A 67,428-nucleotide genomic window follows, 5' to 3' on the forward strand; every position below is an offset into this window, starting at 1 on the left:
TTAACAAGACTTCAATTTTAAGGTGAAGAAAAATATAAAATGAAAAAAAGGGAAACATAATTTATAATAAACGAATAACACACATTAACCAAAATACTGTAGTTGTACTTATTTTTGGCACTTATTTCTGGTGAAAAAGAGTACACGTGAATTAGTGTCAAGTACATGATAACTTTCAACGTAACACGGCCTCATATGCCTGCGAGAATGTTTGAAAATTATCAAATGTAAAATAAGAACAATAACTGTTTCTTTTGTTAATATCATTATTATTATTATTATTATTATTATTATTTATTTATTTATTTATTTATTTCATCATCCTCATCATTATTATAATTAACACCTGGGAATTTCGAATTTATAAAATAAAAATGTGTTTGTATTGTAGGCGGTATACGTTATAAAAGTTCACACAGTTACTTTAAATATAGAGCACTGGGTCATTATTTAAGAGTCGTATTATTTGGATTTAAAAGATCAAAGCGTTTTTAATGATCCGATGTTTTATTCTTGACCTCAATGTCAACTTTTGTATGTACCTTTTGACACAATTACTTAAATTCGTTCTGTTACTTTAGTACCCTTAAATCAATAGTGTTTATTTTAGCAGTTAGCTTTCAAAATATATACGTGTAAAGTTATTGCTGCTTAATGTTTAGCTGTAATCTTATCATCTAATATAAAATCGTGTTTGTAGAGAATACATTAAACACATTTAATTTTATTAGAACTTAAAATTAAGAGGATAAATATCTAGACATAGAAAATAGCAGAGATAAAAAGTTGCAGAAATAAAAAAAAATGTTTAAAATGAAGAGTAATTCGTGAGTAATACAAAAAACCTACAGAATACATACAAAAACAGACAGTACTAATAACCATAGATAAAGGGAGTGAAATGAATAACCCATGCAACAGTTAATTCGTTTTTAATTGTATAATCTTCAAGACATACGTACTATACCTCATAAAATTAAGATGACAAAGAACAAAAATTTATTTAATTTTGACAAATACAACCGTTAGCATTGGTCGTCAACTGGTATGTTTCTACAAAACATTGACGTGTCTTAATTTTAACAATATTTGAATATGGGGAAGATTCAGGAGGACAGGAATTTATGGAGTAATAAAGAACTTCCTAATATGTGTAGAATATAAACGCATAGAAAAAAATGAAATTAAGTATAAAAATGATTACATAATAGGCAAACAGATGAGAAAGAGAAAGAAGTGAATCAATCTATACCGGTTGTTAGCATCTGAGGTTACTCCTTGAATCATGTATACAGTATATCGAAATTTGCAATATATATATTTGGTGTTTCTGGTAATTCACATACCAGTCGTGCAAACAATGACAAACGGAAATGACTAAACATAGTTGCAATAAAAATTTGATTTAAGGTTGGAAAGTCAGAAAATAAGTTAAAACAAGTTATACTTTAATAGTACATGATTACTGTGTCTTTCAGTTTATTGTGAAAAATATTTCGAATAGTATACAAACAATAAAAAGGCAAGTGATAATGATCAATGATGCAAGTCGTGATGATTCTCTAATTATTCAAATTATTATGCAATATCCATAATGTACTGCCATGATAAAAATGAAACAGTTATGGGCCTTTAATTGAAACGATATTAATTTTCTACAGCCGGAATATGCCTTTCACTGGCCGCTGACACGAAAATATAGCAGCATACAAAAGGATACTAGAGACACAGTGAAATCAACCTCGAATATTGACCTACACTTAGAGATCGATGGTAAAGCAAAAGATAAACGTGATGACTTGTCAACTTTCCTTTCATCTTTGGCATCCCTTCAGCACCTGCGTATGGAGTAAGCGTGAGCAAAGGATGCTTACCCTCCCGGTGCATTTGGTCAATGATCCCATTTTTTAGTGGAGTCCGAGTTGCTAATTTATATTTGTTACTTTGTCTTTATTTTTTAGTTACTTTATTCCTTTGTTGTGTCTGTCTGTTTTCCATATCTGGCCTTTGTCCCTGGATTACATTCTTTGGATTTTCAATAGAGCCTTGGTTCCCCTGGTTACTCTTTGAACTGTTTCAATGTATGTACACAATACATAGACTTATGGTAAAACAAAATCACATTGTATAATTAGCATCCTAAGAAGAGTAACTATGCTTGAAACAAAAATATAAACCTCGTCACGAAATGAACGCATCAATTGATATAGATAGCTTGAAACTATAATAAAAAGGATTTAAAAAATGATACATTTGTATATAAATCAAGTAGATAACGTTTTCATTATTTGTAACATCAATTCGTTTCAAGTACAATTTGGCTTTTACTAGACGAGAAATAAAAATGAGTGATTATTGATTGATTATTGGGGTTTAACTAGGTTTCTGAGCACTATTTAGTCGCTTTTCACGACAAACTTAACGCTGCTGCAGGCCTATTCTTTTGACACCCGTTCCTGCACGGGGCGAAATAAAAATGAGTGAAGACGTCAGTTACTGAACGAATGGACGAGTTTGAGTCCCTTATAATAAACGTCTTTACTATTTAATGATTAAAGGCGCTGTTTTGCGGGCATGTAAGAAAAAAATGCCGATAAGCGTGTTAATACGGGTTTTCATTTCAATATGGACTCCTGCCAGATGATTAGGTACACTCAGTAGTAAAATAACTTATTACTATTGAACAATGTCTAAATTATCGACAGTAACACTTTCCTAGCACAAAATTGCAATGTCAAACTGTTACATACATAAAAGCATATAAAAATAAATTCTTGAATTGAGCATGTATTTATTATGTATAAAGATTTGTTTTGCGACTGTACATCTTCTGTATTTTGCTAAATATGATATGAACAACTCAACGGATATAGAAACTTTTATAATATGCAGCTTACCATACCAGTGCATCTTGTTAATGATTACATGTACAGTATTTCTTCATGGCATTGTTCATGTTGCCTATTGACTTAAATGCGCTCTTTTAATTTTATGTTTCTGTCTCAGTTTCATTTAAGTTGCTATGTTAACTTGGATTTCTGCATTTATGATTTCGAAGGCAGTTCGGAACCAAACTTGATACAGTCTTGAGTGTGCATTCTTAATTCAAGCTATTGCGTGATATCCACATTGTCACAGTACGAAGTTAATTTCAAGCATGTCATTGTAAACAAGCCCATACTTTTAAGTAATGTGACATATTGAACAACCGTCGAAATTCTATAAAATTCATTTCTATAAAATGATAATGGTGAGATTAAAAAGAGTCGGTTTATACGTTTGTCAACATTAACAAATTCTGCTGTATTGATTGTTTTAAAATTCAAGATTTTTTTTTTCGTGGATACATTTAAGATACAGTTGTATTAGATTAAATATGGTATTTCATAAACTGTCCGCCGCGATATTCAAATATATTCGAAACAGGACGTACCAAGCGCTAACAGAACTACGTATTTCTGTCTTTAATATAAGATATAATGAAAAATATATTCTACCTTTACGTCAAAAGATAATTCAATAATTACACAACAAAAGTTACTATATTTGGGTTTATTTCAAATGATACCGTTGGATTAATAGTTGTTAGATAAAAACGTTTGCATTTACATAACGTCATTAATATTGGAAATAAATACTCCCACATTTTGTTTTATATTTGAATGTTTTATTCATTTGAACGTTGTTAATACACTTTAGCCATTAAACCCACTTAGCTGTTCCTTATTTAGTTGAAACAAAGACGAATTTACAGATTTAGAGATAGAAATCGTTAAAAAGCGTCAATAGTACTAAAATGTACGTTTAAAAGTAATTACTACAATATCCTGATAAGGAAGTGTGCGATGTGGGGGATTATTTCAGCTATTTTTTTTTTATTTTTTTTTTTTTTTTTGCTTTAATTCAGTTACACCTGATTTCTTTTCTATTTTCATGCAAATGAAATCTAACTGATAAGATCCAATTTAAAGAATACTAGTAAATGTATTGATAAATGCTTATCTCATTTATATCATTATCACCTTTTTGACGAAGATTTTTTTCCAACACCTTTAAAATACGAGAAATACCAAAAATACATATTGTACTGTAATTGTACTTATTTTCGCGAGTAATGAATTTCGCGCCAAAATAGTCTATGAACATATTCGAGGGTATTTATTTTCGCAAAAATAGTAGTTCTTGCGCAAAGCATTATGATAGAAATTCTCTTTCGCGTGTATTTTTTTTTCGCATGACCACAAAATTCGAGAAAATATGTATCACGCGAAAATAAGTACATTTAAGTGAATTTCTATTTGTTGTATCCCGAAAAAATTATCAACTATACGATATGCTTACTTTTTTGTCGTATGCTTATGGTTAATCACCAAACAACATCCGACGTTCGAAATTCACTCTAGACGCTACAGCCAGCCCTCTAAAGAGAAATCAAGGGAACCACTACTCTTGCGAAAATCAAAAGAATATAAAACATAAAGGAACTAAAATAATACATACAAAGAAACAAAAGTAAATGCGCAACTCGGCTCGGACTCCCCTAAAAATGAGAGCATGAACCAGGTGCGCCGGTAGGGTAGGCGTTCTATGTATTTATTGAAACACCCGCCGAGTTGCTCATAGAAAGTGAAGTCCGGGGTAGACGAAAGAGGAAAGGAAAACTATGACACTTTGAACAAATCAGTTTTCATAGTACAGACGGATACAACGTAACGATCCACGATTTCATGATGACGACCATAATACTTTTGTAGTGATGAATTCAATCTTGTAGCAACATAACCCTGTTCAAGAAGCCTAATTGTAAGACATCTGGCGCGATATGAAAAGTCTGCGTAGTTACGGCAAACTCTGGCATAACGTATGAGTTGTGATATGAAAACTCCATACGCAAGTGCTGCAGGGATGTTTTACTTATTGAAATATATTAATATTTTATGGAGATGCTTAAGGTAGTAATAAGCATCATTCGTTTAAATACAAAATAAATACAAAAGTACCTATCATATAATATTGCAAATTTCGATATGTCCCACACGTGTTTACAGGAGTTGCGTTAAAAAAAGTTGCTTCAATATAGGGTTTCAAACACGCAAGCCCATGATAAATAAGGTTAAGTTACTGTCAAATGGTTACAAATATACGATAGATTGATTAATGTTTTTATTTCCATAACCTGAATTGAAAATACTCCATCAAAAGTATTTTCGTGCTAAAACAATGTACGAAAAATGAAGTGAGTACGTATTGTCGTATTAAATGACGCTATGTCCATTCTATAGAAACAAACAAAAATCGAAGGATGATTTACCGTCCGATGCTTATAGATCATGCTCCTAACTTATTTTAAAAATACTTAAGTACTATGTGTGTTGTACATTTTTTTCTAATCTAAACTTTACCTTAGTATCTACGAAGAATATTTGGATTTCCCTTTATCTTTGTTTAATATTTTGTTGAATAGAATTGTATCGCCCAACAGTTAATTGTGTTTGATGGGATCACTTTGTGACTCGTATTTCGGGTGGGGCTGCATTATAATTGTTAGTCTATTACTGGAGTACACTCAATTGCAATATGACTATCGGTGCAGCTGTCGAAGCAGGACATGCTTACTATCTCGGAGCACCTGATATCACTCCCGAAAAATTTTGTGGGAGTTGATATTTGCAAGTCGCCATTTGAGTTTTGTGTTATGTCTTGTTTTTTTTTTTAGTTTCTTATTTATTTATGATCTATTTTAAACGATTCACTACATTGTGTTGCAAAACGTCTTTGTTACCTGTTCCACAAACTAAACATAAAATAAGACTTTGACGCATTTGAATCGTGCAATTGTTCATGCACGCTTTGGTATTTTTCACCGATATTTACCTTGATTACACTTATATACCATCTTCCAACGATAGATGAATAACATTGATAATGTAAAACAAATTTCCCCAACCAGAATTATATGGAGACTCTTATTCCAAAATGATATTTTTTTTAATACTTTATTATGTTAATAATATGTTGTTAAAAATAAGGTCGACAGATTGATGTCACATATAGAAGTCAATGGACACTATTAAAAACTTCTAAATATTGCCTTAAAATAGATTTGTAAATCCCAATAAACATATGCTAACTTGCATGTAGAAATACTACCATCTACGTCTTAACGGCAAAAATCATATCTCTTATCCAAAAAACTTACGGTTCTGCACAGAAATTTGTATTCACTGCTCTTTATAGCAAGTAAGCTTTGTCCTGCTCGGTATATATATATATATAATCCTTTGGTTATCACACCTAGTTGCTTTGATCGTTTTATTGACATGTCGTGCGTTTCGACCCCATGGATTAATTTAATTCGCCATTATTTAAAGTCATTTTCCTTGTAAGATTTTATTATTATTTCAATTGTAGCGTCATTCCAGATTTTCAACGTTTTACGGCATCCCACTGCAATGAAAAGTTTTTATTACTATTATTGAGAAGACGGTGTTAACGTAATTATCGCACTGATAAACACCAGGCAATAGTCAAACGGAATAGTCAGAAAGAAATGTCCCTATAACAAAGAGCAATATCTAGGCAAAAATTGGAAAGTTACACACGACAGCAATGGTCTGCAATGAATAATGATCGTATACTATCTGGCAGGAGGTGACTCTTACATATATGTCAAAACAAACATCAATTTCAATTTCTTATTCAGAACAGTTACAGACCACGTGACCAGGCTTTAACTTGTCATTTGGTTGTTGCAACGTCCAACACAATCTTACACTACAAATATACTTTCCATCTTAAAAGTGCAACAACCGAAAAACAAGTTTAGTCATCTTTCTAAACTTGGCTGATTTAAGTGGGAGATGAGTGCATAGTTTTGTGCATAAATACATATCTGTATGTAAAAAGGACTAGTAAATAATCAAAAAAAGTATCGTTTTTATTTGATAGGTTTTTTCTGTACCATCGAGCATCTGTATCTTTGACAGTGTCTTAATTTGTACGTGAAGAATTCGTTTTTTAAATTTTACAGAATGTTTACAAACATGTATACACATTTACTGGATGCATATGTATACATTTTACATACTTTTAGGGTGCATTAGACTATGTACCATTTCTTTACCTTATAATATATAGACTTTGTTATCTGAACAGTACAGTTGTTGTTTTTAGTTTGATAAACGACGAAGCAGAAACGTTTTTGTAGTATTTGTTTTTAAGAATGCTAAGGGTACAAAAAAAAAAATCATAACCAAATAATAAGAATCAAGGCTTGCTTGTTTTCATGCACATTAATGAATAACTTTGAAGTGATGTTTGTTGACATGCAAAATTGTGGACAAAATGAATCATTTAACCTCATTGTTTTCAGTTATATACGAAAAGGTATGCACCTTTTTTTCTTATTGATAATTCTAAATGAATCACATAAAATATGTTTTGAGACATATATTACCAATGTTTGCAATTGTTTTATCTTGCAAAGTTGTCTTCTAAATGCTTTCTTAAATCATTGCCTTATGCATGCATGAATCATACTTCAGTCTTGAAATTGTGTTTCAGGAAGAAGTAATCGTGACCAAAGTGGGCGAGGTAAGATAGTTTTATCACTGACAAGAGGAATTTTACGTATCACGTGTTTATATCCTTAATGTTAAAGGGTCTCTATGAATTATTGAACAAAAATTAGAAACCGTTTCGCGATTTTACAACAGCGATATCTTAACGTAATAACAGTAGGGTTTGTTTGATTCCTATTCCATCGGACATTACACTAGTCATTGTTTGAAAAATTACAGGATGCGCTTCTCATATGAATGTATGATTTACTATAGTTACTACATACCATATGCTTTCTATCTAGCTGTCGTTTTGGGTACTTCGTAGATTTCAATCGTTCATATTTTGTACTGTTTTGATTGAGGTATTTCCCTTTCTGAATGTAATTAGGTTCGGTTTGAAAAATGAATGTAATGACCGTTTGATTTTTATTGCTAATCCCGTAATTTTCACAAGGCATGCGCATTTATTTTAACAAATTCGCCAAATTATTTCTTATGTATTGTATTTCCATAAAAAAATAAGGATTAAGCACTGAATTTGGGTGATCAATAGGTTCTTGATCATGGATAACTGAATATCATTATAAATACGTTGTCTTCGTCAACCATCACTGTGTTTCTCGGTCAAACGTTAATGCCATGCCCGGTAAATGAGTAGATATGAGAGTTCAATATGGTTTTATGTGAGTCCTTATCAAAGATCTGAATTTCAGTACAAAAAAATAATGAATGAAAAGTACTAAAAGTAAATCAACCTGTTTCATATGTAATTCCATTTTTTTGGTTCTTGACGATTTCTTTATTAATTTGTTTCGTTTTACTTAATTCGAGTAGCGATAGATCCCTGACATGCAATCAGATGAGAAGGCTTTAGATAACTCGTGTACAACTATAAGCATTCTAAGTACTTTATCTATTCAACGAAGGAGGAGTTATAAATTACCCGAGTGTCTTCAAAAAGATCATCGTATATTCATAGCGGTTTTTAAGACCATGTGTTATCAACAGTATCTGACCTAAATTTTATGATAAAATCAAGCTTACTTGGTCACTGTGTCAAACACGATGAAATGTTAAAAAAAATCACAAATTTATTGCCAAACGTCACTATTCAAATCTAAACATCTATTATCCAAACGTATGATGGCCATGACTTTACGTATTTGTCATCTGTAATATGAAATGGGGTTGAGAACTTTACCCAGTTTTGTCATAAACAGTGGTAGGCGTTGAAAAATGGTTCTTTATTTGTATTTTACTACTTAATGTAAACGGTTATGTATACCCTATCTTTAACTCTTCTGATATTTGAAATATAGATTACTTGATTTGCATTGAAGAGTTGATCGGGGTCAAGTTTTTACAAATATGTTTGTATAATTTGCATTCATTTTTAAAGGCAAAAAAAAATAAATAGAATATAGATCTCCCTGATGACTGTGACTGTCAACAAATTGATTTATTAGTTCATAATTAATACGTCAGAGAGAAACGGAAACTGGGTCATTGAGTCTTTAAGAATTAGTATTTCATTATTTAAGAATTTAATCAATTACTCGGTAATTAAGTAAGTTAATAAGCTAGTATGATGGTGATGTATTTTGTTTCTTTTTTTTAACTTGACAATGATTCCTCTCTCACTTTTTTTCTTGATATTGTTTGCTTTAGTAATATAGATTTTACATGGTGCTCTGAAATAAGGTTCATAAAAAGACTTGTTTTCTTTTCTTATTTCTTAATGTCGTATAATCTTAACTACCATATATACTATTTGAGTAGTTTCAAACCTAATTATCGTAAATATCGATTCCTTCTATGCATTTAGTAAATACTGTTCTTTTGTTTTTGGATTTTTCCCCCTTTTTGGGGGATTTTGATTTTTTGTTGTTGTTTCTTTGGGGGGATTTTTTGTTTTGTTTTAGTTTGTTTGTTTGTTTGTTTGTTTGTTCTTTTTATTATTATTTGTATGTTTAGTTGGTTTTGTTTGTTGTTTTTATTTTTTTCCCTTTTGCATTTTTGTTGTTATCATTTTTTCAGAGCTCTGTAATTGAAATAAAGCGTGTGACATTACTTCGATGTTATGTTTTTCTTGTTTTATCAGAAGCACTTTTCAAAGTAAACTTCCGCATGTAGATGTTTTATCTAAGTGCTTACTTTGCACTTGAAATGTTTGTCAAAGGATATGACTTGTTGATTTTCGGTGATAAATTGTATCTGACCCCTACCGATAACAAAGTTAAATTCAAAACATTTTCTAAAATTAGATCGTCATAAGTGCAACATGTAGAATATCACTTAAATCACAGTTTACAGAATTTAGATTGTCCTCTTACTTAAAACATGTATACATTGACAGCGCATGTGAACCAAAAAATACGGATCGCGGGAAACGTCATACCGTTCCAAGTATTTTCACCGTATGGATTCAAATCTGTAAGCGAAATCTCAAATCGGTGCAATATTATTGTCTTTACTCTGCAAGAAAACGTAAATAATAATATTTAAGCCTAAAGCGGGCGATGTTATCGCAATGTGAATTAATACAATGCAAAGTGTTTTATGGGTTTGATAAAAGTTATACTCAGTTAAGCTATCTTAGTTGATTAGATAGAACGGTTGCAGTATTGCTTTAAATGCTTGGAACGAAAAGGTCGTCTATACTAGACCCGAAAATTATAGTCAAACTCGTTAAAAAAACCTAAGTCAGTACAAAATGGGCACTGTATGCAGTTTCAAAATATTGGACCCGTATTTTGTGTAAACAATAAAGATCGCTATGTATCAACCGCTTATCAGTTAAATAGAAAATCTGTTTCTGTTATGTGAGCATGCAGCTTGATCGGTATACTTTTAGCAAACAATTCAACACGCTTTATAAGTCTTAATATGCATGACAGGCATAATGTCTTAGCAGATTATACATTAACGTAAGTTTCTACAAATTTAACACTATATAGAGAAGAACGATCATACAATCAGAGAGCAAAAGATGTCATTGATTCATTCATCAAACAATCATTGCATATGTCACTCAACAGAATTTTGTGATTGGTTGATTGATTGATTGTTGGGGTTTAACGCCCGAGCAGCAATATCTCAGCTACATTCAGGCGATGAACATGAATTGGATGATAAAAGTGAACATGAAATGATGATGAAAATAGGATGGGACACAAGGATAATGGGGGCGACAAATTTTGATTGCCACTGGAAATAGGGAGATGTGGGCAGGGTCGGGCAATTTAGCCTCCTTTGGCGGAGCCCTATGATTACCACTGCGGGAGAATACCACAGTAGGGTTCTTTAACGTGCGAGGAACGTGGCATCTATCCCAACGCGGTGCACCACTATGGTTTGCGGTCAGGTTTGCCGTGTTATAGCCTGACAACCCCAGCATGTAACATACCAGGGGTACCCCATTCCACCGCCTAGGGCACACAACCCAGTTGCTCTGTGGGCAGAGCGCCCTAGCCCCCGGCTAGGGTTCTGAGCACTATTTAGTCGCCTTTTACAACAAGCTTAGCGCTGTTGTAGGCCTATTCTTTTGACATCCGGACCTGCACGGGGCAAATATTGTGAAAAACGGTTTTGTTATATTGTGCACTTTGTCAATTAATTTGTTTCTCCTAAATTTGAAAGTTATGGTTCCAAGTTATTTCGGCTCTAGTTGAGAGGGTGGACTTAAAGTTTAGTGTGTAGTTTGATGTAGACAGGGCAAATGTAAGCGATTTTGTTGTAGTGGGGGTATACTTAGCTCGACAACATGTACGTGTAACTTCATATCTTAATACTAAAATGAATTAGCTGCTGTTCTTTCGTTACTTCGAGTGAGTTCGAAAAGGGAAGGACAGCTTTATTCTACTCTAATACTATTGTGTCGTTTGTTTCTAACTTATTGGCCACGTAGGCAAAAACACCTGAAACTAATATGGTTTTGACATACTGGACGAGGAAAGGGAGATAACCCCGGTAGGTGGAAACGTAATCAACCATTATTGGTGTAATATTTCCTGCATGCATGCTTACCTAATTTCACACATCTGCAATGCAGTAACATTAATTTCATATTGCAAGTGATATTTTATTTGTCATTCAATACTTAGATTTTGATGCCTCTATTCGATGCTTTAGGGTTTTGGGGGTGTTGGGATTTTTTGGTTGGTGGTGGTGGTATTGTTGATGTTGGTGTTGTTGTTGTATTTATAAAACATGTTGTTGTTAGTGTACTACAGAAAAATCCAAGGTGACATCTTGGTCGCTTGGGAAGCGCATTTATTGTAACTAAACTATATATATAATTTACATACGTTTGTCAAAAAATATGTTATATATACCTTCTATTTTTCTCTCTGTGTACTAAAAAAAATGATAAATGCTGATGAGTATATATTCTCCTCTGGTCAGAAACTTTTTGACCGACTGTCCATAATATATGCGATCATTCACTGAGGAACGCCAATTTCTAAAAAAATTATTCCATACAAAAATGATTTTAAAGTAGCATTTGTTTCATTGTATGCGCAAATGTAATTTAAGCTGTGTCTGTTGTTATCGGGGTGGGGTATTAAGATTTTAAAGAAATGCGTAACTAACTTAGAATATCCGAAATCAAACCTATGATCGATAGATCTACCTGGCGTTAAAACATGTCCTGTATGTTATCTATTTTTGTTTGGATGTGTAAATAATGATTGAAAAGACTTACTATAATTCAACTTCGTGGAATCGTTTAATTAAAATGATACCACAAAAATCATATTTTATGATAGATCATACCAGTGATTTATATATATAGAGAGTACCTTATTTTACATATTACAACGAGCATCTGTTTTAGTCATCTTGAAAATTTATATAAAGTCTTTGATATACTGAAATAAAATATGGTAAAAAAAAAAGTTTGGACATAAAACTATAAAGTTAAAGAACAAATATTTATTTTAAAGCCGTTTTAGTGGGGGATAATTGGTGCATCAGTCATTGTTATTATCATTATTATTAGTTTATTGTCTTCCTTTTTTTTAATTAAAGCATATTTATGTAAACTTTGATATAAAATTAGGTTCGTTGCTTTTTGATAAGAGTATGCATGAATTACTTTAAAACGGCGTTTAGTCTAACCGGAAATGTTGCAATGATGAGAAATCTAAAAACCAAAAAGTTTCAGGTTGCACGTTTTTATTAATTAGGTTATTTAGGGATGAATCCTTGATTTGGAAGGTAAAGCTATGTGCACTTAATGAGATGGTCATAATGATAACCATGGAATTCATTGTGTATGAAAAATTAAAAGCATTTGGGGTTGTTGTGTAAGTAGCAAGGGCATTTTGCAAGTTGTGTATCAGATCAGACCAGGATTATAAATTTATATAAGAATAAGACAGGTATACTGTACTTACTTAATACGAGTTTTGGCTATGCTTATGAGCAGGGACTTTTAAGTATGAGTATAAATTGCCAATAAAAGCGAACACAATGATTGAGTTTCATAATGTCTTTCCTCCCTACGAGCCCTACACAGATACAATTTTTGTAGCCTGTTGGCAGTGCCTCCTCGTCAACACATTCGAGGATGGGGAGCTTCATTAGGCTCATCATCCCTACATCTGGTTTGTGTCAGAGTTATGACAGAAATGCCTGATTCACTATGGAAATACATGTATTGTTGAACTTACTTGCAAATGTACAACTATCAATGACTTTGCAAACTGTGTAACTGATCTGTTTTAATGAAATTAATTTTGTATATTCCTCTACTGTTTGTTTTGTGTTTATTTGAAAATTAACAGATTTTATGTTGGTCAGACATTTGACAGAGTTAGAAATAGTAGCCTGTCAGCTATTTTCTGGCAGGACTGCCTAATTTTAGCAAAAATCTATATAGCCATATAGTAAATATATTGTAAAATTGTATTCAGGACTGGCTATAGAATTTTCATGAGTTTCCTACCCAGCATTTGATACTTTTGATAATTTGGAAAACTTTGTCAAAAACTATGAAAAAGAAACTACATTTTGTACACATAACAAAAGAAACTCACACACTATTGCAAGTGCTATCAAAGGTACGACAGAGAGAAATATTGAGAAACATCTAAAATACATGAATGTAAGACTGACATATTCTAAATCTGATTAGAACATACAATCCGATGAGTCGATTATAAACGTAAAAGTGTTATTGCAAAGTAACTCTATGTATTTAGTCATGTGAAAAAAACAATACCATCTGCACAAAAGTTTTGACAGTGACAAATATTTTCTTGTTTTATTTCAGTTTTATCAATTTTATGAATACTACTTTTGTATTTATTCTGAATGATTTTTAGTCGATATTTGTTACATCAGGTACAATTTTATAACTTTATTGTATTTGCATTATTTTGAATACATTTATATTTGTATATTTTCACAGTAAAGAAATGATTTTTTTTTACAATTTCCACATAACTACATTAATGAAGTGTTTCCGTCACAATTCTGTATGTATCATTTATCAAAATATGTTGTTTTTCTGCAAGTTTATGGTGAAACATGGTACCACAGCATGAAACCTTTACTTACATGTACTTACAATGTAGTTAATAAGACATGGTTTGTCAGGTGATTGATTCAGGCTTTTCGGGAGCCTCTTGTTTGTATACTTGTAATTTTATTTTCCCATTTCCAGCATCTCCCTTTTTTAACTTTTAGAATTTCTACATTGTACATTTCAAAAACAGTAATATGAGGAAGGCAGTGGCTTGAAGTGCAAGTGAAGTCCAAAGAAAAGTACAGTATGTATCAGGTTCCATTTTCAACAAACTAGACTTCATGCCATTTATCATTTTACCAAGTTTATGAATTTTTCGTCAGTAATAAGTGGAAACTGGCAAAGAACATTCCAAATAATCGTAAAATTATCGGAAGAACTGTTCCAGGTTTTGTGTACATTGCAGAGTTTTATCAAGATCCTTACAACCGGAAGTAACCCTTTGGAAAAATAACATAGACGTCTTTTAAATGTTTTGTCTTGCCTGCATTTTTAAAATTTCTGAAGCTTCTATGTACCCTGATGTAGTGTTTTGCCGGGAAGAAAGTTTTTCAAGTGTCAATATGATGAATTTTTAGATGAATTTCTATACATTTAAGATAGAGCAAATCTCGCTTATCAGTTCATCATAGAAGGCGGGACTAAGTCCTGGACAAATTAAGCCATTTTCAGTCTGATGATGTGCATACAAGATATATTTCAATTTGGTGTGGTACAGTAATAAATATACGCTCTATAAAGCTTTAAACTTATGTCACTTAAAACATGTATAAAATACAAAGTACATAACATACACACTTGCATTTCATGATAACACACACACATGTACAATGTAAAACAGATAGCAGCAATGAACAGCACACCTAAAGCTTATATGTGTACATGCATATAAAAATAAATCAATAAAATACAATGTTGGCAAGACAAAATAATCATAGAAAGCGTAGAGTAGAAAAACAGCAATAAAATTAGAAAAGGCACTATTTGCTCATGGAATAGCGTCATTCGTAACTGTTCCAACTCTGGATAAGCTATAAATTGGGAAAAGCTGTTTTTAGTCCTGAAGTGGTTTGGAATTATTTTTCATAAGATAGCAAGAGCGAAATGAAAACTTTTCTTACCAAAATGTGTAGAAAATATTGCTGTACCTCAAAGAATTTTGTTCATTTTTAATTTTAAGCAGGTACAGTCAAGGCAAGTAGTAGAAAGCTTATTATTTTGAAGGTTTCAGATGCCTTTGATCTTTGTCTTTGTTTTTGATTTTTTGATTTGTTTTTAATGGACAGCTCATGATAAAAGTACAATATAATACTATGTACATTTAATTTCTCATTTTCCAGTAATGAGTATTGCCATTGCTACTGTCTGTAGGCATAAAAATGCATGCATATATTTTTTGTAAATTAATTATTGCTCAATAATTCTTATTATAGAAATACATGTACATGTATTTGTATCTGTAGATGGCCACATCAAATGCTGAGCCTATTCAACGGAAGCCAACAGAGCCAGGAGTAGCTTCAATCAAAAAGGAGTAAGTATATTGTCTTGATATTGTGATCTATTGTTTTTGTTAGTGCCATTTAATTGCAATATCTCTTGTAGTGCCTGGATAAAAAAATATTATAATATGACGTCTTCATATCGATAAACAGTATATGTCGGTACAACCCCTCTTTTAGCACCTGAGCACTGTCTTTTTTCTTTAGCTATCACTTCGAGACAAAACACTCATTTAAAAACGTTTATATGATGATTTAATGGTTGAGAGGTTATCTAATTGAAATCAATTATATAAATACACATTTGATGCATAAGATGACATAAATATACAAATTTAATTCAACTTCCATACAGGGGAGGGATTAGCCATTATTTTGGCTACTCCTAGGGAAATTTTGTCACAAAAATTACCATATTTGTCATATTAGAAAAGAAATAATTCCTTCCAGGGATAGATTTGTACTCATTTTAACATGAGTTTGGCATTTATATTCTCATTTAACACGTTGCTGTTGCTAGGTGTTAAATAATCGAATATAAATGCCGTACCCATGTTAAAATAAGTACAAATCTACCCCCTCCTAGAATTATTTTTTAATTAACAGTATACATGTACCAGTATGTATGTACACATATGTAACAGTGTAAATTTGACAGTGAAACCTGATCCTTTTAGACTAAAATTGGTTTGGTTCCGACAGGTTTTTGGTTCTATTAACCTTCAACCCATGTCAGCCCTTGAGCAGAGCTCTCAGGTTTGATATGAAAATCATGTGTTAATATAATGTGCATGGACCATTATGGAAAAATGAATGTAATAATCAATAAACACATGAAGGTTTGAAGCCAATCAATTAATTCTATGTACTATTCTTTAAATATCTTTTCTTCCTTGGTATCTCACAGATTTCTTGTTCTTGACCACAAACCAGAAGTGGCTGTTCGGTTCCTGTCTAAAGAAACAAAAGCAAAACTTGAAGAAACAGAGTCATTAAAAAGTAAAGTAGATTTCCAATTTCACATAAGAAAAAGCCAGCTTAATGAATTAGAAGTGCATACCTGTTAACCTTTTGAATGCTCACTCAAGAAGGGATTTAGCGTGACAGCCTTTTTCACAGAAAAAAAGGATAATTTTGCTAGAAATTAAAGTACAAAGATGAGACAAGGTTATAAAATCTATATTAATTTCATTAATCAACTAAGGGTTTCTAATCATCGTATTGATATTAATTTAATAAGCCATTAAGAACATAATTTGTGCAATATTCTTGCAAGAGGGAGATTTTTGGGGGGAGAATTTGTGAAAGAGGGAAATTGATAAAAAAAAAAGGAGTCTCTCTCCTAAAGAGGGAGGGTTAACAGGTATGGAAGTGTTGACAGGATGCACCAACTAATATGAAGAGAACTTAATATTATTGTTATGAAATTGTAATTTTGTAGTTGGGTGCAATTATGGGTATTATGGGTAAGAGACTTGTAATATTATGATGTTGCTGAAAAGTAGACAGTATATCAGATTGCCATTTATAGCAGTGGTTGTGCTGGGCTTCGCCAATGTAGCACTTTGCAATTTTTTATTTGATCTGGTGACAAAAATAACCAGTTGGCGATTTTCTAAGGCGCCTAGGTTTTGTATATTAAAATCGACATGAAGTTTGTCAGCAACGGATATTCTCTCAAATTAAATGATTGTGTTGACACCTGGTTGGTCAAAATTAATTGACCTTTACCAATTTAAGCCAATCAAAGGTTATTAGACCAGGTGACTGACTCACAATATCCTCCTGGGAGGTGTCAGTCAGATGTAAATATATTACTGAGCCAATCAAAACTCTCACCATTTGGTCAGAAGTAAACACAATCATGGCCATGTGCACATGGCTACATACAAGCTTCACGGCGCTGTTATACGGTATGATACATTCAGAAACAGATTTACCTTATAACATAATAAATAAAATCTAATTAACAATGCTAATTCCATCACAAAGTGTCTTGAACTCTGCAAAATGCCAGAATTGATAACAGAAAATGGATGACATTTGTTTCACTTTTGTCATGTGCTTTTTTTGGTGGAAAGATCAGTAAACAAATAGATGGGGATTCCCAAATTCTAATTAAAGAAATACTGAAGGCATTAAGTCATAATATTCAGTTAAAGAGAATTAGAGATAATTGAAAAGGTACACAATTAATGGTCCATGGTAGTTTGCTAGAAATTTTATCACTTGAAAAAAAGAATCAAGTTTGTTGAAAATTCACAAATAAAAAACAAAATTATATTTTAAGATAAACTTAATTAGACCACAAAGGACTAAGTTCAACATGTTTTAAAATTGGGGACTATATGAGCATAGTAATATAAAGTCCTTGATAGAAATAAAACACCTGTATCTAGGGTAGTACATTTATGTATTTTATTATTTTGCATATAAAAAGTGACTAATGGTTTTAAATCATGACTAAGACTAGAGCTAAAAACCTGCTTTATACATGCATCAAGAGTAAATCTTGGATACATGTATGTCATGAATGAAGGGGTTATTTTGATGAATTGGTAACTCGTCACTGGACTTAATACTGTCATATTTTGAAAAATTAGAAAAAAAAAATTTTTGCCACCATTTTTGCTCTAATTTCTGAAAATGTGCGACAAAAATTGGCAGCTGGCAATTTTTTTCTGGCGACAGAATTTTTAAAGCCAGAGCAGCCCCTGTATAGATTGTTTTTTAAATCCTGTAATTTAATTTTCTCTATGAAATTTCTATACCAGAAAATGACTTGTAATGTGCAAAAGTTCTGACTTATTTGGCTCAAACTTATATAGTAAAGAGGTTTGTAAAGTTTTTTTGTTCTTGAAATACTATTGCAGGAAAGGCAGATGATGCAGAAAAAGATGTTGATGAAGATAAGTCCTCCCCAGCTAAAAAGGTCAAACTGAAAGGTCGAAACAAACACAGACCTATGGGAAGAAAGGTAGAAGCCAAAGATAAACTTTGTCCGTCTGTTTTACATGATAGAGTATGTAACTTTGGTGACAAATGTAAGTTCAACCATGATGTCAAGTTATTCATGGAAAACAAGCCACCAGATATTGGACCAGAATGTTACAATTTCCTCACATTTGGGAAGTGTCCTTATGGACTCGCATGTAGGTTTGGCATGATGCATATTTCTGATGAACCAAAAAATATTATCAATATAGAACTCTATGAGAAAATGTCTCAAAATAAAACAACTGTTAATTTACTGGAGAAGGAACTTCAGGTCAAGTTGTGGAAGAAAAAATATGACTTTTCAAAAGCAAATGGCAACGTTGAAAAAGTAAAAAAATGGTGCCAGCAGAAGACTCAAGAAAGAGTTGAGATGCAACAAAAAAGGATTGAAGTAGAAACAGAAAACAGACTTCAAGGCACAGACAAATCGTTACCTCAAGCACCAAATGGTGTCACTTCATGTAATCCAAATTCAACCAATGAAATATCAGCTAATAGGTCAGCTGATAGTAGTAGTTCGCAAACAGTCTGTGGTACAGAAGAACCAATCAAGTTACGCAATCAGGAGAAGAAAATAGTTAGTAATATCAGTGATTTTGTTCCTTTTTTTAAAAGCAGCCCCAATCCCTTTTTTGGGGGAAAATTTTGCTATATCATCAACACATTAGGAAAATATGGTACAGGGAACAGAAACGTGTCATATGCTGATCAGAAACTGAAATAGATACCGATATGTTACAACTTGCCAAAAAAAGCATTCCCTTGAAGTGAACAAAGTACCGGGCTGAGAAATCATGTCTTGGGGAACATTTCACTGGCTTCTTTACCTGGTTTTCAAAATATTATGTCTGACAATTAGGAATTTTCGTCCCTATGGGAAAAACATTTTGGGAAAAGTCTCCAGGGGAAACAGCCGATATTTGGCTGCAACAAAAGGGTAACAAAATCACTGTCTATAATAAATTAAGATGAAATATTATAATTTGATGAGACAAAATTTTTTTGTTTTGATTTTTTTTTTTATATTATTATTATTCCATAAAGTACTGATGCTCCCAATGGTAGGTGGTGTCATGGCTGCATTAATTGCTTTCATTCAGCTTGTTTTTTTAAGAAATATTTATTTACAACTATTTCAAAGGTAATTGAATTATTTATATTTTTTTTTAATTCATATTTTGTATTTACAGATAGATTTTTCCAACAAGTTATACCTTGCACCACTTACAACAGTAAGTGTTAATATAATTTATAGTTCAGTGTTCTAGGATTTTACAAAATTTTAGGTTTCCATGGGAAAATTCAAAATGAAGATTAACTTTCCCACATTTGAAATTTGCTTACCAAACTTTACAAAGCCTTTAAAAAAAACTTTTCTAAATGAATGTGGAGCATAATAAACAACTTTCCCACACCAAAATTGTACTTGTCCTGGGTGGTGGGAAATTGGAATTCTAGAACACGGTAGTTTAGCAATTATTTCATGCATTTATTTGTTTTTATATTACATTTGTTATATGAGGCAGGTCTAAACTGTTAGAGGATGAAATTGAATACATGTATATTGATATTTTTAAAAATGATAATGCTTTAACAGTTTAACAACTAGGATTTATTTTCTTTTCAAATTAACAAAACATTAACTTGCGAGCTGTGAACATTTAGTGTTGTTGAAAATATGACAAAGCTTCAAAAGATCCTGGCTTCGTATTACCTTGGGATTACAGGTTTACTTCCTGTCAAACTGAAATCAGGCTGTCAGTGTTTCTAAGGTCAAAGGTTAATTTCACATTGATTATCATAATGAGGGCTAAATCCTCTTTTAGGGACTCTAAAATGGCATTGGTAGTACCTATGATATTTTGCTAGTTTTTATGTCAATAATTTTTTAATTACATTTTCCTCTTAATAGAATTATTTTAATTGAGTGAAATATTGGATTTTGTGCTAAATATTTTTTCCTGCATTTTCTATTTGAATTTCTAGGGCTATTAGCCTTTTACAGGCATTGAAAGGTGAAACTAGTTTCATGTACATTTTAACATGGAAAATTTGATTTATCTAAAATCAGACACATGTACATTTTAATTCGGAAAATTTGATTTATCCAAGATCAGATACATGTACATTTTAATTTGGAAAATTTGATTTATCCAAGATCAGATACATGTACATTTTAACATGGGAAATTTGATTTATCCAAGATCAGATACATGTACAGTTTAACATGGGAAATTTGATTTATAAAAAATCAGATACATGTACATTTAACATGGGAAATATGATTTATCCAAGAGCAGATACATGTACATTTTAACATAGGAAATTTGATTTAACCCAGATCAGATATATACATGTACATTTTAACATGGGAAATTTGATTTATCCAAGATCAATCCTTTACATCTACAAGAATATTAAGAAAGCAAAAAAAAAGTAACAAAGTCCCATTCTAGCTATAAAACAGCCATTGATTACCAGTATTACATAACAACAGTGCTGTCTTAGTACTGTATATTTAGAGATTAGGCCACAGTTTTTTAATTTGTTGGTTTAGGCCAACCCGATTTTTCCAGCTAGGAGGAAAAATAAAATAAAATTGGAATTCCAGTTTTCCAATTATTATTTTTACTGCCACCAACTACAACAAAAAATTGGCAAGTGCAAAATTGTAACATCTACTTTTTAAAATAATGTTATGGACAATGCCTGCTTCTAGTTTGTTTATTCTACAACTTGACAAAGCAAAGTCTGTGAGAAGATCCAACAAAGATGGCTGCATAAATTTCACCATTTCAATAAAATCATGTTTAAAAGTTTTATTTGTTTGGGGATTAAGTTAACACCGGCTAGAGATGATAAAAGTAAAAGAATGTTAACAGTTCCTGTAAATGATTCAAGAGTTTATTGTTGTTTTTATTCTTAACTGGATGTAGATAAATAAAGTTGAGATAATTGGTTGGAAAATCAAAGTAAAAAAAGACAAGTTTCACTGTCTTCTGACAAATTTCTAATTTTTAGTATAGTTTTAAGATTTAAAAACCATTAGTCAGTTTAGTTATGTAGTCTCTCAGTGTAATTGATATATGAAAATAGAAGACAAATGTAAAAAATAGTTTTTATTTTATTGAAATCCGCCTGCTTATTCAATTTTCTGTCCCTGAATTCTTCCTGTACTTTGTAGGCTTTTTTTTTCAATATTGACTTTTCACTAAGCCCTTCTGTAATACTTTAATTTTAACTGAACTTTTAAGTCACTTTTTACCACCTTAATTTTAACCTGACTTTATCATACTGTAAAGAAGGCTATACATGTAGATACAAAATTTGAAATTGCACATTGAATTTATTTGACACACCAAAAAATGGAATGAGAATTTGTGTTTATATATAATGTGTAGGTACATACAGTAGATTAGAATCCCACTGCTAAACTATGTCAGGTTAGGTAATAGAATCTTTGAGAATAAAAAACAACTGTTTTTATTTAAAATATATAAAGTAGATATGTATTTCTGGTTCTCATTTTTATTTTTTTATTTTTTTTTTCTTATTTTTGACTGACCAACCCAATTTCAACCAGTCAGAAAACTGTGGCCTTATTGGGAAAAGGGGACCGGATTGTAATTACAAGTGTTCAAACATTCATAAGAGAAATTTTATCATTTCTTATATTTATCACAATAATAAAAATTGCATTTTAGTGTAAAATGACAAAATTGCATTAACAAATACACACAGTATGACATAACTGCAAAAGTTCTAGCAAAAAAATTCTGAATTTACAGGGAATGATTATTGTCTTGATAAAATTGATACATGTATTATGATATGGTATGATATCATGTTTTACATGTAGTTGTCATCTTCTGTGTTTTTGTTTGGCATGGTAAGATATTTGAAGTCAAGACTTTAGTATAAGTGAATGGATTCTATGAAATTTTACCACATGGTGCTTTATGACTGAAGAAATGCTGGGATTGATTTGGTGGTTGTAAGTTTAACCATTAAAGAAGTAGCTGTCAAAAAAGGCAAGAAAGAAGCATATTTTCCTAATCTCCATATAATGGCTTGAGTAAAATTGAATGTATCTCTTTGTAATTATACACAAGGTACCATACCATAAAAAGAAGGATTAGATAGATTTTAGAGATTGTCACTCAAAGCATTTAGGAATTAGGGCAAGCTTAAAGTGTGTGTCTGTGGCGACTGTTGAGGATTTGACCTAGATACAGTTGTATCAAGATACACTCTGCAAAACATTTTACATTTATTTTCTTTGTTTTAAAGGTAGGTAATTTGCCATTTAGAAGGATTTGTAAGACATATGGGGCTGATATAACATGTAGTGAGATGGCCCTAGCTACAAATGTTCTGCAGGGACAGATGTCTGAATGGGCATTGCTCAAGCGACACAAGTCTGAAGATCTTTTTGGGATACAGGTCAGTACTTGATCAGTGTCCTAATGATAACTGAAAACTTGAAAGAAAAGTTATATTTTCTTTAACCTTTACTGTGTAACATATAAGATCCACCTTGTAAACATCTGTTAACAGCTGGTCATCAGGAATGTAACAATTCACATGTTTCCTAAACCTTTATTAAAGTAAAGGTCATTCTGCATTCTAGTTAAGATATTAAAATAAAAGGGCATGTGAGGATACCACTTTAGCACATAATGTGCTTGACATATTGCAGACCCACTGATTTGTTAGATTGTTTTAATACATGTAGTATACTGTATATGGATATTGATAGAAAAAAAGATTTCTTTTGCAATTTCATATAGAGATGGCTTTGGTGATGGTGTTTATCACAATAGCCCACTATAGATTTTTTGAGGGGACACAGTAACCATCATTTCTTTCTACCCAGGAGGGATATTCTGATTACAGTGTAGTAATTACAAAGCAATCTGATAATGACTGAATGCATTGTAAATGGTTGTGTTTTGATTTTAAATAGTTTAGTGATTTCTTTTTAATTTGAAAATAGTTGAACTTAATGGTTATGGAAGATTTTTTTATGTGCAGATATGTGGTGGATGGGCTGACACTCTTACAAGATGTTCTCAGCTGATTAATGATAATTTGGAAGCAGACTTTGTTGATCTTAACTGTGGTTGTCCTATAGACTTAGTTTACAAAAAGGTAAAAGGGAGATTTTAAATTTGACTTGGTAAACAAAGGGATGTCAGGGAAACCTGGATTTGAATGGTAATCAAAAAGACCATATATAATCAGTGGAAAATAACAAAAGAATTAAAGCAGGTCAAACTAAAAATTGAAAGTGTAAAGGATTCAACTATTGGGTCTGTATGCAAAGGAGTAAAACAGAGAAATCAGAATGAAGTTTCTGTGTTATTAAACAAATAAAGAACTGTCAGTTACTCTGTAGAATTTATTTAATTTATTTTATAGAGTTTATTGTATTGGGCCAAACATTTTTTCGTTACATTTGTAATTCCTATCAACTTAAAGTTGAAATTCAAAACATGTTGGGTAATCTTTTCACGAAAACTTATTTTTACAATTTATATTGAGGCAAGCACTGCTGACTCTTTAGTTATTTTATCTGCAAACTGAAAAAAAAGTAAAAATCATTAAACTTGTTCAAAGTAGAAGTTAATGTTTTGTCAAGGTAATTTTTCTATGTGTATTTTATGTTGTTGATTTACCTTTTACGTACCTTTTTATATGTAAATAGCTTTTTGTTTTAATTTCATTATTTTATTAATAGACTTTGATCTTGTTTTTAATATTTTCATTTTGTTAAATGTTCTGGTTGCCCAAACAACATTAAAATCTAACAATCTAATCAAAACAGAAGTACATTTGATCTTAGTCATTCTGGCATTTTGGTAAACCAGGTTTTTTTTACATTCGTCAAAGCATATCGGTCACCTAGTCTTAAACAAAAAGCATTGCACAAGTCATGTTGACCAGTGTTATATTACTGAAATTTGATAAATATCGCAGACCTGGCGAAATCATTTTTCAACCTGTCGGAAATTTGGTCCGGCAACCTAACAAAATCAGCTGGACCGAACAGTTATCTGCCTGACTGAAATCATTTCTCTGATCCAATTTAAGTTTGCCTCGATTTGGACACCATCTTTAAACTGGAAATTCCAGTTGAGGCATGTCTAATAAAAAAACTAGGAAAGTTGACCCCTTCAATTATGTTGGGAGTGATTAAATTAGAGTAAATGTATTTCAAGGAAAAACTTGATTTTCTGAATTTTTTATTTCATTTCTAGCATATAATTGATTATTTTTTGTAAATATTACAATGTTTCTGTTTGCAGGGTGAAGGTTGTGCATTGATGGGAAAGACCAATAAGTTTGAACAGATCATCAAAAGTATGAACTCAGTATTGGATATCCCTCTTACTGTAAAGATGAGGGTTGGAATATCTGACAACAAGAATATAGCACATCATCTTGTTCCAAAGTTAAGGGACTGGGGTGTATCACTTGTAACTGTAAGTTAAACTCTTAGGCCAAAAAAAATAATATGTCTGTTTCCTGCTTCCCCAAAGTTACAGGACTGGGGTGTATCTCTTGCAAAAAATCTTGGTAGCTGGAAACAAGACTATTATTTTTTTTTGGCCATATCCACTGATTAAATTAGAGAATATTAAATCCTAAAGTTATAGCATGTTTTGAGACCACAACCACAACAAAGATGGCAAAAACTGATATTCCTTTCACAGTCCTTCAGGAAATCTTGTTAGTTCCATTTAACATATCTCTTGCAAAATTCACTTACATGGTACTCCCTGAACAAATAGTGCAGAAATTTTGTCAGTTAGAATTGACAGGACCAGACAGTTTTGCAAACCCAACTAGATTGTTGTTTGTAGTATTATATCAGGAAAGCTGATGAATATGGAAGAGATGTCAAAATTAGAAAAGTATCTGCCTTTAGCATGACCAAATCTACTCCCAGAATAGCATAAGAATTCTCTTTGGTAACATGGCCAAAGAAGGACAACTCAGCTGTTATTACTTAGCCCTACATTCGATACTGAGATTCATGGTTTTGACGAAAATTGTATTATATCTTCTTGAAATATTCAATGTGTCAATATTGCTACCATGAACAATCAGAAAAAGTCCACAACAACTCAGATGGACATACATAATTATAATTAAACTCTAATTTAGGTAAAAAAAAATTCTTCTTCAAATGCACTGATTGTTAACTATGTTTCCAGCTCCATGGAAGGTCCAGGGAGCAGAGATATACCAAGTTAGCTGACTGGGACTACATTGATCAATGTGCAAGTATAGCTCAACCTATGCCACTCTTTGGTAAGATAATACAATGTAGTGTATATTTATTATTGGTGGAATTTCACATAGTGAAAATTGGGTTATAATATGGTTATTAAATGTTGGTCAGGAGGCGGGGAAATTATTTTGTAACACTTTTCTCAGCAACTTCTAATCACAGCTTCTTGATATTTGGTATCCAGCATCAGGTATGGGTCCCATATCATGGGATCTGATTTCTGGCCTGTCAGACATCTACTTCCTGTTTAACAAAATTTAGCCATCGCTGTTTTGTACCCATTTTTGCCTTTTTTTATTATTGCAAGAAATGTGACTTAATTGTAATCTGCCAGTTAAAACACAAGTTATGAAATTTTATACATTAATCTAATGGGACTACTCTCAAAGAACAAAGTTCTGCTTCATTTTTGTCTTAAATGACGAAATTGCAGTGGTAATAGGAGAACATGATTTACCTCACAAAATTTTACTTTCATCACTGAGGATCAAACCTTAAAACCCTTTTCAGTTATGACTACAGAATTAGATCTTGTAGTCAAGTCCATTAACTGCCTAGTTAAAACCACCTACTACAGTGCAGATAAGCTGTCCTGCAACACAATTTAAAATACACGAATAAATATGAATTCACATATTCATATAAAACACTTTAACAATCTCTTAATAGATTTGGAATGAAATTATCTGTATGTTGTAGGTAATGGCGATATTTTATCATATGAAGATTTAGACAGGCATCTTAAGGAAACAGAAGTATCGGGATGTATGATTGCTAGGTTTGTTATGTAATACACACAAAATAAGATGGTTATCTCTGACTCAACAGATTTGTTAGACCGCACCCATAAATATTACGCTTATCTTTCTGAAGCAGCATATCTGTATGGCCACCAAACAAATTATGTTATTTTATATTTAAACTCAACATCTGTATTTCATAATCTTGTTAAATATCATTTTTTTTGTTTTGCCTTAAATCTGTAAATTTTTTCTGATCCCCCAACAAAGTAACAGTGTTTGTTTCTGTTAGTCTGTCTGTCCACAGCACCTTGTGACCACATCTTCTTTGAAGCCACTAATACAATTGTTTCCATATTTGATATGAAATTTTCTGTCAGAAGCTTAATTTTGGACTGTATTGAAAGGGATACAATTCTTTTCCAATTTCCCAGAAATTTTGATAATTTGGATTATTTCCCATTGTCTATTTAATGTGTAAATGATAAATAGATTTTATTTATTGATATTCTATTTCTGGTTAATAAAAATATAATAATGTTATAAATCAGGCAGTGAATACATGTAAGTTCACTTATTTAGAACTGGGCTATGGAAAAATCAGGCAGTTGGTGAAACCCTTTAACCTTTTTTTTTAACTTTCATGGCTGAAATGCATTAACATTCTTGACATAGGTATTAGTGCAGTGATAATGTAATTAAAGAGGTAGATAAGGGCCTATTACATAGGACATTTGAATGTGGTGATAGGTTTGCAGTGCATTGAAACTTTTTTAGCTCACATAGCCAACGGCCAAGTTAACTAATGCCATCATTTGACATCCATTGTTGTTGTCTTTAACAATTTATTCACTCATTTTCTCCTTTTAAACTACAGAACAGAATTCTATGAAATGCTGCATGATTGTTCCTTAGAATGTCCTGCACAAAATTGGGTTTTGATTTTTGATCCATCAAGAAACATGACCGTCATTGTTATTTTTAGACTATTGAGGTCAAGTCACCAATTTTTTATGTATTTCTCAAACACTAAAAGAGATATATGAAAATAAATGGGACCTTCCTTCTTCAGCCCAAAGAGTTCTACCATTGTCTCCATTTGGTCAAAGTTGTTTGACAACTCTTTATTAGAGTTATTGCCCTTAGCCAATACCTTGAAAACTATAAATGATAGGGGAAAAAACTTGCAATTGATGAAATGATCCTTTATACAATAAGGTCGACAAATTTCGCAATTGGTTTGAAGTTGTCAGACAACTCTTTGTTTGAGATATTGCCTTTGAAATGTGAAAAAAAAAAGGTTTTTGCAGTTTTCAGCCAATGTCTTGAAAACTATAGTAGATGGAAAAAAATTGCAATTCATGAAATGATTTTTATGATAAGGACTACGATAGTTTCTATTGCTTTAAATTGTTGGATGACTCCTTTTTATAGTTATTGCCCTTGATAGGTGAAAAATGTGCTTTCTAGTCATCTTGGCAATGGAACGTTTCAGCCATTGCCCATCTTGGCCATAGTCATTTCGGCCATAGTTTTCAATATGCAATCAATTCAGTAATCTGATTTGTAAAACATGTTGCATTTGATTCATCATGTAATATATTAAAAATTTCTTTGGTAAAATAATTTTATTAGTTTAAGAAAAATGTTGTTTTGCATAAAATATAGTCGTTCAAAGTGAAAGAAAATATGTGAATAACATAATCATATAGAACTGATGATATACTATCTTTGCTTAAGATTGATTTGCATTAAAATAATACTGACAGATAAATATGGCAATGAACAGATTTAATGTTGAAATGGATAACAGTTTGTTTTTGGGTAAAAGATTTTGCTCAATATTTGAATGGTATATCAAATCAGAATTAATTAGTATATTAATATATCATTACCTCCCCTAAATTTGATAAAAAGACCTAATTTCGTAATTGAAAGTATAACCAATATCACAAACTAAAAGACAATTTTTGCACTGGACAACACCTCCATTTAAGTTAAAACTATAGCTTATATTACCCCTTCCAAAAATCTTAAAACAAATGATTTTATCCATTTGAGAGATGTACAGGTAAGAAGACATTGCCAAGGGTCCTCTACATCCCCGCCATTTTATAAAGGGCAACGCTCACTGTTTTAATCATGTGCATTCAAGAGAGGTATTTGTTGTAGATTACTTATGAAAAATGCCCTGATTTGAATCAATCATTATTGCTATTTTATAAGTTTACATCGGTCATCCATCATTTTTTACTTAAATACAAAATTGTGTAATATTTATAACCGTATACAATATTTAAAAAATGAATGGATGAAATATAATATGGTTGAGATAACTATGGTCAAAGAGACTGGCTGAGGTGATAGTGTGGCCAAAACGACTTATATTGAAAAATAACAGTTCTTGCAGATTTCAGCTGATAATTTGAAAACTATAACAGATAAAAAAAAAACTTTCACTTGTTAGAGTTATTTCCCTTGAAAGACTAAAAATGACAGTTTTGGCCAATATCTTGGAATCTACATGTATGATAGCTTAATAAATAACTTTATTTGATGAAATAATCCTTATGATAGGGCTTACTAAATCAAATCAAAGTTGTAGGATGACTCCTTGTTAGAGTTGTTGCCCTTGAAGGGCAAAAATTTAACCAGGTGAGGCTGAGATTAAGGCTCTTTTAAGCCTCAAGTTTTAAACTATTAAATCTTTCTTCTCCATCTTTAATCTGCCATTTACAGTGTAACAGATTTGTTTAAGTATTTAAGCAGTGAAAAAGTCCTTTTAGCTTCTCTGGCCGTAGACCATGTTAGCTATTGTCATCACTGCATGTCCATCGTCATTGTCATTGTCAACAATTTTTCAAACATCTTCTCCCCTAAAGCATGATTATTCCTGAGGGTGTGCTTTGATTTTTGGTCCGTCAAAAAACATGGCCACCACTTCTGAAAATAGAACATAAGGGTTAGACAGTTTCTCACATATATCTCCAAAACTGTTAAGTTTAGCCCAATTCTGACAAAGTGTTTAGCATGACGAGATCTATCTGGTCAAAATTTCAAAAATCTTCTCCTCAGAATGTTTCTTAGGGAATTAATTGATATTTGGATTTTGGAACGGTAAAAAAAACTAAAAGTAGAACATAAGGATCAGACAGAAGTTTTTAGCATGTATCTCCAAAACAATAGGTTTAGCCAAATCCTGACCAGGTAAAAGTGTTCAGCATGATGAGATCTATCCATGGTCAATATTTTTGTTTAAATCTGTTAAGCCATGTTGGAGGTAATGCCTTTTTCGACATTTTTTCACTATTTTTAATGTTTTCTCCTCAGATATTTTTGGAAATAGACATTATTAGGAATTTTTATCAAAGAAAAGACATTGCAACTTAAACAAAAATAGGATGTTGCTCAATGAGCCAGGTGAGCATTTCAGACTTAAGAGTCTCCAGTTTTTTTTTCGCTTACAAGGAGTTCAAATTAACTGTCAAGAAGGGAAGGTCCTTGACTTTTCCAAGTTCAAATCGATGGTCCAATTGAGGAAAATTAAAAGTCCACAATAAGGTATCAGTTGAAAGAGTTGAAGGTCCAGAACTCAGGTAAATGAAATTTCAAAGGTCCTAGGTCAGAAATTGAAGGTCCTGGCTCTCAGACTACCACTAATTTGAATCCCTGCTTACTATAGGAACTTCCTAATTCTTACATGAAATTTTATGTGAATATGTACAAATTATCCATAAATGTATTATATCTTTAGAGGTGCCTTAATCAAGCCCTGGATATTTACTGAACTGAAAGAACAAAGACACTGGGATATATCAGCCAATGAGAGATTTGACATGATCAAAACATTTACCAATAATGGGTTAGAACATTGGGGTTCAGACCAGCAGGGTGTTGAAACAACTAGAAGGTTTCTTTTGGAATGGCTTTCATTTCTTTATAGGTAAGGTTTTGTTTTGTCAATAGTATTTTATTGTCCCCCGCGATGCACCACAAGGAGACATGGAAATGCTGGGCGTCCGTCCATCCATCCGCCTTTTCCACACTTTTTTTTGTTATGCTTTCACCAATTGATTTTAAATTTTGTCTTACTATGAGAAGTTATAGATTAAGTTTAACTTTGGTTATGGTTGAATGATTTTTACAGAAGTTGTGGCCCTTGGACTTAGAAAATTTCAGTGAATTTAAAGTTTTCCTCACTTTTTGTTCCACAGGGGACATTGGAACACTGTTCTTTTATTTTATGTAAAATGGTTACAGTTTTATGTGGTCATAGATTTATTTTGATAATATTTCAATACACAAAAGGTTTAAAAGTTGTTGGCAATAGTTTTAGTACAAGCACTTAAGTAATGATTTTGGGGACATTATCTTTTTTTTCACAGATTGAGGAAGAATTGCATCTCCCTAATTGATATTTCAGGCTTGTTACCGAAACTATTCTAAAAATTGTAGAATCCAAAGATACCTGCTTTAAAAAGTTAGGTATAAGTAATCATACATTTGCCTTAAATATTTGCTGACTTATTTTGAACAATAATCAGTCTTTTTTTTTTAAGTTCTTTCACTACAGAAGTTTTATGGTTGTCATCATGAACTTGAGGATTGTTACGGTGAACCCATCTGTGCCATGAAAACTAATTTGTTCAATGTGTCATAGTTTTCCTTTCCTCTTTCGTCTACTGGACTTGACTCTTTTTATGAGCAACTTGGCAAGTTTCTAGAAAAGCATAGGATGCTTACCCTACCAGTGCACCAGGTCCATGCTCCCAGTTTTTAGTGGAGTCCGAGGTGCTCATTTACTTTTTTTACTTTGTATGTATTATTTTAGTTACTTCATGTTCTTTGTTGTGTTTGTCTGTTTTCCATGTCTGGTCTTTGTCCCTGGATTACAGTATTTTGATTTCCGCTAGAATCTTAGTTCCCTTGATTACTCTTTTAATTCTTTATATTATAGGTACATACCAGTTGGTGTTTTAGAAAGATTACCACAGAAAATCAATGAAAGAGCACCTAAATACATGGGTCGTAGTGATCTTGAAACATTACTGTCAAGTCCTAACTGTGGTGACTGGGTCAAGATAAGGTAAATTCTTGTAATGTACTTGTACAACATGTATTGCAGATACTGTAACTCCTGTGAAGTTCTAGACCTCGTGCATTTAAAATAAATGGTATTTGATTATATTCCATACAGTACATTACATATTTTTGAATGAGCATGTATACATTACTTGTCAAACTCTGTTGTGTACATCAAGGCCTTGTTACCTGAAAACTTATTTTAGTCTATATGTTACATTTTAAATTTTCTAGAATTTGATCGGAGTTACTATGGAAATAAGGAATATTCTCAGTTTTATGTAATTTTAATTCGCCTCACGAACTTGTTGTGATGTATTATGTTATACCTTTCAAAACGTTGTGTGTCAGTCTGATGATCCCCCCAAAAAATATAGGATTTTTTAAAACTTTGTATAGTTATTGAGTGTCATAAAATGCAGATCAAGTGTAATTTTCTATTTGATTGGGTTATGTTCACAAATGTTTTTGCCATTTATCATGATAAAAGTTGTTTTCACTCCCAAAAATTTTTTTTTTTGGGGTACCATTAGATGCCTGATTTTTAATAAGTTTTGTGTTAAGTGGGCCGGGTGAACAATTAAGATTCCTTAAAATTCATTTCATGACAATGTCAGTTCAGATATTCCTATTTGTTGTTTCAGTGTTTTGTCAATTTTACCAAACTGTGATTCTAATTTTTGCAACAGGTTAAAAATGTTGAAAAGTTCCATTATAAATGTGTTTTTTTACTGACTTAATAAAAATTCCCCCATATTTTAAAGACAAATCCATACCAATTATTTCATATTTTTGTACTTCACCCATTGTAGCCAAAATTTTCAATTATAAAAGGCTCTTGCAGAACCTCAAGATTGAGGGCTTCAAGGCTTAAACCTCTTGATTGTTCTTGCAAAAACTCTCCATTCAAATATGGTCCTTCTGGTCACGTCGTTACAGGAGATTTAACCATCATTGAAAATGAATCTCTGCTTAATATCCTTTCTAAAGGTTCCAAGTACCGTGAACCATCCTCCATAAATTGGAGGTATAACTTAAAAGTTCTTATGGATGCCGTCGAGGACTATGCAAGAAAATGGATAAAACAAGAAAACATTGATTCTTTGTCAGAGTAGTTAAAAGCCATGAGGTCTTTAATTTTGAAACAAATGAAAGTTTTAAGTAGGTCAATGAGTGCCAAGGCTACATCAGTTTTCAAAGACCCGGATGTAGCAAAAACATTGTCTACTATACATGACAAATATGTTGTCGTACCAGCAGACAAAGCCCAAAACAACATTGTTTTTGTCTGCAAAATGTTTTACATCCAGTTTTTATTATCAGAGTTAGACGTAGAAAATAATAGCAGTCATAAGGCCTATACTGCTACCACACTCTCTAAAGAAGAGATTGTGGAAAACGATAAATCTGTGCTATCCTCTTTTGGTCTCTCTACCAAGGACGATGATTGTGATTTACTGTCTATGTACTGGATTCCTAAACTCCTCAAGAATCCATACAAACAACGTTTCATAGCTGGATCTGCAAATGTACCACCAAACCTCTTTCAGAACTTTTAACTTTTATACTCACAGCTGTCAAAGAAGGTCTGCAGTCCTACCACAACACTTGGTACTCCCGTAGTGGTGTTAATTTAATGTGGATCCTGAAAAATTCAAAAGATCTTTTGGAGACAGTCAGTTCAAGACTATTATCTGAATATAATAGCTTTAAAACCTATGATTTTTCAACACTGTATACTTCTATTCCCCATACTGAGTTAAAATCCCGACTTAAAAACATTATACATCGTTGTTTTTAAAAGAAAGATGGGACACCTAGATACAAATATATAGTTCTTGGTAGAGATTCCTCATACTTTGTAAGAAATCATTCCAAATCATCTTCCAAATATACAGAGGAAGATGTTTACAAAATGCTGGAATTTTTAATCGACAACATATTTGTCCAGTGTGGTGGACCTGTTTTTGAACAAACGGTCGGCATTCCAGTGGGAACAAATTGTGCTCCTTTACTTGCTGACCTATTCCTTCAATCTTATGAGGCTGACTTTATAGCTGATCTGAAAGAAAGAATATCGTTTGGTTAGATCCTTTAATCTCAGTTTCCGCTATATAGATGACGTATTATCTTTAAACAAACTTAATTTTCGGGATTTGATACATCGCATCTACCCCAAAGAACTTGAAATAAAGGATACTACAGACACTGTGAAGTCAGCTTCATATCTTGACCTGCACTTAGAAATCAATGGTAAAGGAAAACTATTGACCAAACTTTTTGACAAACGTGAAGACTTTTCATTCAGGATTGTCAACTTTCCTTTCATCTGTGGCAACATCCCTTCAGCACCTGCATATGGAGTGTTCATATCACAACTCATACATTATGCCAGAGCTTTCAGAAACTGCGCAGACTTTTTGTATCACACTAGATCTCTAACAAATTGGCTTCTGGAACAGGGTTATGTTGCTACAAGATTGAAGTCATCACTACAGAAGTTTTATGGTCGTCATCATAAAGTCGTGGATCATTATGAAGTATCCATCTGCACCATAAAAATTGATTTATTCAACGAGTCATAGTTTTCCTTTTGTCATTTGTCTACCCTGGACTTGACTTTTTATGAGCAATTCGGCGGGTGTTTCTAGAAAAGCAGAGGAAGCTTACCCTACCAGTGCACCTGGTCCATGCTCCCAGTTTTTAGTGGAGTCCGAATTGCTCATTTGCTTTTGTTACTTTGTATGTATGATTTTGATTACTTTATGTTCTTTATGTGTATGTCTGTTTTCCATGTCTGGTCTTTATCCCTGGATTACATTCTTTTGATTACTGCTATAACCTTGGTCCCCTTGATTACTCTTAGTCACATTTTTTGCCAAATCTATTATATTAAGGCAATAATTTTAGAATTGGTTAGGTGACATTCATCACGTTTTTTTCTTTCTATGTTTTCAGTGAGATGTTATTAGGGCCTGTCCCTGATGGATTCAATTTTCTGCCAAAACACAAAGCCAATGCATATACCTGATACAGAGGATGTGTTGTTTTTACACTCAAATACATATACAAAATATTAAAATAAGAAATTTAATTATTATTCATGTTGTTTTTACATCATAATTTTTGTTAAGGTGATATTAGTAGATTGTTGCCATTGTGGTATGATCTGTTTGTGTCTGTATGTCTGTATGTAACAGTGTCCCACATTTCTCTGCAGCCACTGCCCACAGTGATTTGATATAGTAACAGTAGTAATATCTATATTGATAGATCAAAGCTTTAAACATTAGATAAAGCAGACATGAGAATATTGTTGAGATTGAAACTCACTATCCTAAGCTCTTTTTCCTCCCATTTATAATAACCACTGAAGAACCGGTCTGCGGTTGTGTCCAATACATATATAGCATTATATGTCATATGTGATTTGTACCCACTCTATTCTATATGAATATTTATATAAATTATGTTGGAAAGGTTTAATTAAGTATGATTTAATTTTGTTCAATCCATTTTGTTTTAGCAAATAAAATGTTTATACTAAACCCACTCTACTGCAATTACCATGTCAGTCTGTTATTCCATCTGTTATACATTTCTGCAACATATTTCTCAACTTCTTTTGAAGTGAATGCTTAGATATTTGATATATTGTTTTTTCGCATGTTGACTAGTACTGTGTCTCCCCTGTCCCGGTTCCTATGTTGACTAGTACTGTGTCTCCCCTGTCCGGTTCGTATGGTGATTAGTACTGTGTCTCCCCTGTCCCGGTTCCTATGGTGATTAGTATAGTATCTCCCTTATCCAGGTTCTTATGGTGACTATTTATGTGTCTCCCCTATCCAGGTTTCTATGGTTGACTAGTACTGTGTCTCTCCTATCCAGGTTTCTATGGTGACTAGTACTGTGTCTCCCCTTTCCAGTTTTCTATGGTGACCAGTAGTGTGTCTTCCCATATCCAGGTTCCCATGGTGACTAATACTCTGTCTCCCCATATCTAGGTTCCTAATTTGATAAAGTTGAATCTTTTCACCATCAGAATAAAGGTTTGAAGACATGATTTTCCATAACACATGGGTAAATTAAGTTATAATTTCGTTGAAATGCACTGAAATGGAACATTTTTAGGGCAGATATCTCTTTCAAAATCTCCTTTTTCTAAAATTATTTTGAAAATTTTATGTGCAAATCCAGGGATGCAGAGATTAACTAATGGTCTTTTCAAATATAGAAAGTATCCAAAAGTAAAATTATTATTTCATATCAGTGGGTTTTTGATACGCATGTTTCAGATTAATCCCATTTTGCCCGATTCTTACAAAAACTGGCACTTAAATTTCCCTTTTCACTGCGACTACACGTCCTATAATTATCACCATTCTATTTGGAACTGATGTGTATAGCAAATAAAGGTATGATTGTAGCAGAAAGAAATAAATATCCAACCAAAACACATCAGCATTTAATACAATGATATGTGACCTAATTTTAAGAAAAACACCACATAAATATTTGTTATCCCCCCATCCCCGCTCTGAAGGAGCGGTAGTATACTGTTACTCATCACAGCAGCTTGAAAATTTAACACATTATTCCTGTAGGTATGTCATGTGGTAGGATGCATTTTCGAAAAAAATCAACAACTTCTTGTTTACCGAGTACTGTGTTTATTTTTTTACGTGATTGAAAGTGAGGGTACATGTATCACTAACCATCGCACAGAGATTTCTTGTTTATGAAGGTTTGGCAGTGAATTGCAAGTTATATCTTTAGGGAGCTAATTGTTTGCGTGTAATTGACTTTAGTAATGTATTTTAGGCAGGCATTAAAATGTTCAAGTAAGGCTTTATTCGTGGTGTAATACATCATAGAAGTAAAGCAAAAACACACGTTTGTAAAATCGGTGTTAGTTCGGGATGACACAATAATTACAAAAAAAATAAATATTAACAATAATGGGGTTGAGGACGTTCATAATTTCCTCAGTAACGAAACATAATCTTTTATTGATTTACATCTGCTTAATACGTTTCTGACAGTATTGCCGAAGTCAACCAGAAATATGCGATTTGTGACCCGAAATCTCCACTTCTGAGATTAAATCCTGAGCCGAATTCGCTGCACGTCCCGTATCTTAACATATATAAATTACGAGGGAAGGGGCGACGACATTACAGGCACCCAAGAAGATTCTTCTCCGTTTAAAACCACCTCTGCCGATGTCTTGCTCCTAGTTTTTAGTGGAGTCCGTGTTGCTCACTTGCTTTTGTTACTTTGTATGTATGATTGTAATTACTTTCACTCGGCTAGTGTTTCTAGAAAAGCAGAGGACGCTTACCCAAGTGGTGCACCTGGTCCATGCTCCCAGTTTTTAGTGGAGTCCGAGTTGTTCATTTGCTTTTGTTGCTTTGTGTGTATTATTTTGCTTGTTTTATGTTCTTTCTTGTGTGTGTCTGTTTTCCGTGTCTGGTCTTAGTCCCCGAATTACATTTATATTTTTCCGCTATAGTCTTGGTTGCTTTTTCTACTTGTCCAAAAAATGCAACACAAATGCAATCATCTTTATATCCTTTATAACACAAAGGATATAAAGAAAACGTTTATGCAATGTTTCCTTTCAATTTTCAGTCATCAAATACACTTCCATCACCCCTGATATAACCTCTTTTTTTCTTAACCTCAATTTTAACAGCAAAGTTTATTGTTCATTTGTTATTTGAAATGTCATTCATAGAAAAGGGAACCAATACGGTGAAACGCAACAAATGCACCGTCTAAAGTAGTAAATACAGAGATCACCATAAGGTCTTCAACAAGTAAAAACACACCCTTAAGGGCCCGACAACAAAAGTAATAAAATCCACGGTAACAGAACAATGACACTTCTTCAAAATAAACTAAAAAGTCAAATAATGACACCAAAACACATTAATGACCAAGATCTCCTGACTGCGGACAGGCGCATGTGCGCGATGGAGTTGAACAAATTTTATAATGCCTTAACCACCATCCTTGGCCCATGAGTGACGTTGCTACTCAATTAACATTTGACTTTGTAGATAAAGCACAGCTATGCTGATGTACCGCCCGAAGGGAATATGCAGGATCTCTTAGGTCTGCGTTAAAAATCTAAATAACCAATCCCAAGTGCATACGCCATTAACGTTTGCATCTATACAGGGCGTCGTTGACACTCCATCCGTGTCCGTGTGAGTTTGATTGTAATACTATATTTTCTTATTTTCAATCTTCTTTTTTTCTGTTTTTGTTTTTTATATTTGTTTTGTTTGTTTTTGTTTGTTTGTTTATTTTTTTTAATTTTATTATTTATTTTTTTTGGTTTTTTTGTTTTTGTTTTGTTTTGCATTTTGTTTTTGTTTTTGTTTTTGTTTTGTTTTTTTTTTGTTTTTTTGTTGACTTTTTTAATGTACAGTTTGTATATTGGGAGATTTTGGTTTTAAAATACATTATTTTCTTAGTGTTACCCTTTTGTTTTAAGATAAAAACAACCAGAAAATACTTTAACCCCGCAGCATTATTTGTTGCTGTCCCATGTCAGGTATTTCCGGCCTCTGTATGTCTTGTTTCGCTTTCACCATTTAATTTTCTTTATGTTTTATGTTACTTGAGTATATAGGGACACATCTTGTGTTGTACCTGTGTATAATGATGTCTTGGTGTCAGCTACAGCTTGCCATGTGGTATGAAGATTTCCTTGTCGTTCATTGAAGACCAATGGGTGTCTTTTGGCTGACATTTTCATCCCGGTGGGGTTGTTGTCTCTTCCACATATACACCATACTTATTCCCGTTATAGCTATGTTTTTTTTAAAGTAGGATATACAAGAAATTAAAGCGTTATACTAAACCCATCAAACGCGACGCACTACCTTTAAAATTTGAGTCAACGTAGGCATTAGGGTCGAAAATCTTTTTTGAGAATATCAGACAAATTATTTTGCTATCTCTAGCTATCTGAAACATTTATGTCGTAAACGGTGCGGTGAAATATGACCTTTTTTTTCGTAATTATGCATTTCACATTTATGCACATGGTTGTAGGTAACCAGTGTTTGAAACGCTTCAAAATGATAACAATAAAAACGTATTACAAACGATCCATTTGGATACTGCATATACTACGTGTCGGCCACTGATCTGAATTACATAATGTAAAATGCGCACATTATTTCGAGTGTATATTTTATTATATCAAATCTGACAAATGACGTGAATTGCTTTTTAAGTCTGGCCGAAAGATCACGAGGCGTTCAATAGAAAATTAAAGATGTAGAACGTTTTTCTATTATGAAAGAATGAATCTTTTCCATGAACAGTTCGCGATTTATGCATGGACGGACGCAGATGGTCTTCTTTTTTCTAGTTTTTCTTGTGGCGTGAATTTCTATAGATATAGTGTAGAGATAGAATTATTTTTTATTATTAACAATGTAAATAAGATTTTCATTTCGAAATGACAGGTTGTTTTTGTTATTTTTACAAAGATGCCTCATTTCGATGCTCATCTGACAAATTTGACACGTCCATCGGGCAAATTTGACAGACTATCTTTTTATACCTAAAGGTATCCTGTGGTCGTAAATTAAAAGAACAGTGAAGTACTTGCTAAAAGAATTCAAGGAAACTAAAGATATGTAAAGACATGTTCACCAAAGAAACAACTAGTAACAGACCAAGATAAAAGTTTATATAGATCAAATGGTCTATTACGGTATGTAATCTGGTTCTCAATCGGAACACATCAGCCTTTCTAGTTACACAAAAGAAAAACCTCGGAGGCACCAGGAGGATGGATCTGTCCGGAATTTTACCGATCCGATTCTAAAATTATAGTCAAAACTAGTTGAATTTTTTACCATTACTTTTTTTCTTAGCTCCTCGCTTCGAGCCAAAATTCTTGGAAGATATGTTGTTCTTTATTTCTAGTGATATCTAACTAAAATGTTTAGCGCCACCTGGTGGATAGAATTACTTTGATGCGCGTGTGACTACAATTCCGGCAAATGTTTGAACAAGAAATTCTCGATTCGTTCTACATCCTAGGTTATTTTTAGTGTAGGGGAAGTGGCCGAAAAGTTCCGACTGTCTGGTTCCCTGGTTAATATCCTAAGTGATCCTAGATCGCTAAAAATATATTTGAGAGAAACTTGTGGAAAAATATTACCCTGGCTTCCAGGTTACTACGGTAGGTTTCCTCTCCCTTATTAAATGTTATAATCGGCAGTATTTTTTTTTTATATAAATAAGGATATTTTCCGATCGTATTGTAAACTAATACTCTCTGATAAATAATAACACTGTAAATCAGAAATAATTGCGTGCGTTTATTATTGCGATTTCGTCGTTTTGCACACACGCCTCTTTTAGTTAGCGTAAAGAAAACAATATCCTGATTAAAAGTAATGCAAGAAATGATGTATTGCAATTGCAATCATGACACAATTTTCGCAGTAATATAACAAACCCATAAGGCTTCTGCTGACTTTTCTTGTCATTTTCTTGTCGAAAACCATTGCAGACACTGTTGAAACGCTGATACAGTAGGAAATGTGCATGCTTCTCCGTCGCAGAGAGATATTTTTATATTTAACCTTGCTCTAATTTCTTTCAAGATTCAATTTTAGTTATTTGTCAGGCAAGTTTTCTTTATAAATGCAATTAACAAAATATCCTTTGCACCAGTTTTGTGTGGAATTATGAGTGTCGATGTCATGCGTTATTTGTATTAGCCATGGAAAGGACAATGGTCTGTTGTATGTATTTTGAGTTTCAGTGCTTTACAGTATTCAAATTTGAAATAAAAAAACAAGGAAGATAAAACATGGTTAAAAAAAAACAAGGATATGAACATTTGGTTAAGTTTAAAAGGCCACATGCAAGTGATAGAATAAATATTCAGGATCTGATTTGAAAATAAAATCCAACGCAGCGCTAGGCACAACTATTATTAATTTATTTAGATTCGTTCTTATTTTGTATATAGTTAATTGTACCAGATTTACTTAATTGAGAAAAAATACATACGCGATGTTTGATTAATGTTTTCCTACATTCTTTCATGCCTCATTGTAAAACTATTTAAGCCTGAATGTAGCGTCTTAAAAATGTACTTTGCTCAATTTCTATCGTGAAGTTAAAGCTGATTTGTTGATAAGAAACTAAGAATGGAAAATACAATATTGCTTATTCATATCTCTTTATAGCATAGCAGTAGATGTCCCACATTTCGTCATTCTATACTTCCTTTAGACACATAGTTTAATTTTAATTCATGTTTTTCTCAAGGTTTAGGGCACCCTTGGGTTATTTTATTGTAGCTATCTAACCGCAAAATCGCACTATTTTGGTGTGGAAATTCCAATGAACGTCATCACAAAGCACGATCCCCATTAATCTGTACTATTTTCTCAACCAAGGGCCAAATCAGATTTACAGTCGTCTTAATATAGTGCGATAATCTGTAGAGTTATTGAAACAAACATTTAAAATATATGGCTTAAGTAGGCGTTCATGTTTTCTTTGTTGGAATTAGAAAAGGTGGTTAACTCTACCATTTGGTTTTGCATTCTACTCCTTTTTAATTGGGCTGTCTGCATTAAAACTTACCTTATGAACAGTACGTCTTTCTTACACAATTTGTGAACTCTATATTTCAATTACAATTCATTTTCAGTCTTTAAGCACATACACCCACAAAGCAAAATAGGACAGGGAAAAGAAAGGTTTGATGATTTCAGTAACAAAAAAAATGCTGCTACAAATTTCTCTAAATCAGAGACAGTTGGAAACCATAAACCCAATCTATCTTTTTTTGTTCTCTCTACAAAATACGGTGATTGTGATCTTCTGTCTATCAAACCGATTCCACAAAAATCCATACAAACAACTCTTCATTACTGAATCTGCAAAAGTACCACCAAGCCCCTTTCGAAACAACTAACTTTAATACCTACAGCTGCCAAAAGAGGGTCTCCAATCATACAACGATAATTGTTACCTTGTTGAGTTATGAATTCAATGTTGAACCTGAAAAAAATCAAAAATATCTGGAAACTCTCAATGCTAGATTATTAATCGGAATATAAAACCATCAATACATTTGATTTAGATCTACTTATACTACAAGCTCCGAAACAGCGGCTGACGTTCAAATTTCACTCTAGACGCTGCAGCCAGCCCTCTCAGAAAATATAAGAATCTTGCAAAGTCGGGAAAAGTGAATGATTTTACGCGACGTTTTCCGATTGTCTAACGACGTATGATTTGAATTACGCCTGAGAATTTCGAAAGGCTTGTCTGCAGCGTTAATAAGAGGGGAGACGAACGTCCACCGTTTCGTGGAGCTTGCTTATACTACTATACTCCATAAAACTTTTTTTCTATGACTCTAGGAACTCTAGTAACTCTCAGAAAGATGGCAGAGAGTAAAATAAAACAATGCCATATCTTTTTAATATACCTAGTGGATCTTGGAATTTTTTGTCGACAACATAGTTATCCATTGTGGTGGACGAGTTTCAGTTTACTCTTTCAATCATATGTACATTATTTTATAGATGATCTTATCCTGAAGAATGAACATTGTTTAATCATATCCCTTCATCCAAGTTTCTGATATATAGATGACATTTGTTTTTAAATAATTGATATTTCATACATATAGCATCCACCCGGAAGAGCTGGAAATATATATAGTACAGACCCTTTGAATTCGGCCTCATATCTTGACCTACTCTTTCTAAGAAATCGATAGAAGAGGAACACTTTTGACCAAACTATGCGACAATTTTTAGTTTTAAGTTCTTCACGCCGCTATTTATTTTTGAATCGTGAACTTCCTAAGTATTCCTCAACGCATGACCAAACTATATGACAAACACGATGACTTCTCATTTCGTATAATCAATTTTCTTATTCATCTGTGGCACCATTCCTTTATATACCGCTCGACTTCTTAAAAATAGACTTCTGGAACAGGGTAATGTTGCTACAAGATTGAAGTCATCACTACAGAAGTTTTATTGTCATGAACTCGTGGATCGTTACGGTGTATCCATCTGCACCATGAAGACTGATTTGTTCAACATGTCATAGTTTCCTTTCCTCTCTTCTACCCCGGACTTGACTTTTTATAAGCAACTCGGCGGGAGTTTCTAGAAAAGCAGAAGGACGCTTACACTACCGGTACACCTGGTCCATGCTCCCAGTTTTTAGTGGAGTCCGAGTTAGTCATTTACTTTTGTTACTTTGTATTGTTTTATTTATTATATGTTCTTTGTTGTGTTTTTTTTTTGTGTATGTCTTGCATGTCTTTGTCCCTGGATTGCATTCCTTTGATTTCCGCTAGCATCTTGGTTCCCCTGATTACTCTTCAACACTTTTTTTACAGGGTTTAGGATTTAGGTAAAAGTTTTATCTTTGTCATTTGATCATACTCGATTTGTACATCATGTTATGGTCTAGGCGTGACATTTTATAAGGAACTCGGCAGGTGTTTCTAGAACAGCAGCGATCACTTATCTTACTGGTGCACCTAGTCCATGCTCGTAGTGAACTCTGGGTTGCTAGTATCATCTCAGCACTTAGATTTATGATAAAAGAAATGACTGTAATTTTAATATCATAAATTTTCCTTGCATGTGCTGTAAAATACCTGCTGCATCTCCTGCATATTGTGAGTGTATTTCACAACTCACAATTGATTCGCTACGCTAGAGAAAGTACTATCTCCTCTGATTTCCTTAATTGCCCGAAATATCGGTGTAACAGACTCCTGAATCATGGGTATGAAGAAATGCGCTCATACCAATTCTTTTTTTTTTTTTGACACTAGTCTTTGGTTAAAAAATATTCTGTTTCTTCTAAAATAATGAGTAATGATTGCTTTTTGTAAATTATTCTTTATACTGATGTGACCGCTGATATTTGATTTACCGATTATGACGCAATAGTATGCAAATACGTTTTTAATCACCACTGGTATATTCACGCGGCAATGGAAAAGGGAAGTTTACTATTTTGTTTGAAATGTCTGTACAAAGTCGGAACTATTGCGGTACCAACTGCTCCGGTGGTATAATATCTATTTGTCCAGATTTATTTTGGACTGACTTGATTATGGATTTGATTATTGTTCTTCAATTTTGTTTTTACCCATATTTTCCAACTTTAGTTCCTAAGTGTGTGTTATTGTAGTTAGTTTGTGTTCTTTGTTTTGTCTCTTTTCCTTGTCAAGTTGTTATCATCAGATTATGTTCTTTTTAATTACCGTTCGAATCCTGGCTCCCTTGATTTCTCTCTCAGTACTGATGTTTTCTATGTGTGTGTTATTGTAGTTATTTTGTGTTCTTTGTTGTGTCTCTTTTCCTTGTCAAGTTGTTATCATCAGATTATGTCTTTTTTAATTACCGTTCGAATCCTGACTCCCTTGATTTCTTTCTCAATACTGATGTTTTCAATGTGTGGGTTATTTTGGTTATAACATGTTCTTAATTGTGAATGTCTATTTTCCTTGTCTAGTTTTTTATAATTGCAATGCATATGCATATGTAATTATTAATTTCAGTAGATTTCCTCAGTTTAGACACGTTTTACTTCAGCTTGCCACTTTTTATATATTTATCTTTGTCTACCATTTATGAAAAGGAACAGATATGGTGAAACGCAACAAATGCACCATCGTATAACCACTTTAAAATAGTGAATACTTACATATATCAATATGGCATAGTTAGTTGTATTAGATAATAACGTCTTTAACCAACCCAATAGTCGGTCAAGACTTATATGGATTTTATTGTTTTATAATTATTTTATTTTAAAAAAAAACTAGAAAGAAGCTGTAGTGGCACAATACGTAAAAGGTGTATGTCTTGAATTCATTGCTTCATAATGATGTATACTTCAAAGCACACCACAAATTCAATTCCATTATATCAAAAAATCACATCGCCTCTTTTTAACTAGAAGTCTGCTATTGTATGTTTTCTATCTATGTTCAATTAGAGTGTGTCTCAAAATCGGAAAATGTCAATTGACAATAACTATACTCAACAGACGTCATATACAATTTTGTCAATGAGCTGATAGGTACACATTTGTTTCATCAGTGATATCTCTTTGGTACATACTTGTTTAAATCACTGACGTCACTTTGGTACACCCTTGTGTAAATCACTGACGTCTCTTTGGTACACTCTTGTTTAAATCACTGACGTCACTTTGATACACCCTTGTTTCAATCACTGACGTCACTTTGGTACACCCTTGTTTGATCACTGACGTTACTTTGGTACACCCTTGTTTAAATCACTGACGTCACTTTGGTACACCCTTGTTTGATCACTGACGTTACTTTGGTACACCCTTGTTTAAATCACTGACGTCACTTTGGTACACCCTTGTTTGATCACTGGCGTCACTTTTGTCGAGACTTTAATAGGTACGAAATAGTTTTAACTTTTATTAAGAAATATTATATACACACTCTTATATTTTGCGTCAATTTATTTTTCAGACCTTTACTTTATCAAATTATCAAATTTAGTATTTAAAAATCTAAACCTATTAAAACAAATTGTTAGTGTGTTTTGTTTGTTTGGTTTTCGCTATAATAAAAACGTTTTATATTTTGATTTTGATTTAAAGATATCAAGTTTTGTCTCCATTTGAGGTATTCTTAATAGGAAATTTAATTTCCAATATTTTTTTTATTGATACTTTAACACAACTTCTTTAATATCTTCAAAGATCTTCATCAGTTTTTTCTGTGTTAGTTTTTATAAAGATCACTCTAAAATTAATGTTCAAACTTCAAGGAAAAAATATATATCATATATTTTTATATGTTGCAATTGTAAAGTATGAACACTTCCTGTGTTCAACAATAATTATTGCAGATATAGGTATATTTATGTACTTCTAAGTTGACTCTATAATTTAAGTTTAGAAGTGAAATGTTGTCCATTATATCATAGATCAAATTTTGTAATGTCATTGTGACGTCATCAATCTTTTTTTAATGCTTTACTCGACAAATTTGATATAAAAATTATATGACTGTTAATTTTGTCGTTTTGTTAATAAACTCGATGCCCGTGGTCTACACTTGAAAATACTCTGCTTCGCTGCTTATTTAGTGTACACCACGAGATTGGGGTTATTTCGTAAATTAGAAAACGGTTATCATGTCTGTGAGGGGGATTGAATTTTTTACTTATAATTAGTATCTAAGGTGTATCATTATGCCTTTAGTCAGGCTTAATTATCTCGAAATCAAGTTCGGTGGCTACCTTTCTAATAATAAAATTCTTAAGTATGTTCCCTAAAGACAATTTTTGAGAAATACTAAGAAATTTATCACAAGAAATATCAGGTATGATCTACCATAAAAATTAACATTCGATGAGAACTTATCATTGAATTATTTTATCTACGAGCACTACATCTAATTTCAGTAAGGCCCTAGTATTCAAAACGTAGCTAAATTGCTTTATACTTGGCAAACGCAAAGACACGTACTCAAAACGGATATGTACGTAGCTCAATACGTAATGGGTCATGTTAGTATGGTTCTTTGATTGTTATTTCTTGAGGTTATGAGGTAGAAATACTTGAATAATATAATAAAACTGCGGATTTTGTTTTCGTGTGCGGAGACTTATGTACATTTCGCCAGAGAAATACTTAAATCGCAAGGATTAGTCGAGTTTTCATTAAGATGCGATACGTATTAGAGCCTAAAGATATCACAGGAACCTTCCAGTTTTGTGATATGACTAAATTAACCCCAAAAAATCACAGCTTATTGCATACAGAAAGCCCCAATATTAAAGTAAGTAACGGGATCAGTGTATAGTTAAACATCATCGTATTTCGAGAAGCATTGTTTTTATGTTTGAAACTGACAGTCCATATTTAGTAGCGATACCGTATGGCCATTTCGACACAGTGAAGTTAGTAACAAGGTATTCAATTGAAAATGTTTTGTAAGTTTTAGGTCAATTAAACTTTAAATTTAAAAATTTGATAATTTTGTGAAATCTTAAAGTATGGTGAAGCTAAAGAAAGTGGCTATGATAATTGAGATGGCTTAAGTTTTACTGAGTAAGGTTATGACATAAACAGTCTTTCAATTAATCTCTTGATATATACTGTAAGAATAATCAAGGGAACCAAGGCTATAGCGGTAATGAAAATCCAATCCAGGGACAAAGACCAGACATGAAAAAACAGCCATAAAAAACACAACAAAGAACATATGATAAATAAAACATTACAAAGTAACAAAAGTAAATGATCAACTCGGACTCCACTAAAATTGGGAGCATGGACCATTTGATACATCGCATCTACCCCAAAGATTTTGAGATAAAGGATACTACAGACACTGTGAAGTCAGCCTCATATCTTGATCTGCACTTAGAAATCGACGGTAAAGGAAAACTTTTGACCAACTTTTACGACAAACGTGATGACTTTTTATTCAGAAATTTCAACTTTTCTTTCATCTCTGGCAACATCCCTTCGGCATCTGCGTTTTGAGTGTTCATATCACAACTCATACGTTATGCCAGAGCTTGCTGAAACTACGCAGACTTTTTGTATCGCGCTAGAATTCTAACAAAGAGGCTTCTGAAACAGGGTATTATTGGCAAGTTTGAAGTCATCACTACAGAAGTTTTATGGTCGTCATCATGAACTCGTGGATCGTTATGGTGTATGCATCTGCGCTTTGAAAACTGACTTGTTTAAGATGTCATAGTTTTCCTTTCCTCTTTCGACTACCCCGGATTTGACTTTTTATGAGCAACTCGGCGGGTGTTTCTAGAAAAGCAGGAGACTCTTGTATAACGATGTATATTGTGTCTAAGTCGGGATTTTAACTAAGTATGAGGAATAGAAGTATACAATGTTGAACAATCATATGTTTTAATGCTATCATATTCTGATAATAGTCTTGAACTGATTGACTCCAAAAGATCTTTCGAATTTTTCAGGATCCACATTAAATTAACACCACCACGGGAGTAACAAGTGTTGTGGTAGGACTGCAGACCCTCTTTGACAGCTGTGAGCATAGAAGTTAAAAGTTTTGAAAGAGGTTTGGCGGTACATTTTGCAGGTCCAGCTATGAAACGTTGTTTGTATGGATTCTTGAGGAGTTTAGGAATCCAGCACATAGACGGTAGATCACAATCGTCGTCCGTGGTAGGGAGACCAAAAGAGGGTAGCACAGATATATGGTTTTCCACAATCAATTCTATGGAGAGTGTGGTAGCAGTATAGGTCTTATCACTGCTATTATTTTCTACGTCTACCTCTGATAATAAACATTGGATGTAATACGTTTTGCAGACAAAATCAATGTTGTTTTGGGCTTTGTCTGCAGGTACGACAACATATTTGTCATGTATAGTAGACAATGTTTTTGTTACATCGGGGTCTTTGAAAACTTATGTAGCATTGGCACTCATACTCATTGACTTACTTAAAACTTTCATTTATTTCAAAATTAAAGACCTCACGGCTTTTTACCACTGACAAGGAATCAATGTTTTCTTGTTCTCGTTTTATCCATTTTCTTACGTAGTCGACCAAGGCATCAATAAGAACTTTAAAGTTACAATTCCAATTTATGGAGCGTGGTTCAAGGTACTTGGGACCCAAAATATCAAAATATTAAATACCAAAAGGATATTACGCAGAGATTCGTTTTTGATGATGGCAAATCTCCGTAACGACGTGACCGGAAGGAGAGTTTTTGCAAGAATAGTGAGGTGGTTTAGCCTTGAAGTCCTCAGTCATGTAACCATGTTAATCCACCTTTGTCTATCTTTGGTACTAGTTTTAAGCAACGAAGGTACAAAGCCAAATGTGCCACGTATGACAATCATATGGTAAAAATTTCAGAATCATATTTGTATTTACATATGATTGTCATATGCATATTCACATATAATTCTCATCTGTTAATGTTGACTTGGAGACATATAATAATCATATTTTTTGTGAAAAACATGTGATTAAGTTATTATTATCATGCGATTATCATAGGTTAACCGAAACACATGATAATCATATCATGCTCGATTCATATGATGATCATATGTTGCAAATCATATAATTTTCATGTGTGACATTGTTTCATTCTCATGTGTGACGCATTTTGCTGTCGATGTCTATGATACATACACAATGTTTTCTGGTCGGTAGTTATTACACCTGTACTGGCTTTGACAAAAAACATATTCACATGAGTGTAATGTTTTATATGTAAGTTTTAGTTAGATTCAGGCAAAATGGGAAAATCAGAAACATGCATGTCATAACCGCACCGATCTGATAATATAATTTCACTGTCTTCTCTGGTTTAAAAGACCACTTTTTGATCTTTGTATCATTGGATAAGCTCAGATATTTTTCTAATAGAATATTAGAAAAAATGAGGTTTTTGACTGAGTTACCTGCAGTATGAGTAATTTATTAAACTTTTGATTAGAACTTTTGTCTGAAATTAAAAACAGTTCAAGTAGTTCATTCTTGATAGAAGTGGGATCTACATACATATTGTTAGGATGTTCGTGTACAAAAAAACGACGAAGTAGGTTCAATTTTTGCTTCATTGCTTCATCTATATATGAAAATTCTGTTTTCTTTCTACGCTCCTTGAAAACATTTCTGATGATCATATTTTTCCATAATAAACATTCGTTTGATTGTTCTGTACTCCTAGCCTCATTTTTGTCATAACCTGAGTTTCGCAGTATTGGTTTCAATTTTTTTGTATTAGGTATTTAAATTACTCTTTGAAAACACTAAAACTTAATGCACGGAACATAATTACACACTAAGTTAATAGCAAAGAAAACTAATAATAATAATAATGATAATAATAATAACAAGTGATACTGTGTTTGCAAGCAAAACACAAGAGTCGCCAAAACCGGCAAATGGTCGGGTTCAGTCAAATTCTGAAGCTGTCATTGGATTAGGAATGTAATGTTTATCTTAGAAATCAATTTTTATTTAAATCCAACAATGCTGACATTTTGCCAATTTTAGCTGCCATTTTGAAAATAACGGCGGGGCTTTCTGACATAATTTGAAGCGCCATTGAAGTTAGAATGTCATGTTTATCCTAACTTTCAATTTTCATTGAAATCGAACACTGTTGAGATTTTGCCGATTTTGGTGGCCATTTTGAAAAAAAATGATGGCTTTCTTAAAAAAAATCTTTCTTACGTATTTGATGTCAGCAAGCTGAGGTCAGCGTTCTGAGTTATTTTCATATAATTAATCAGTTCCAAAAATTTCATTTTTGCGAGTTTTGTTTTGGCGGCCATTTGAAATTCCGGAAGTTGTTTGCACATCCCCTGAGCATGCTTAATTTTTAAGCCAAGTTTGATATGAATCCAATAAATGGTCTCCGGGTAACCGTCCGGACATCTTTACGTTCAGAAGAAGAAAATAGTAAAAATAATTAAAATTTAATCTTTTGAGAAACATATCGTCAATGGACCAGCTTATGATAAATCGCGGCCGCGCAACAAACCTAGATACCAAATTTCATCGAAATCGAGCAACTTTGAATTTTTATCGCGGTGCCGACAATTTTGAAAATGGCGGTCGATCCGTAGTTCAAATTATCGCTTAAGCCGCAGATTCTAAATCGGGACTTCTTAAAGAACCTAGATATCAATTTTCATCAAATCGGACAACTTTGAATTTTCTCGCGCAGTGGCGGCCATTTTGAAAATGGCGTCCGACACCTAGCTCAAATTGCCAATTGAGCCGCAGATTATTAATCTGGACGGCTCGAGGAACTTTGATATCAATTTTCATCAAAATCGAACAAATTTGAATTCTGGACCGGGTTAGCGGTCATTTTAAAAATGGCGGCCGAGACGCACGAAATTTTTTTTTTCGTGATTTTGCTGGGACTATTGAACTTGATTTATACACCAAGTTTCATTAAATTCTGATCTGCTGTTTTCGACATATATGATGTTCAAATTTTCGGTGTAAAAAATTGGTACGTCCAGTCCGGCGGCCATTTTGAAAAAATGGCGGCAGCTGATTTTTTTTGCATCTTTCGAGGAGTAGTTCTATCTTATTGAAAAGTTTCATCTCAATCCGACCAGCCACTTTTGAGAAAAAGGGCGGACACTTTCAACAATTTTTATGACAAGATAATTGAAATAATAATACATGTAACATTAATTAAAATTTACGTTTCCACGAAACGTATAGAAGTCGCCTCCCGATTCCTGATCAGTCTTTTGAGAATCATATTGTGAATGGAACTGCTTATAATTCATCCAGGCAGCGTAAAGAACCCGGATAGCGAATTGGGTCGAAATCGAACGACTAGGATTTTTTTTTTATCGCGGTGACGGCCATTTTGGAAATGGTGGTCGATACGTTTTTCAAATTATCGATTGAGCTGCAGATTCTTAATCGGGCGTCTTCGATAACCTAGATATCAATTTTCATCAAAATAGGACAACTTTGAATTTTCGAGCGCAGTGGGGCCATTTTAAAAATGGCGACCGACATGTAGCTAAAATTGCAAATTGAGCCGCAGATTATTATTTAGGACGGCTCAAAGAACCTAGATATCAATTGTCATCAAAATCGGACAAATTAAAATATTCGTGTGCAGTGGTGGCCATTTTGAAAATTGCGACCGACACGTAGCTAAAATTGCCAATTGAACAACAGATTGTTAATGGGGATGACTCAAAGAACCTAAATATCAATTTTCATCAAAATCGGACACATTTTAATTTTCGACAGCGTTGGCGGCCATTTTGAAAATGGCGACCGAGATGCACGCGATTTTTTTTCGTGAATTTGTTTCGTCCACTGAGCTGAATATACATATACCAAGTTGCGTCAAATTCTGTCGTGGAGTTTTTGAGATATTTAATGTTCCAATTTCCGATGTAAAAAAACCTTTAGTCCGGCGGCCATTTTGAAAAAAATGGCGGCAGCTGGAATTTTTTTTTTAAGTTCTTCTTCTTTCGAGGAGTAGTTTCATCTCAATCGAACAAGCCACTTTTGATAAAAAAAAAAGGGCGGATATTTTCAACATTTTTATGACAGGAATATTAAAATAATAAGAATTATAATTTACATTTCAACGACATATGTAGAAGTCGCCTCCCGTTTCCTGATCTGTTTTTTGAGAAAAAATATTGCTTATTATTAATCGAGGCAGCGTAAAGAACGTGGATATCAAATTTCAACGAAAACAAAAAAGTTTTAATTTTCGACTGCAGTGGCGGCCATTTTAAAAATGGCAGCCGATATGTAGCTCAAAGTGCCGATTGAGCCGCAGTTTATTAGTAGTCTTTAAGAACCTAGATATCAATTTTCCTCAAAATCGGACAACTTTGAATTTTCGCGCGCAGTAGAGGTCATTTTGAAAATATCGGCCGATACTAAGTTCAAATCGCCAATTAAACCGCAGATGTTTAATCGGGACGGCTCAGAGAACCTAGATATCAATTTTCATCGATATCAGACAAATTTTAGTATTGGACTGGGTTGGCGGCTATTTTGAAACTTCGTTGTCGGCGACTTAATAAGTCGCAAAACTTCGTTTTTTCGACTTAATAACAATATATGAAAATTACGATTTGTTTATGTTAATGAATTTTTTAAGACTTATTCTTATTTCATGAGTTCTTGTCGCAAATGACATTTTTACGCTATGCAGTGTAAAAAACGCCGTTTTATAATGAAGAAATAAATGAATAGTTATTCTGTTGATTAAGTCCCTCAAAGACGTCATGTTTATGATTTGCGATCTATAAGAACCGAATTTCCATAATCTGCTGACGTCAAAACTCAGCGGCTACAATATTAAATTACCTGGATTTTATTCCGTTTCGTATAACAAACGTCTGATCTTTGTTCATTACATAGTTATTTTAATTTCAAGTTAATGTGTTATAGACTCCAATTGAAATTTGAAAACGTGTGTCAATTCTAACGATTGGCTGCTCGTGGTGACGTATTCGTTTTCCATTGTTTCGAACAAATAGTGACGTACTACACACAGTTCCAAATCTGAACCAAATCAATAACAAATTGGATGACGTGTAAATCCACTTTATACTAAAAGTCCTCGGTGCTAAATTTAGTAACAATCTAGGAATGAAGCTACACTGTATCGATTCCTTTCCTTCTATGGTTAACCACTATAAGTTGGAATTTTTCTAAAAATAGCAAAAAATCCATGCACTAGATTGTCTGTATTACTACAACAATATTCTCGTAAATGCATATTGATTTCAGTGACATAATGATTGCTACAGTTAATACATAAGTGAAAAAAATGTGTGTTTGTTTCATTTACAAATAACTGTTAATGTAAGCTGGTATTTAGAGAAGTGTTTATAAGCTACACAAGCTAAACAGTAGTTGTATCTTGACACTGATGAAAAAATGTGTATATGTAGTGTCTTTGTCATAAAACGTCAAAGTATTTGTTGTGTCTGTCCAGAGTTTTCAAGTGTTCTGATTTAAATGCATACTTACGAAAAGATACGGTTAATGACCGTTTAGTCCAGTGACCGGTTCATGAACCCGTTTGACGTCATGTGACGTAAATGCTTCCAAATCATAGTTGAAATATCCTCTAACACCATACATTATTACCAATTCATCCTTGTAAGACAGTTGAATTTTAGTTCATGGTCATTAAAACGTTTACTTAATCAATTTCAAGTGCCAATTAATCGAAAATGATCCTGGAAAAAGCAATACTATTGTGAAAAAAAATTACATAAGAAATTGCCTTTACATTTCAAATGACAAGTTTTAAAACAAAAAATATAAATCTCATACAGAATTTAAAAATAAACATAAACAGTTTGAAATAACAACACATTAATGCATCTTCCTTTCTTATAAGTAGCTTATACAAGAACAGTATACTTATTTAATCATGTACGTAAATGACAATCACCCTTAACCTACAACTTATTTTGTTTGAAACATACCTTATATGTGATATTTTTATTTCGCCTTTTACATACGTGCAAATCTAGCTCAGACAAGTTTCCTTGATTGAGGTATTTCAATTACTTTTTGGTTATAAAGAATTTGTGATCACCTTTTTCATAGCAATAAATAAATTGTGTCTACTTTATGTTAAACAATAATGCTTTAATGATATGAAATAATTTCGGAGGCATTATCCAGTTTTCATTTTTTCAAACGATGTTCTATCACTTTAAATGATAAATTTGACTACAATGATGACAAACGATGTACTATATCAAAATGTGGAATTACAAATTGCAAAATATTCAACACTCTAACAACCGACATTTTCTTCACTAGTACCCACGCGAACAAAACCAGTCACACAAAAAGTCACGATGACTTAAGTTGCAAATCGACAAACTTATGCGGTCTAGTATATGTGGGTGAAACACAACAAGAATGATTAAACAAACGAATGTGCGGTCATCGTTCGTGAATTAATAACACCAAAATCACGACAATTTATCAACATTTTAATCAAGAGGATCATTCAATCCTCTCTATGAAAGTTCATATTCTTGAAAAAACATACCGTCCAAGGAAGTGTCCTGTCCTAAGTAAAAGCTATCATAGGGAAAGAGAGGAATACTGGATACCCAAACTAGGTAGAGCAATACATCACGGATGCAATGACATCAAAAGTATAGAAAACCTTTCAAGCCAATATAACAATAACATAAAGTTGACGAATTTAATTGACAAATATCCAAGACGAATTAGGAGTTATGGTCATTGCCAATATACATCACCTAAGATGCATGATGTCTTCTTCTTTTCATACAAAACCTCTTGGACACATCACATTCGAACTAAACTCCTTTATTCTATAACTGTTAAACCTCTCACTCTACAACAATCCTTTTACAAAACATGTCTTGACACTACTGTTTCTAAACCTTTCACATTCGAACAAAACTCCTCTATTTTATATCCATTCTATACCTCTCACTCTACTGCACTCCTTTACAAAACATTTCTTTACACTATTGTTTCTAAACCTTCCTCATCATAATACAGACTTAACGCTATCATTTTGGATATTGTTTTCCACAGACCTTTCCAACTAGTTTGTGTAAAAAGTCAAGATGAAGAAAAACTATCATTTCTTCCACTACCGTTTGTCAACAAAGGTATAGATGCAATTAATTTGGCTAACATTCACCATCACAAAAACATCACGAACAAAATCTGCCAGTATTTCAAAAACAAATCAATACCGATTATTTCATATTCCTATACTTCACCTATTGCTTCCAATTTTTTCAATTATAAAGAGCTATTGCCTGACCTCGAGTTTGAAGACTTCAATACTAAACCACTTGACTGTTCTTCCATTCAAATATGGTCTTTCCGATCACGTCATTACGGGAATTTTTAACATCATCGAAAATAAATCTCTTCGTAAGGTCCTTTCTAAAAGTTCCAAGTACCGTGAACCTCGCTCCAAATTGGAATTATACCTTTTAAATTCTTATGAAAATGTAGCAAAAGCTTTGTCTACTATATTGAACACATATGTTGTCGTACTAGCAAACAAAGCCCAAAACAACATTTTTTGTCTGCAAAACGTATTACATCCAATATTTATTATCAGATATAGAACGTAGAAAATAATAGCATTAATAAAACCTATACTGCTACCAAACAAAAGAAGAGGTAGTGGAAAACCATAAATCTGTGCTATCCTCTTTTGGTCTCTCTACCAGGGACAATGATTGTGATTTACCGTCTATGTACTGGTTTCCGAAACTCCACAAGAATCCATACAAATAATGCTACATAGCTGGATCTGCAAAATGTACCACAAAATCTCTTTCAAAACTTTTAACTTCTATACTCACAGCTATCAAAGAGGTTCTCCAGTTCTACCACAACACTTATTACTCCCTTAGTGCTATTAATTCATTGTGAATCCTTAAAAATTCGAAAGATCTTCTAGAAGCCCTCATTTCAGAATACATTAGCCTTTAAAACTATGGTGTTTCAACTCTTTGTACTTTTATTCCCATACTCAGTTAAAATCCCGACTAAAACATTATACATCGTTATTTTTTCCAAAAAAGACAGAACACCTTGATCTAAATATGTAGTTCTTGGTAGAGATTCCTCATACTTTGTAAAAAGTAATTCCAAATATGCTGTCAGATGCTTTCAAAATGCTAGAATTCTTTTGATAGAAAACAAACGGTCGGCATTCCAATGAAAACAAATTGTGCTCCTCTACCCATACGTAGAGATTGGTGGTAAAGAAAAACTATTGACCAAACTATACGACAAACGCGATTACTTTTCATTCCATATTGTCAACTTCCCTTTCCTCTGTGGCACCTTCAGCACCTGCATATAGAGTTTTTACATCACAACTTCATATGTTATGCCATAGCTTACCGAAACTACGCAGACCAACAAGTTTAGTTACTACAAGATTGAAATCATCACTATAGAAGTTTTAAGGTGTATCCATCTGCACCATGAAAACTGATTTTTTCAACGTGTCATAGTTCTCTTCTCCTCTTTCGTCTACCCTGGACTTGACTTTTTATGAGCAACTCGGCAACTGATTCTAGAAAGGCAGAGGACGCTTACCATACCTGTACACCTGGTCCATGCTCCTAGTTGTTTTTGGAGTCCGAGTTGCTCATTTTCTTTTGTTACATTGTATGTATTTTTTTTGTCTGTTTTCCATGTCTGATCTTTGTCCCTCGATTACATTCTTCTGATATCCATCAAAATATTGGTTTTCCATATAACTCTTATCTATTACAAATATTATTGAAAAATGGGCATGCAATTCCTGCACATTGATTTTGAAAAGAATAGCACGTAATATGTTTTACACCAAGTGTCTAGTCTTTAAAACACCTCTTTTAATCAAAATGTGGCGCGATTCATTAAAAATCGGTATTTTCATATATAAAAATTCATGTGAGGATTACATCATTTTACAGATAGTTATTGGTCTACATTGAATGATAAATAATCAGAAAAAATCTTTACTAGGTAAAGTGACTCACTGCAACTCAGTGTTTTGTAATAATAAACTCTTTTATCATTTTGTTTGTACAGATAACAGTTTATATAACAAACGATACATACATAGATTTATGAAATGCAAACATGGATCTTTTATATACAATATAAAATAATTAACCAAACTGCATTTATACTACACTAGATTGCTAAAGCAAATTATACTGATAAAACAGTGGGAAACCCAGATTTGATAAGGAACATGGTGTAATGTAGTTGAATACCGTAATTGCCATCCTACTAGTGGAGCAGGAATCGACCCTTTCTGAATCATTTCAGCTTTGAAAAAGACAGTCAAGCAATCATTTTTGTTTTGTCTTAAGTACACCTTAAGCAGTACAAACAACTTACGTGGAAACAATTTTAAAATACATTTTAAACAAGCAACTAGGACAACAATATTAAATCTTATTTATTTCCATCTAAGGTTTGTTCTTTGTCATGTTCCTTGCATCAATAGTCAATATTCTTTTGACTTATGTTTTAGAGTTTTTTTTTGGTTTCATGTGTTTGTTTGTTTGTTTGTTTGTTTGTTTCTTTTTCTTTTTGTTTTTGTTTTTTTTTGTTTTGTTTTGTTTTGTTTTGTTTTGGTTTTTTTTTTTTTTTGTTTCTATTTTTGTTTTATTGTTTTTTGTTTTTTTTTGGTTATTTTTTCTATAGCGAATGTTATATTTCTAATACCATTAAACCAAACCAATAAAACATTGGTTATTGGTTTTATACTTGATAACGTGATTTAATTGATATGACCTGATAAATCTTTTTGTTAAAAGTGCCGTTGCTATTTTAGACGTCGATTACGCAAATTTGGAAATCAAGGCTGTTCATTTGTACTTTATAGCAGTGGTGGATCCAGGAGGTGGAGGCCACGGGTCCCCCGTAATAAAATTGAAAATTATAGTTTTTAAAAATTGTTGAAAAATTGTGAGTGTTAAAACACGAAAAACATTCAGAAAGCACTACGGATTACATACGACTCTAGATTCTTTCTCCTTTCCAGAATTTCTAATGCAAATCGTATCGAAATTGGAAGACTGATCTGCATTTTATTGTTTACTTTTGTGATCTCGAAACGCTGCATAACAATGTTCTATTCTATGATATACTTAACATTTTTATCATATAAAACTAGATATTTGTTATTTACACGAAAAGAAGTTTTGCTTTTAATTCTGATCTCAACACTATGCTAATGACGAATCTCCATGAATTTAAATTAAATAGTTGACTAGGACCCATTTTCATTAAACCACGAAGTCAAGTGACGTAAAATATTGACGCCACGTACAGTTGAGAAATTTTGCTTGCTTAAGATATTTTGTAAGTTACTTTATATTTACTTTCACTCTCTACATTTCAGTTCAAACAGTTTATCTTTTTCTGCTCTTAAAAATCTTTGTTGGAAAATAAATTTGGTCAAACAATAATTTAAAGTACTATATTATTGACCGTTTTTAGTAATCGTCATGATACGGACTGGTCATAGAGACTGGACACGAAATATGGTTTGGAAGTCTCGTTCTTGATTTATTTTAAATTCAAAAGTGTAAACACTTGCTTCTCAACAGTAACTTACGATCAATTACACTTCATATGGAATTAGCTTCTGAAAGTAATCGTGAAGTACTGAACAATTTCGTTACAAATAAAGGGTGGACCAAATAAGTTCTGATATTAAAAAAAATTATAAGACACAGAAGAAGACAAACTATGAACATGCTTGTTTGACTAGATACATGGTAACAATAGTTACATTCTTTTAATTACAGTAAGTAAACTTTATCATTGCGCGTGGCAAACCAATAGTTACATGGCTAAGAAACATTAATAAACGTTATCCACTACGCTTATAACATAATACTTAGTTAAAAATGTAGGTAATAGTTGTAATAGAACAATGAGACAAATAATTGTGATTGCTTATTTAATATGGTAACCACAGAACAGGTAATATATGGCATGCATGAGACTATATGAATATGAAGAAGAGTGGGTCCTATGCTCACGTTTAAAAGTAAAGTAAGTGGTTCTTTAAAGAGTAAGTACTACAATCTAGTCAACGAAAACTCCCATGCGTAAATATGATGACGCTCAACTATTTCTACGCTATAATAGGTGAGTTAAGGAGTTTTTATAACTATGTATTATATTGGTATTCCCGGAAGCATCAACCTAAATAAATATCAGTCTTCAGTTCTGAATAATTTCAACAAGAGAACTTTTGGATTAAAATAAATCAAAAACGAGACTTCCAAACCATATTTCATGTCCAGTCCCTATGACCAGTCCGTATTATGACGATTACCTACGATTAGTTTATAATATATGGCGGTTAAGAACATTTCATATTTATCAGTACAATAACATATTGCTACGAAATAACGAATCATATGTTAAACATTAATAAGCACATTGAGTTTATAGAAACAGGCAAAATCAACCGATTTAATAATTTCAATTCATGGTGAAAGGTTCTCGACTTCTATTAGTGAACTCTATAAAGTTACGTGAGGTCTTTAAATCTTAAAATTAGATTAATCCCACCGCAGATTGCATGCACTTGTCCATAGTCAGGAGATGTTCAATTTGAATTTGTATAATTTTTATCGTTCTGTTACCTTTAATTTTGTTCATGGTTCACCAGTTCATTAGGTATAAACTGTACGTTATATTCTTATCCATAGAGAAGAGGAAGACAAATAATTATAGTTGTAAATATAGTACCTTAAGTGTCAGTCTCTGTAAGAATCAGGCAGTGGGCAAAACATGGTGTGACAAAAACACCATTTTGAAAGTTTGATTTGACAATTTTCACAATCAGAAGCAAAGAAAAAAGACAAGATTTTCCATATCACTTTGGTGAATTGAGTTATAATTTCATTGATATGCACTGAAAATAAAAATTTCAAGGGAAGACAACTCTGACAAATTCTCAATTTTCTAACATTATATTGAAATAATTATTAGCAAATCCACTGAAGCAGATATCAGATGATGGGCTTTTCAAATAGAGAAAACTTGAGTGATTTTATATAGTCAGATCGGTGGGTTTTTGACATTATTTTTCTAGTTATGTTAAATGTACGATATGTCAATGTTGCAGAAGCACAAATCTTGTAGTCTACATTCAGATGTGAAATTGGACGCCAGTTTTTTAAATTACAATTTAGATTTGCCTTCTTTAGGTAGGCATATGATAACACCTTTCCTCTGAGACACAGAGAGAATATCTCTATTGTAGACTTGATGATTAAATGATCTGATTATAAAAAAAATGAAGTCTGACCAGAAAAATTGTAAAAGTCTGCGGTAAATCCGTCAATTTTAGAAGATTTTCCATTTTTCATATTTTTAGAGCTACAAGCATTTCATGAAGTGATTAATTAACTTCTAAAGACTCGGCTTCTTCATGAGTTTATTTGCAGATTCAGGGATTATTTTGATTAAAAAAATACCAAACGCTGATCTGAAATTTCTGTTTTCACACCGAAGTACAGACTTTTATTAAAGTTTTTTTGTGTCTTTAATATGTCTGCCTACTTTATAACGTCAGAGCCATTTTCCATTATTAATGTTTTCTTTTTCTGAGAAATATATTTCCTCAAGGCTACAGAAATATTTTATACTCCTGTTCCCTTCGACATTCCATTTAGCCTTTGTTCTCAAAATCATACCCCGTATTTTTTCTTCTCGTATGTTGTCAACTCTTGTTCCATCTGATTTATTTCATCCTGGTTATCTGAATAGTTCTCTTTTAATTTTGCCAATTCGTTTTCTAGAGTAATCACACTTTTTTCTCTCTCCTTCTTCTTATAAGATGAATATGAAATAGTTTTACTCCTGTTCATTCTCTTAAGCGTTAAACCAAAGTAACTGGTCATCAATACTAAATGCAGACTTAAACAAATTTTCACAATCAGCATATATTGACTGATAGTTTCATTAATGCAATTATTGACAATGTCGATATATTCTGTATCAGAAAGTAGACAATTATTTAACTTTCACGTTCCTATTTCTCGTGAGTTATCTTAAAATTAAGAGTTATGTGAACAGGAGAATAATCGGAGCGATAGGCAACGCCTATTGCAAACTCTGTAATAATGTTTTTAAAATGCGGAGAAGATAAAAAAATAATCTAGACGGGACTGTGTCTTGTTTGGACCTCAATAGGAATACCTTCTGATATCTTTGTGAAGTTTCCATGTACGTAACAAAAAGATCTTCCATCATTTGACAGATCATTTCCTGTGATTTAGAATGATTTTTTGTGAATATAATTTATTGTATAATTTTTAAGCATAATTTTGAGGTACATTCCAGTCGCTGCTTATAATAACAGAAGACTGATAGATCCGAGAGATTCCATATTATTCGCTAAATTATCGAAATAAGCAACAATGTCATTATTTGGACCATATTGCCAAAGTAAAGTTCAATGCCTGCACTTTCATACTAACAATTAGAAAATTGCCTGACTTATCATATAATTCCTTTAAAATTACAAAATAAAATGAGTTTATGAACTAGATTGCTACTCCTCTAATTTGCTTCATTACACATTCTTACTTCCAGTAGGTTTCTAATGTTTTCTTCCAATGAGTGTCAAAGAGTAATCAAGGGAACCAAGGTTATAGCGGTAATCAAAAGAATGTAATCCAGGGACAAAGACCAGACATGGAAAACAGACATACACAACAAAGAACATAAAGTAACTAAAATCATACATACAAAGTAACAAAAGTAAATGAGCAAATCGGACTCCACTAAAAACTGGGAGCATGGATCAGGTGCACCGGTAGGGTAAGCGTCCTCTGCTTTTCTAGAAACACCCGCCGAGTCAACCTGTCAACCAACAAAGTTATGTCATATCTTTGTCTACATTTTGAGAAAATATCTTTTCTCTTAATTTTATTTATGAAAGACCCTGGCAGTTTATAATGCCTATAGTTAGTTTAACTTTAATCATAAAGGTATTACCGGTAGTGATCTGAATAAAAGATATAATTCATATAGCAAACTAGTATTTAACATATTTTTGTCATTTGTTACAGTCAAATTTTGATCAGTATTCACATTAACATAATGATCCTCACCTGTATTAGTCCATATTTTTTTTGGTAAACCCAAATAGAGCAGTTGTCTTTGATTAAAAAAATATTTTATATCTAAATTATGTCAACATTTAAAAAATGTATATATAAGTTATGTCAACATTAAACAAAAATGTAAATATAAGTTATGTCAACATTTAAAAAATAATGTATTTAATATTTAAATTACGTCAACATGAAGGGTCTTTTATGCCAATTTTCATCTCAATTGGATCCTTGGATCAGGACGCTTTTGCATGGACTTAACAAAATAATCCCCAATACACCTATGAACATCCTTCCTCGGCATGGTTCTATTTATGAACTGTACAAAATAGATACAGCACATGAAATTCATTGTTTTCTTTTAGAGTTTTATGCCACACCTAGAAATATAAGTTCGGTTTGTTTCTTTTTCCCCATTTTAATAGAAATATGTGATTTCTTTTTATAATTTATTCACACGTATATTTTCCTTCAAATATACATAAAACACAAATCAAATATGAAAGTGTCCATCCCGGGTTATTTTACGAGCATAACTTGATTGATTTACAAAACAGCCGCGGTAGCACAGACTTAGGCTATATCAACTGTCACAATATGTATAGATCTCTTTTGAAAATAACGATTTTTTTATGTTACACTGTTTACATATAAATAATAACAAATGTAACATCAAATTAAAATAAAACAAAACAAAACGAAACAAAAATAAAAATAAAAACAATAAGGGTAACAAAAAATTGCTGAGCAATAATCCGATTTATTATCAAGTCAAGACCAAAATAAATCTGGCATGATATAGATATTACACCACCGGAACAACTGGTACCGCAACGGTCCTGACTTAGTACAGGCACTTCAAACGAAATGGTAGGTTAAATCTAGGTTTGACGGCGCGCTTAACCTCTCTCTTCCATTGCGCCGTAACTATACCATTATACAAAACAGATTATGTCATGTTTATCAATATTTTGCACGTCTGCTTGTCGCGAATGCTTTTCAACGACAATTATATATGCAAATTATCCATGTAAGCTTGTTTTTACTGGGAGTTCAATTTAAAACATCTGGATGGGATCATTACGAATATTTGTCCAACATAACTCTTAGTTGAAATTAACGAAAGCATGATATCGTAAATATTGCTAATATCAAGATTATCTATTTAGAATTACAAAGATTTAAACTCGAATTTGTTTTCAACTGCACAGACGAATAGTTCTTCGGGTACATAAGAACTGTTCTTTTTTTCTCTTCTGGTGTCTTATCACGACGTTCCATAGGAAGCTGATAACGGCGCACGTTAGCCGGTGCCATTTTTGAGACTCATTGCTACCGCTAATATATTGTGCCGAGCTTGTAGGTTACAGACAATGATCCTGCGTTTGTGCTCTTCGGCACCATCCAGAAGACTAAGAAATGTTTGGAAAAGAATGTAATTCGCTTTTTCCTTGGGTATATTCAGGGATGTTTCAAAGAATGCCCTCACTTTTTTATCAGTGACATGAGGTGTCTCATTTAAAGTTCCTTTTATACCACCGATCACTAAATTCCACTTTCTCTCCATGTTTCCAAACGGAGTCTTTCATTTGTCTCTATATGTTTATATTCTAAACTGTTTCCTAATGAATTACCTTACTCTGATCATTGACCAGCATCATGGCTGACTATATCATTTGTACGTTTTCATTTGACTCTTTTAATTCATATTTAACATTTTCTACTACTTTATGCATTGTCTTGTAAAACTTAGCAAAACAATCAGTAAGTTCTTTTCTTTGATAAAAGCTCATCAAGGCCTCTAATCTAACTTTACCACTATCAACAGACAATGTTTCCCTTGAAATTTTAAAATGGCGTGCTCGACTCGTGTAGATACGCGCAAGGTCACACTTTGAATTCTTGAAAATGCTGGATAATGTTTCTAGTGTTAGTCATTATCAAAATGCTTTTTGTAATATGGAACACCGATAAAAACTTCTGTTTTACAGAGTTTTTCACATGCATGAAGCAGCGTAATGTCTTAAATATTCGAATTTTTGCCTGACCTTAAAGCGTATTTGCATGCCCATGTTCCGGAAGTCGACCGAAAAGGGAAAAAATCGACCGAAAAGGGAAAAAACACAAGTTCATCAACACTATTTGAAAGCAAAGAAGAGATATCACTGAAAATGTGCAGTTTCCTAAAATTCAAATCATTTAGATTTATTGATAGTAACTATTGAAAGGGAGATTTAAGGCATGAAGAAGTAGGAACATCTTTTGGTTCAATAATTTAAAACCTAACTACAACGAGATAATAAACACGCTGGTATTATTTTAGTATCTTTATGTCCTTTGATGTGTATGCTTGTCTTTCGTGTCTGATCTTTGTCTCTGGATTACATTCTTTTCATTACCGCTAGAACCTTGATCGCTCTCTCTTTCATATAAATGTTAATATTTGTGAATGCTTAAGGAGGTAGACCTAGAGTAAGGGACATAACTCATGAAGTCAGTGATTTGTTTGTGTGTTTGAAAGTAAATGGTCTGTGGTCTGCAACTATAACACGTACCGATATAGAATAAAAGGTGCGAAATCATTTGTAATATACCATAAAATGACCTAAATCAAATACAGTTATATAAACTTGGATTATACATAAGATGACACATTTACAAATTCAGAATGAGTTGTTAATGAGTTGTTAAGTTTATTCTCAGTGTATGTTTGTTTTGAATGGCTCTATACGATCAGACAGTGGACACAAAATGGAAAGAAAAAATAAGCCAGATAAGTTAATTATACATCGACCATCAGAAAGACTAGGTTGCCATATCTTTATTGTCAAATGAGACATGATTTTTTAATATATACATTGCTAATAACTAAAATTCAATGGTAGGCAACTCTATCGAAACTGCTAAATTTTCTTACATTTTTGTTTAAATGTAAATCAGTTATCATCAATTATTAATAATTTCTTCATTTGTGAGCATGCATGTCTATGATTTGTATATTTAGAATTTAACTGATTCCTAAAAAATACTTCTGATCCGTTATTTACTTTTACATGATTTTAAAGTCCAGGATCTGTAGTGTCGCCATATTTTGGTCATACCTTAAGGACAAATATGAAAGTTTCCATTTCTGAGATACTTCAATAAATAATACAGGGAAAAGGCAAATACCCTATCACAAACTGCATTAACTTACTTAGTTTTAGAATTTTTTTGCTTTTATAGTATTTTTGCTGAACATGTATACTCTGTCTCAGAAATTGATTGCATACGCGTGGTTGGCAAATTCTATCTGAATTTTTGTTGAAGCAGAGGTTTGATTGAAAAGCTCATATCTCTTCAAATTGATGTACGTTAGTTAGCTTGTTTGTTTGTTTTCATTTGTTTTGTTATATTTTTGTTTTGTTTTGTTTTGTTTTGTTTTGTTTTTTTGTTTTTTTTTGGTTTTTTTTTGTTTTTGTTTTTTTTTTTGTTTTTTGTTTTTTTTTTTTTTTTTGTCTTATTTTATTTATTGTTACTTTTGATTTAATTCAATTTATTCATTTTGTTTTTGTTTTTTTCTTGTTTGTTTGCTATGGATTCCTGTTTTCTTTGCTTTTTTAAAGATACCATACATTATCTAATTGTATTAATGTTTTGAAATAAAAGATACGTGACCTTAGTCTAATCAAATTAAAAGAAATATCATGTCTTAGTACAAATCAGTCACAAAATCAAGTAGAAATTATAGTTAGTAAAACCTAGATTTGACCCACCATTTCGTCTGGAGTGCCTGTACCAAGTCAGGACCATTGCAGTACCAGATGCTCCGGTGGTGTAATATCTTTTTTGCCAGATTTATTTTGGATTTGACTTGATAATGAATCGGATTAGTGTAATTTTGTTGTTACTCTTATTTGAAGAAAAAAGTAGAATAAAATTAAATTCATTGCTGATAGTGTTATTTTTCGTCTATAAATAAATTTTAAAATGGTTAATATGACATTTACATGACATTAAATCCATCAATCAATGGTTTGAGAGATTTGAAATTTGCAGTAGAACTATAATTGTTTTATTGTTATTATTATTATTATTTTAATGGCCACTGGGTCAATTCCATTTTTAGAGAGGTCCCCGTGGGTAATCACCAACCGAGTAGTCAGACTTGTATGATCCCGAATTAAAAAATACAAGTATATCATTTATCAAGATTATCAGTATTACAAATTTCAAAATATCTAAAACATCGAGGTTTCTTTCATTGTATTACATATGGTAGATCTTTAAAGTGATTGAATTGGCTTCTTATTAGATTGTTTTGGTTTTGGGTACTTCTTGTATATGCTTAACCTTTGGATAATAATCTTTCTTTGTAATTGATTCTAATGCTTCTGATGATAAGTTACCCCTTGAAACACGGGTAGAGCCTATCGAAATTTTAAAAATTCATTTGATTGATATACTGAAGTGCATAAAGCTGATGTCAATGTCTAGGTTAAATATCTACTCAGCGAAAACCATCGAAATAGGACAATACAGAGACATGATAACGCAAGTACGTGACATAAAACAGGAAATAGAGACGATCTACATACACAAAGTAGATAACATAATAAAATGCAGTTGATTCTGAAAATCTGGTGAATGTTTATCGAAGGGTTTTATTTTATTTCATTTTATTTTATTTATTTATTTTTTTTTATTTTTTTTTTTTTTTTTGAGGGAACTACAGCTTCTGGTTGCCTTGACCTTGTTAAATGTTTGTTTCATACATATGACATAGCAGATGAATTTTCATTAACATTAGAGCTACAGCGGGTCTTAATAGTTTGGTTTATCACACATGTATTTTTTTTTAATTGTTTCCAATCGTTCAGTCAGTTCCTCAATGTTTGTGTGTTATAATATAAGTTCTTAGGTCTAATATAAGGTTCAATGAGTAGGAACACAAATACGCTGTATAAAAGCAAAATTAATCCCTCCATGTATGATAAGTGGACTCTGCAAAATCAATCAATTTCAAAAAGATACTTTTCTCAAGAAATGTATTCTTCCTATAAACTCGGGGTGATGTCATCGAAGCATCGCGTCATCAATGCTTGTATCTAATGACGTAGTTAAGATGAATTGGATATCGGTAATTGGTTACGGCACTACACGAATTGATTTCAGTAGAAGTAATAAAGTCATCGTTCTTCGTATTAATTTAAGCATGAGAAATTGCCTTCTTTGGAGAAAATCCTATAAATGATTTTCTAAGTGGCTTTTTATCAATAAATTGTATCGATGATGTTAGGGTTTTGTGTAACGTCATAAGAACCGATGACATAAAAACTGTGTGATGGCGTGGCGCTCCTTTGAATAACTGGTTCATTTTGCAACTATATGTTTAGCTGATATGAAATGAAACCTACACATTTAACCATCATGGCTTCGATGACCTACAAAGATTTTTATTATTTTCCTCATGTTTTCATCATTTACGTTGACATATATCGAATTCTAGACTCAAGATATGTGGATTT

General features: G+C 32.6%; 1 protein-coding gene across 6 annotated transcripts; it reads left to right on the forward strand.

Annotated features, from left to right (window-relative positions):
* The first annotated feature begins 12,671 nt into the window (after window positions 1-12,671).
* LOC148603505 (tRNA-dihydrouridine(47) synthase [NAD(P)(+)]-like) lies at window positions 12,672-34,812 on the forward strand. Of its 6 annotated transcripts, none has more exons than XM_088552189.1 (14): window positions 12,672-12,782; window positions 14,256-14,349; window positions 15,558-15,628; window positions 16,504-16,595; window positions 18,470-19,170; window positions 19,784-19,825; window positions 22,884-23,036; window positions 23,628-23,744; window positions 24,902-25,078; window positions 25,814-25,910; window positions 26,590-26,668; window positions 30,385-30,573; window positions 31,588-31,716; window positions 34,671-34,812. In XM_088552189.1, exons 2-14 carry the CDS (start codon window positions 14,341-14,343, stop codon window positions 34,741-34,743), a joined length of 1,929 nt encoding a protein of 642 aa, XP_088408315.1. In that variant the 5' UTR covers window positions 12,672-12,782; window positions 14,256-14,340; the 3' UTR covers window positions 34,744-34,812. The 6 variants fall into 6 exon arrangements, with proteins under 6 accessions (XP_088408315.1, XP_088408317.1, XP_088408320.1 ...); XM_088552191.1 differs by having other exon boundaries at window positions 14,256-14,338; XM_088552190.1 differs by lacking the exon at window positions 12,672-12,782 and adding an exon at window positions 12,872-12,946.
* Window positions 34,813-67,428: the final 32,616 nt, after the last annotated feature.

Source organism: Perna viridis, chromosome 11, assembly GCF_037379345.1.
Source record: "Perna viridis isolate PV_CMFRI_1.1 ecotype Kerala chromosome 11, ASM3737934v1, whole genome shotgun sequence".
Taxonomy (NCBI): Eukaryota; Metazoa; Mollusca; class Bivalvia; order Mytilida; family Mytilidae; genus Perna; species Perna viridis.

Coding starts and splice junctions, on each gene's coding strand:
- LOC148603505 (XM_088552189.1), top strand. Junction 23,037..23,627: donor AAGATCTTTTTGGGATACAG/GTCAGTACTTGA, acceptor TTTTATGTGCAG/ATATGTGGTGGATGGGCTGA. Junction 30,574..31,587: donor TGGCTTTCATTTCTTTATAG/GTAAGGTTTTGT, acceptor TTTATATTATAG/GTACATACCAGTTGGTGTTT.